This window comes from Temnothorax curvispinosus, unplaced genomic scaffold (assembly GCF_003070985.1).
Source record: "Temnothorax curvispinosus isolate PA1 unplaced genomic scaffold, ASM307098v1 QBEX01014453.1, whole genome shotgun sequence".
Classification (NCBI taxonomy): Eukaryota; Metazoa; Arthropoda; class Insecta; order Hymenoptera; family Formicidae; genus Temnothorax; species Temnothorax curvispinosus.
Window position 1 is genome coordinate 7,250 of NW_020224233.1, and position 72,089 is coordinate 79,338.

The 72,089-nt window shown below is 37.5% G+C and overlaps 3 protein-coding genes across 4 annotated transcripts in view; 1 reads left to right on the forward strand and 2 right to left on the reverse strand.

Moving 5' to 3' along the window:
• The window catches only part of LOC112464686 (paired mesoderm homeobox protein 2-like), a 9,501-nt gene extending 3,225 nt beyond the window's left edge, over positions 1-6,276 (reverse strand). The window contains exons 1-3 of one of the 2 annotated variants that reach the window (XM_025031822.1): positions 5,960-6,276; positions 2,159-2,494; positions 711-886 (exon numbers count right to left, since the gene is read on the reverse strand). In XM_025031822.1, the coding sequence (XP_024887590.1) occupies positions 711-886; positions 2,159-2,288 (306 nt within the window). In that variant the 5' untranslated portion in view covers positions 2,289-2,494; positions 5,960-6,276. Of the gene's footprint in view, positions 1-710; positions 887-2,158; positions 2,495-2,570; positions 2,672-5,959 lie in introns of those variants that run through there. The other variant, XM_025031823.1, reaches the window with a different exon arrangement.
• Positions 6,277-26,191: 19,915 nt separating this feature from the next.
• On the forward strand, positions 26,192-57,224 carry LOC112464682. The gene is made up of 16 exons (XM_025031816.1): positions 26,192-26,347; positions 37,556-37,804; positions 37,966-38,591; positions 39,083-39,843; positions 43,161-43,401; positions 45,559-45,613; positions 46,771-47,061; positions 47,285-47,608; positions 49,501-49,916; positions 50,621-50,833; positions 51,118-51,480; positions 51,618-51,732; positions 51,942-52,345; positions 52,588-52,809; positions 53,376-53,718; positions 54,605-57,224. The coding sequence occupies exons 2-16, from the start codon at positions 37,565-37,567 to the stop codon at positions 54,881-54,883; spliced, it is 4,893 nt and encodes a 1,630-aa protein (XP_024887584.1). The 5' UTR covers positions 26,192-26,347; positions 37,556-37,564; the 3' UTR covers positions 54,884-57,224.
• Positions 57,225-57,428: 204 nt separating this feature from the next.
• On the reverse strand, positions 57,429-58,863 carry LOC112464683 (39S ribosomal protein L30, mitochondrial). The gene is made up of 4 exons (XM_025031817.1): positions 58,776-58,863; positions 58,468-58,608; positions 57,846-57,972; positions 57,429-57,772 (listed from the first exon to the last, which is right to left on the reverse strand). The coding sequence occupies exons 1-4, from the start codon at positions 58,787-58,789 to the stop codon at positions 57,479-57,481; spliced, it is 576 nt and encodes a 191-aa protein (XP_024887585.1). The 5' UTR covers positions 58,790-58,863; the 3' UTR covers positions 57,429-57,478.
• Between the last annotated feature and the right edge of the window lie 13,226 nt (positions 58,864-72,089).

Sequence of the window (72,089 nt, forward strand, 5' to 3'; positions counted from 1 at the left end):
TTCATTGCGAATGATACACTTTACCGATGTATCCCAATTTGATCCTTTATTTCTGTTTATCTAATATTTTCTGGATTTCAATTCAGTTGTATGTTCCTCGAGACAATCAACGTTATGAGCTCTTTTCACACACTTCTATTATATGTTTAGATTCTTAAAGCCAGTAAATAAATGAGACTATGGTACAAACGTGTTTATATAATCTAAATTACCAAGAGAACGTGACAATGCATCAAATATTTGTCGGGTGAAATAAGCATTCGAAATGATTAGGAAATTATTTCTTAATTGCTTCGCACCAATCCACAATTAACGCTTTCGTTATTTATGTCATAAGTAGAAATATAATCTAAAGAGATCTGAGAGATCAGCTCTCAAGCAATACAATTTATGTATTTATTATATAGATAGTATATAGTTCACTGTGCATTATTAGAAATTAGAAATATTAAAGTAAAATGGAACATAAAAAGTCAAACAAACCAGAATTTTTTATTAGATTATAAACATATCTATATGTTAAATAAAATGATAAATATAAAGAAGAAAGGAGTCAATTATTTTCTTACAAATTTCTAGATAGATTTTTGATATACATATACAATATTTCTCAAAAATTTATAAATAAATTTATCAAAAGAAAAACTTTCGTTTATATCTGTCCCGGTTTTTACCATAGTGGAGCATGCAACTACATTACATCATATTACCTGCACTCTGGCCTCCGATAAGGACACCCTAGTCGCCAGTTCCTCGCGGACGAAGGCATCCGGATAGTGCGTTTTCTCGAAGACCCTTTCCAACGCGGCTAACTGTTGCGCCGAGAAGGTCGTCCTGCTTCTCCTGGGTCTTCTGTTCCCAGCAGCAGAAGAAGTCTCGCTGCAATCTATGAAACGTAACACGTGTCAGTGATATCTCACAGTCAATCCGGTCTTCGAAATAACTGGAAATTTCTTTTGTTCATTTATTTTCCTGATAAAGTGGCATATTTTCCTATTAGACATCTTTAAGCATTTGCACTCTCTTTAATATGCTATTGTTATATAATTTCTGCTATTGTATATGCACGTTAAATGGTTGTATAATTTGCTTTCGAGATTTAAAAGTTTCTAGTGTTTTACTATAATTAAATGTGCAATTTCGAAAAGAGCACATCTCGCATTTTTTGGTTTATATAGGTCTTTTCACTAATATTCACTCTAATCATATAACAATACCTTAAAAATATTTTTTCTTTCATATTCTATTATGACTTGACTCTAAAATGCAAATTGCATAGTTATGTACTGGGTACAATAGTTTAAAAATAAATCAGTTTTTTTTTCATTCCTGAAAAATTTTAATTTTCAGAGATGTGCCCTTTTCGAAATGTGCACATTCAATTATATTCGACGGAAAATATCGAAACCTGTTATTTTCGACATAATAGAAATATCGTTCGCGCAGAACGAACGTCAATCTCGATCGCTTACGGTTATACATATACTTTTCGCGCGCGTAAAAACGTTGCTCCGCGAGAAGAATGTGAAATTATTTTTCTCGATGGTCTCTCTATCGCACAGCGAAACGTGGCGGTCTCGAAGATGCCGCTCGCGATACCGGCGGCCTGCATCAAAAAAAAAAAGGAAAAAAGGGGGGAAAAAAGGAACGCGCGCGCGGGTCGTCTAACAGCCGCGGCCATTCTTTGAATGACTCCACTATACTTGGGCATTCATCAAAGCGGCATAATGCGAGCAGCATGACTGGAAACGCGCGATTTCGATGAAATCAAGTGCGTCGTGAACCGCGGATTAAATGCGAAGGGATACGATTAAGTCACTCGCAATAGATGCTGCGTTCTCATGCGCTGGTAACGCATTTTCCATATTCCATAAAATTTCATTGAAATTAATTGTGCGAGTATATAGTATACATACAATTTCATAAAATTATAATTATAGTGAGATTCTAGTTACAAAGTAATTATCGAGTGCTATTTTCGAATAATTAACGATGGAAAATAAGAGAAAGCAATAACTTTCTTATTCGCAAGTTAGTATCAAGAAACTTTCATTAAAAAGTCCTTCGTTATGAGAACGTTTAATTAACAATTTGCTAGATAATTAAACAATGTCCCATTTTATACAATTACAAAATACTATACTTTCGTATTCCTTACCCAAGGAGTGCGTCGGCGTGGACAGCAGGCGCGAGACCGTGAAGTCCTGCGGAGTGTGCGAATTCGCGAGCTGCGACACTATCACGCCGCCGTTGTTCGCGCCTTGCTCCGCGTCCGTCGCGGCTAACATTTTTTTTCTTCACCCCGCGCTCTCTTTTGGCGCTGCACCTTCCCTCTCACGTCGGCATGGCAATCAATACGAATACCATTGCCAAGTTCTCCGCTCTTCTCGCGGGGTCTTCTAATTTTTTAACACATCCTTCACATCCCGCGTATTTATATCACCGGGCGTCGACGCGAGCATCGTCGTCTCAATTTCGCGAGATAGAATCTCACCTGCGAGGTAGAATGACTTGAAATATTGATACATTACAATTATACTCGAATTAACAATATAAAGTTATATTTTTACTATTGTCATTTTGCTATTAGCGCCAACGTGCACCGTGCTATATACACCGCTGCAATGAAACACGATGTAATCCGTCTCGAAACGAAGCTGCGACCAGACTCGCGGTTTAATTTCACGCGACATGATTATTCAGCCGGGATTCTCAAAATATCAGCCAGAAACTGGCTCGGAATTGTAGTGGAAATTCAAAATGCACGAAGATAATCTGGACGAGCCAATTCGCGACGTGATATAAGACGTATAAGACGTGTGTGCGAGATGAATCTGAGATGTGTGCCGTGAAACGCACATTTGTATCGTTCTACTTTGGATGATATTCAAGTGAGATATAGGTTTACAGTGTAAATATTGTGAGAGGCGCGATATCGCATGTCCACGTGCTGGTGTTCCACCACGCGATGTCAAACGAATTTTCAACATATGTATAATAATAAAAGGGTGGACCTTGCGGCATTACATTAAGGGACTTTTTTAAGCCTACATGCGTGTCCGAAAAGACAGTAATTTTCCATATGATGACTCTAATTTCTGTCACTCTCGCTTATTCATTATACATGGCTGTATATTTTTTGTTAAAACAAAAAGAGAAAAAGAAATATAACTGTGGTAATCAATTTCTTATAATCAATTTAATTCTTATAATAAATTTATTTATTAATTTTTCTTGGGTAGAGATGTTTACAATAGTAAGTCTTTCTTCTCAAGTATATTTTTCCATATGTGATAATTATTAGATTAATATTATTAATAGATATATTAATAATAATAATGTAATAATTTATGACAAATTCTCGTAACACACATGATTATTCGATCATATCTATATATTAAAAAAGTCAGTCGTTTTAACGATTTAATAATAATTTCTCCTTCTCTTTTTTCTTCTTTATATTTCTGGCGAACCAATCTGCAGCATTTATGATCATTTTCTATATCTGAGACGTTATATATAAAATGTGACATCGAAATTGTGACAACAATCAGCGTTATAAATTATGGTCGTGTTTTACCGTAATATTTTTTGCGAATTGGCTTGATTGTAGCACGTATTCTCGTCATACGTTTAACGTTAAATCGGGTAATGCTATTTATCTCACGTTGACCCTGAGCGCAATCTTCGTATCGGGAGATTAAAATTTGGAATTGGGCGTCCGCATTTAGCACTAAGTGCGGCTAAATAGAGGTGTGACGTATTAGAATCTAGGTCTATTCGTAATTTGAACGAGGCAGAAAAGAAACAAGATGATAATGGTTTGGTGCAAAGCAATTCCGATCCGCTAAAATCAACTCAATTTCTTGAAACAGTCTTTTTTCAGAACTACATCTACTTTTCTCAGTTGTACGTATTTGCTCTTTAAATTGAAATGGAAAAATATATATGCACACGTTGAACTAGAATTTTGAATCTTTTAACGAAAGATTTCGGATAAAAGATTTTATCAATTTAACGTATGTGATCGATAAAGAATGACGATTATTTATGGCGGTGAGTGTGCGGAACCCGCACGTTTATGCGTAATTTGTCTTGGGAAATGTTAATTAAAGCATTTTCGAGCTCGAGCGTGACGGTGCAATTAGGGCCACGTGCCAGCGGTTGCAAAGTGTTCGTAGACTGTTTGAAACTCGTTCATACTTCAACCGTATATAAATAATTCTCTTAGTATATCTGTCTTGCAAAATTTAACCGAGTATATAGACGTAAACACCGTTGATAAAGTACAATAATTTAATATCGTTCTCACGATGAAATATGTTCTTGGCAGTTTAAGCACCTTCTATAATGTAAAAATATAACAGAAAATGTGTAAGAAACATCGAAAAGTTATGAGTAAACAAACGCAAATATGTTGCAAGAAGAACGGATTTTAATTTAATTATTACTAGAAGTAAAATAATAAAACAAATTAACACTTTTTACAGACTGTTTTCTATAAAAACGATTCGACGAGAAAAGTGATTGACAAAACATGTGCGACAGAAAAGAATGAAACCTCCAGCATCACTGTTAATAAATTATATCTTATATATGCGTACCTATATTTCTTTTTCATTTTGCATTTATTATAAATTGTCGTTTTATTAATTAACTGCGATCGATCGTTCTAAAATTATCGCTATAATCTCAAGAATACGGCAATACGAATTGAATTGTCGTCGTAAATTATTCTTGTCACAGGCGCATGCCTTATTGCACTTACGGCGGTAATTTTATAAAGATATATGTACATGTGTTAATACACATGCGTCGTCCAATTTTCGATTTGTCACGCGCGTCTCATTCAATATTCAAGTAAAATTCATCTGGCTTTCTCGCTGTCGGAAAATATGCTAATTTCGATATTTATGAGCGTAATCAGGCGGTTAAAATCCGCGCACGCGTCCCAATTCAATTACAATTCGTTACGGGCTTCTGGTCGTCGTTAGGTACACATCCGGGGTTCCGAATTTCCTCACCGCCCGAATAATAATTAGAGCGGTGATTTTTCTGGCTAGAGAAGTTCCCGACCGCTCCAATTATTAGAACACAGATCTTTGATATTTATTTAATTTTTTTTCCGAATTGACCATTTTTTTATGATTGCCTCTTTATTTTCTTGCCATTTATATTACTGATCAAATAATTAGATATATTTTGCGTATTGCTGATATACACAAGTATTAATTATAATATACAAATGCACATAAGTAATATTATTATATTTATAAAAAATTATAAACAATGTAAATGCATATAATATATATGTGTACAACTGAATTCTTATCTAGGTAGAAAGAATTGACTTCTGAAAAAAATCTGAAAATTTCGTGACGTATTTGAATTTTATGCTAGGCCAACCAATGACCTAGCTGAGGCAATTCTTATCGAGTGTCGATTAAGCTTATTAACCCTTAAACTACGGTACCCGCCAATTGGCATTTTATCGCGCAACGACGATCACGATTTGACCTCAGCTATCATCACCGATTACGGATATATTGTTCTACATATTTTTTTCTTTCTTTTTCCTAGCTAATTCTTATGTCAGTAAGATTCTGATAAAACTGAGTAAATAAAGTAATAAAAATTGAAAAATCTGAAATAACCATGATTTTTTTTTTACTAACGATGATGTACTTTATTAATGCTTGGGTCTTGATTGCGGTATATTTATGGAAATACGTCGAGAAATTTAAGTTTAACGATTAGAAATTAATCTCGTTCTCACTGCTGCGCAAAATCACGAGATATCCGATTCTCCGGAGTTTTACGATACAGTTGACATTTCACAATTGGCGCTTTCCAATCAACGTAATTTTATACTCTCGCAACTTCTACACCGAGTTTTGATCAAGTTCGTTAGTATCTTATGCCTCCTAACTTCGATCATAAAGTTTCCTGACATATATACCTGATACCCGCCGACTACTACCCCACTTTCCCTCACGCTTTCTCACCAACTTCCGCTGGACCAACTTTTATCTCATAAAGCAAACTTGGCTTGAAAGTTTTCTATTCACTTCCGAACTTAAACGATCGATACACGTCCGTCATAGATCGTAATTTGCGTTAAGCGTGACGTAAACTGCGGAGACCGTAATTTCCACTGTCGCGGAGTTACAGCGGCGTTACAACCTGCCGATCGGGCTCGTCCGATCGCGGGATCGCGCTCGAAAACGAAAGCGTCATTTTGCTCTCGGACAGCGAGATGCCAACTGACTTGGCCGAGTTAAGACGTACTTAAAGGTCCTCATCGGCTCTCCACCTCCGATCTCTCTTTCTTTCTCTCTCACTCTCTCTTCCTCTCTCGTTCTCTCGCGTTCCTCGCGATCCTCTCTCGGCTCGCGCTGTGTCGCTCGTCGCCGACGAGCGGAGGGAAATAGAGCGTTTTAAGAGTAGGTGGAGATTTCCGTCGCAAGCTCCACCTTCATTAGAAGCTCATTGGTTTCTAAATGGCCACCGGCGGCCTCAGAGGCGGAAGGACGTATGTGCACGCTCTTTTATTAAGATGCGCCGCAACGCACGCAGAGCGCGGTGAGGCAATCGACTTATTTTTGTCGGTGTCACTCTAAATGCTATATGTTCTCCGCAGATTTGCGTGGCGATTGGATAGAGTGCAAAAAATCCTTCCATAAGAAAAAAAATTAAAACGTCATACTTGTGTAATATGGCTCTGTCTGTTATACAGCTAAATCTAACATATATACGAATAATAATTAAAATAATAATTATTTATATAAGAATTAATCCTTTTTTTTGTACAGTCTCGATTAAGCTTTCTTAGCTATACCATTTATAACCCTAGAATCCATGATACATTTTTTTGACCTTCTAATCCATGACTGGGGGCAATATCGACCCCACGCTTTATTTGATCGTAAAACCGGTCCTACAGAAATAAAGGGCCTTTAAACCTACATGAATTTCTTCGTTTTTTAATAACGAAGAGAATGGTATACGGTAAATTTAATTTTACTCAAGTTTAGTTAGTGAAAAATCCATTTAAAGACTGAAAAACGCAGAAAATCAGCAAAAACCTCTTTTTTTAAACAAAAATTTGTATCTTTTTTTGTAATCAACCGATTTTAAAATTTCAAACGGGGTTTTAAAGAGGACACATTAGACTATTAGAAAAAAATTGTCATCGCTATGTTCTGTTCAAAAAGTATATTTATTTGGGACTATAAAGATGAAGAAATTCGCAAAGTTGAAATACGGAAAAAGTCGATGAAAAAACCATAAAAAATTGTATTTTAAGTATTATTTCATTTTTATTTGATACAAAATAGTAAAAAATATGAAAAAAATGAAACATTATATCGCCCAGCCATTTTCTGCGAAATGTCAATCTTCTTAGGCAACGGGATTTTTACCGACTAAATTGTGTGATATTTCGTCTTAAATAATATTTATGACTATTTATGCTCAGATTACGTAATAATACATGATATATATTGATTCTAGCGAAAAAATAAAATTAGCTTACCGTGACGAAACTCAAACGGCAAGTCACGACTGGGGTCGATATCGACCCCACGCCCGCTTTACGACTGTGCTACTTCACTGCTAGCGAACAACTAACGCTGCGCCCGACATAACCCTACTTTTAGAAAGTTGAAATGAATTATGGTTCAGGTCCTGAGTCGATAATGTCACTCGCTAGCTCAGGAGCGTAGTTCAAAGTTCGCCTGGGGTCGAAATCGACCCCAGTCATGGATTCTAGGGATAATCTAATATAAGATCAAAAGTCGTCATAGAGCATCTTATAGAAAATCAATTACAGCTCAATGAAAATTTAAAAAAACAAAAATAAAAAAAAAAACAAAAAAATTATTTATCGTATTATGTTCTTGTCAACGTGTTAATAAAATATTAGCGTGTTAGCGGTGATGTATGGGCGCCGGCGTTCTCGTGGTTTCGACTTTCAAGGATATGTTCCAGCAGCAATTTTTATAAACCAGAACACAAGTCTTCTTCATCATCTTCCTCCACTTCGACCTTCTCTTCTCACCGGCGGCTGGTATCCCGTTACACAAGGGTGTCGTGTATCCTTCACAATGTTCGATATACAGGGTCGGGCCATTCAGAATGATCCGGAAAGAATAAACGCTGAGGAAAGGATCTTGTTATCCATTTTTCTTGTTAACTGATATAGCTGCTGTCCCCAACTTAGCGTTTTGATAAAAGAAGTTCCAATTAAATAAATTAATGGTTTTCTATAGCATATAATTTTAATAAGAATATTATTTATCATTACAGAAAGAAATTATTGTCACAATTGCTATTTTTGAAAGATTTTTTATAACAGAGTAGAGAACTAAAGATTTCTAAATATTAAGAATCTCTTTGGTAATTTTTTATTTTTGTTATTTGATTTATGTTATTTTGATTCCCTCGCTGTTTACAATCCTGTCATAACATTTGCAATCGCGTTTTTATATGCTCTTCCAAATAACTGTAATTTATTAAAAATGTTGAGACACTAATGTCAGATTAGAAGGGGGCACATTTAATTCTTTCGAAAATCTTGGTCTTTTTTCCCATAGTAAAATCACATAGAAAAACTCAGTTTTTTATAACTTTGCTTGTTTAGCGGGTCAATAAAGTAATACCTCATAATTCTTTTATAGAAAGTTGGGACTGGAAGGCACACCATTAATATTGAGACCGCGGCGACTTGTATAAATATTAAAGTCGCGAGAAAATGTGTGCCCTTCGGGAAAAAAATATGATCAACTCACCCTTGAATTGTAAACTGAGTAAAGGTTGTTTCTCATCCCTTATAATCCATTGTTAACACCCCAGATATTGTCGGCTCCATCGGCTCTTTCTCTCCCTCTCTCTCTCTCTCTCTAATCTGATTCCTAATACCAGATCAATATCGAATATCAAATAGTGCAAACCCTGAGAAATTTTATTCCCTCTTCCAGATGATTAATATACGACAACTCTGGAACGACTTTTCGTACGAAAGTATAATGCAGCGAGTTAAGGTGAGATTGCGCCAGCGAGAGAAACTTTACGACACAATAAAAACATTTTTAGGATCTTCTAGAATAGTATTTTGAAATCTTTTTCTCCCAGGAGCGAAACACTTTTAAATAGAAAAACAATATTAATGGATAAATAGATATACATGCGTGTGTGTATATATTTTATTGTGTAAACTTTTAATTAATTTATAATATAAATTTAATTAATAGTATTAATCTCAAAACTCTTATATCCTTATTTTTTAGGTAATCGATGGATTTTCGCACATTTATTGCGTTTATCAACTTTAGCGACGCGAGGACCGGAAAAATAAACTCAAAAATCTGACGCTGTTTTCAATTACGTGAGATTGACGCTTGTAAAATTAGAATGCGCAAATGCGATTCCGTCGGCGTAAGCAAATTGCGCAGCAAACTATACTCCATTTTGCCGTTACCGTCGCTCGTGACGTTTCCATCGCGACGTCGGGATGCAGAAGAAATAGGAAGAAGAAAAGAGATGGTAATTTTACGGCGCGAAACGGTTGAAAGTGCGTTAAAAGCCGCACGACTGAGTGCCGACAGCTGACCGCGCTATACGGGACGTCACAAAGTTATGCACTCTTCCTCTCGACATTAATGTACGAAAGAAGAAGAGTGACGAGTTTAGATGCCAAACATTACCGCGTAATGCTATGGAACAGCGCGCTGGAATTATTTAGTATTAATAATTAAATTAAAATCTTTCTTTGAGAAATTTCTACTACATTTCGAGGAAATAACCGAACAACTAGATTTTATATTTCGGATAGATTTAGGGAAGCTTATTTCAACAAAAATTTAACATATAATGTAATATAATTGATGGACTAATTATATAAACTTAATATTAATGTGAGAAAGTATACGATTGGCCATTCAAAAATGACCATCATGCATTCAAGTTCGAATCTTTTGCGTAATTAACAGCGTGTGATTTTAGAGCCGTTCTGTATACTCCGAGAGATAGGAATGATGTTAGTGGCGCGCGAGGATACACATACGCAACAGCTATATCGTCCTGCGATTTTATATGAGGCTTTTACGAGACCAAACGCTTGATGCCTGCCTCAATAAAATCCGCCAGCTACTTTTGGGAACCGCTTAAAGCCTTCATTATTTCGACGATAATAAACCGCGACGTCGTGTGGGTCGATTCTGCGACAATTAATGAACACTTAACGCCATCATCGCTCAGAACAATCGTGTCGTTTGCACTTCCGCGAAATTCGTCGGACTCGTAATTCCGTGGTAAGGTATAGTAGTTTAAGTTCGTCTATTCTTCGCAGGAAATGCAAATAATCTTGTAGGTCGAAACATTTTACATGCAGAATGATTTCCTAGGAGCAGGTGTCGCAATGAATTCGAAGTTTGCTTTCGCAAACAGCAATCGCATAAATTGCTGAAATCTGATGGGGGATTTAAATCTGTAATATCTAATAAAGCTTTTATTGGTTAGAAAACTAAATTAACTAAGTCAAGCCAATTACAATTAATTATTCGTACCTAATCACAGTTGAATCTGTATGAAACTGTCTTTGATTAGGAACATATTTAGGAACGTACTCTTAAAATGAAGTAGAGCATATCAATCATCTGTCGTAACGTTCTTATCGTTTATCTCTACATTATCCCTTGTACTTTTGAACGTTTTGCACGTTTCCTACATGTCTACGTGTTAAAATAATCTTTCTGATCTCTTATCCAGACCACTCAGAGGTATATTCTCTTAGAACGCGGAACGCGTGAAGGAAACGTACATCTTCACGATCGCGGACTAACTGTATCTCGTTTTCGATGAGACCTCCGGGATTTACAGTGCAAAGTCGTCTCTCAAGACTCTTCCCGGCTCTTCGGTGCGGGATCTCCCCGTTTCGGTATTCGGGGGAATCGTCTTGTTTTCTCGAGATGAAAAAAAAAAAGAAGAGATATAAGCCCGCGAGCTCTCGCCGTTCCAGCAACGGCGAGACGGACGCGCGCGTCGCGACGCCGTGACACGTACACGTCGCGCGTCGTCCGCGGAGAATTATTAGGCGGGCCTGGAGCGCGTTTTCTCGCGGGGCCGTGTCGTTCCCGCGCGATGACGTTCGTCGTCGTTGTCGCCGTCCGGCGACTTTTGTTCTCCCGCAGCTCGATCTTCTTGTTACCTTCTTTCTCTCTTTCCCTTTCTGTCACGTTCCTTAGAGAGCTACGCGATCGCCAAGGAACTGCTCGTAATCCCCCTAAAAATCTCAGCGTTCACAGTAGCGCACGCTGAGTCAGGACACACATATGCGAGAATATAAACAGGACATACGGGGATATGCATAAATCTGTCACAACATTCATGAAAAGTAGACGGATTAGGAGGAGAATTGATAGAGAACCAACTCTCTGCAAAGTCGAATTCATCACCTCCGATGAATCGCAATTAAAATTTACTTTAGGAAGGTTTGGCTTAAAATTTAGTTCCTAAGTTTCGTATTAAAACATGCAAAGTTGCCACAATCGATGTCAATGTTGTCTGCGAAAGTATTTTAAATTTCTGTAGAAGTTGACTTCCCCTTTCTTCAAATTCTATATGTAATTTCCCATCTCTTTCATCTCGAGTTATTTTTACTTTTCTATGTAACGACAGAAAAACGGATTAACGATGATGCGTGTCGTCTATCAACCGAAAAAGATCCCGTTCATGTTTTATTTATGTAAACGGGATTGTTCTGCTTTACCGCTCGTTCCTCCCGCAGGATTTAATTTGCAAAGCGTGCCCGGGGCTATTTTTGTTTCTTCAATTACCGCAAGACTTCGAGAGAGTTTCGAATTAAACAAACCAAGACAACAAGTTTCGTGAGAGGACTCGAGGGCTTTGCGGGGCTTGGTGAATGTCCAACGTTCTGTAACGCGAGGAGGGGTCGCGTGAAACCGCATCTGCGGTTTTCTTCACCACCATGACCCAACGATGGGCGAGTAAAGTCGTTTATACATGTGCGAGAGCACGGCGAGGAACGTCGTGGAAACGCCGTTTAGGCTATTTTCCATAACATTTCCATATCCTCCGGATGGCCACTTCGTCGTCGACTTTCGGTCACCACCTTGCGCCGTCCGTCAGTAACGTGTAAAGTCTGTCGCGTTTTATTACGGTATATGAAGCGACTGTTACGAAGCGACTCGATACGCATCGGGTGCATATTGCGTCTTACGCCAAGTTAGCTTACTTATCGTTCTTATTACTTGTCGAGCAGCAAGTAAGTCTAATATCGACGATTTCTGTTCGATCTTTGCACGTACACAAAATAGAAATTATTTAACGAATTTTCAACACAATGGATATTTTAATAAATCTTAATAAATTTCTTGATCAAAAGGTCTGAATGTTTTGTAAATTAATTTTAATGACACGTTCCTTTTGTCGCGATCACGCATGACGGCGATGCTGAGAAACGTTACAAATCGATAGAGGCTCCAGACTGACTTATTGTCGTGAGTCTCTTTTCGAATTTGCCTTTCCTCGCAAGCTCGCGAGGGGAATACCGACGTGCAAATGCACCGTGACGCCTTAAATTTCGGCGAAGAACGATGAATTCACGGCGTGGAAAGCCGAGGTGACCATTGCGCGGCCACCGTGAAGCCATCGCGTTAAGAACGATCAAAAGGACAAGGGGGCCTGAGAGCGTCGACGATGATTTTGGCAGGTCACTAACGGTCGGTTTGTCGTTACAGTTGCAATGGCACTCTCATTGCGAAGAATAGGTGACATAAAAACGTTAATTTATTTTATAATATTTTATTCGCCAAGAATAGTGTTTTAATAATCTTTTTAATGTCTGTAACTTATTTTTATAATGTATGGCTATTAAAAAATTATCAATGGTAGATGTAACTTTGAGTTACTTAAAATATAATAACAACTTCTTAGGGACATGAAAATATCGTTATGATGTGTTAAAAAAATAAAGAGAAAGAAAAAGAAAAAGAAAAAGAAATACAAAAAGAAGTAAAGTCTTTCAATAAATATTATATATCCAACGATAAAAACGCATCTGTATTGTTTATAATTCAGAAACAAGAAAAAAGTTCAGATATTTTTCTCAAACTGTAGATAACAAGAGTTCTTTCTTACTGATACTTGGAAAAATAAAGGATAATTCGGGTCGCTCCAAATCTGACGATGCGATGGAAGGATTCTACAAGGACCATTATATATATATGTACCGGTTCCTAAGCAAACGAGAAATCGATTGCAAATGCGGTCATCCACTACCGTAACGCCATCAAATTAAAGCACCCAGTGTGGATCTATCGCAATCGCAAGTTCTCGTTCAAAGAAATAAAAAAAAATAATACGTGGACAGATCATAAATTAAAAAAAAACCTAGATGGCTGTTTTCGCCTATCACTTTATTCAAGAAAAACTACGCAGTAAAAGTTCAAATTGATCATTGATCTGTGCGTGTATTTAATAAAAATATTATTTTGTTAAGTCTATTAAATTAAAAGTATTGATGTGACAGAAATAATGTATTTTAACAGGTATATTAAGCTATCCAAGCCAAATTATCAGAACACAACAAATTTTATATGAAATTAATTTGCTATTTTTTACTTTAAAGGAAACTTTTTTGCTCCAGCTATTAAAAAGTTACGAAGGGCTGGATAGCTTAAGCTATATTAAAATATATTAAGCTATCCAGTCCTTCGTAACCTTTTAATAGCTGGGGCAAAAAAATTATTTTTAAAGGCAAAAAATAGCAAATAATTAGCAAATTAATTCCATATAAAATTTTTTGTTTTCTAATAATTTGACTCAGATAGCTTAATATACCTTATTTTAACTCAGATTTGATGATGAAAAATTAGCAAGAAATTGAGTTTCTATTCAATATGTAATAAAAAGTTGAGAAATCTTTTTAAAATTAATTTTTTGAGGTGAACAAAAGCGTCCACAAAATCGAGGACAAGGCCAACACAGATAACGTTCCGGTTAGTTTTCCTTGAGAAGAAAAAGCGAGGAAAGCTGAAAAATCTCTCTGACGAAGGGTGAGGAGTAGTGCTCTATCTTTCGGTTCACCCCTCGTTCGGTCAATTAGAAGTGTCATACGTCATTCCCGCCAATTAGTGGTGGAGAAAGCGGTGTCTCGTCCGGAGAGATGCACCGCCGCTTTAAACTTCTTTTTCTCTTTAACATTTCGTTTCTTTTGCATACACGCGAGATGACAGAACGAGAATAATTTTACGCATTATCTTATGCCCTCGTAAAAATCCTGTCGTCGCGTATTTTTTGCTAGCAAAATACCCCTAAAATTTGTGACTATAAGTACCGTTCAAAAATCACAAATATTAAAAATTGATATTATTATAAAAAATCTTGAAAATTGTTAGATAGTAATATAATTGTATTATACACAATTTATATGCTATTGTTTTTTATACGTATATTAATATTAAGTAAAGTATAAGTTTCGGATTTAATGACGAGCGAAAAATATTTATACTTTTAAATATTTACTGATATTATTATCAATGCTAAGATTTTTTACTTTCATGAAAATCTATAAATTTGAGAGATAACAGAAAAGTGTTTTTAACTTAGTATATCGAAGAAAAACCTGAAATAGTTATCATAATAAATGATATTATCTTGATGGCTTATTGCTCTAAAGAAAAAAAGATGATTTATTCATGTCCTCTATCGCGTGATAATTAATAATGCATGCATCGCGATTGATAAGAAATCATCCAGTGTTTTTAAAGCGTCAAATAGATTAGTATCGACAGCAAAGTATTGTACCGAAGCATTGATAATATCGCGAAAGGGGTCGTAGAAAAGTTACAACACGTGGCGCAATTTCGTGGCCGGCGTACATTCGGGTAAGTACACGCGGGGGTACGCGGCACTCCCTTTCGATTTAACAGAGCGTGAACTCCGTTATACCCGCCGTCGGTCGACCCCCCTTGGCCGTAGGGGGCGGCGACGGTGGTCCACACGGTCAGCGGTTAAAAGTAAATTACGCATTCATGGTATTCCGCATGGTGTTGCGCAGGCTACGTAATATATGTCAAGGGTTGTGACCACCTCGGCACAAAGGGAGGGGGCGTGCATACACACGTGCATAATGCGAGCGGCATAAACGTGCAGCGGCACATTCGGCGGCGGACCCCTTCGAATCGCTCGGGGGGAGGAGTGCACTCGCCACGGTAATGTCGAGGAGCTAATTACGGGCCACCTTATCGTCCACGCTTATCCCGCCGACGTCATTTTTAACCGTGCACCAGCGGAATATTAACGGCGCGAGACGACATACGGTATTTGGTATTTTTCGGTGAATGTACGGTAAAAGTGGCGATCACAGTACGCAAAATACAATAATGTACCCAGGAAAATTGACCATTCCCATTAATTTTTTCCATTAATGGGGATCGGGAACCATTTATTTCCTCAATATATTTTAAAATATAGTATTAACATTTAAGTATCCGTTTGTAGAAAATTATATAGGTACTCTTTGAGAAGAAAAAATGTTCAACACTTGTGTGTGTGTGTGTGTGTGTATGTGTGTGTATGTGCGAAAAAACTTATGTTATTTACAGGAATATTTATAAGAAAAAATAACCGTTAAAAATATGTTTAATACAGAAAATTGATATAATATATAATTTCTCTCAATATTCTCCTCAAAAAATTAAATTTTGAATTGGTCAAAAGATTCATAAACGAAATATAACTCGTTGTGCATTGTGTAATAGTATTTCTTGTTCGAAAAAGTTGACAGAATTGTCCCGAAAGCATTTTTATAAAGTGAAACATCAATATAGCTCGAACTGACAAGAACTGACAGTTGCTGGTAGCCTTTTATTAAGTTGTGCCATATGGCTATTCAAAGAAATGTTGCTCGTTCATTGCCCTTAATATATGTCGATCAATCGTCCGCGGCTCACTTTGCGGGGAACTGTGGGATACACCTTGATTCGCGATCGGCGCTCTACAATGGAGCCGCGCGCATTCTCGATCATTCAACGTAACAAATAACTATCCGGTGACTAATGAACTTCTTTTTTGAGCTACTAAAAAATTTCTCGATCCTGCAATATGGATCGACCTTCACATGGGAACCCTTTTCTTGTAACGAGAAAGCCTCGAGTTACACAGCAATATTTTTATCGTATATCAAAATGTATGTTATATTTATGTCATACACTATTTCAACAAAAAGAAAAATATTATTTCTGTATTAAAATGTTTTCAATAATTTTTCTATAAAGATATAGTAGTTCGTGAAAAATATATAGGTACTGTAAATACGCAATAGAAATATGAAATATTGACGAAGGTTTCTTTTTGTTATTTCATTGCAGTTAGTTTTTTGTTACTAATTGATTAACTTTTCTAAATAGTATCAAATATGAAAGAATTAATTTATGTAAAATGAAAAATGCGAATCGATTATAAGAGAAGGCTACTTTTACACAATATAAAAACTTTGATGATCTTTGTAAAAGCGACTACTGGCGCGTTAACTTTTAATGAGGCTGTAACCTCCGAGCGTTCTGCAAGATTACATAGAAACTTGAAGTGCATTCCTTTTTAAAAACAACGCTTTTGTTTCAGCTATCATATATACAGCCGTGTATATACGACTTCTTTCAACTATATCGTTCCAATTACGAGTCCTGTTTCCCCCCAAAGCAGCGGTACCGAGCCCAGATGCTTTCACTTACTCGAGCGAAAGAGGCGCGGAAGGCAAAAGGAAGGGCAGGAAAGAGGAAGGCAGGAAGAAAGGATAAACGGCAGGATTGTGTACGGCGGATTCGCACAGCGGTATAATAATGCGGCCAGGATAATGCGTTACACTGGCGATGAATACTCGCCGATGTATCGTATTATGATACACGATGAATACGGGATGACAATGCGGGACTTGATTCGAGAATGCATGCTCGTTATCGGGCCCAATACGGCGGACCTCCCGTGGCGATACTGGACCGTCCTGATTGGGACCTGCTCCCTTTCACACACTTCCTCCCATCATCCTGTCGTCCTTCCGCCGTTGAGGACCACCCTTAACTGCCGTCGCGAGGGAACGATGAGGGGGCGGTTTTATTTATCAGCGTCTCCTTCAATTTTCTTTCCGAAATGTAAGGAAAGTTCTGTCACTTTAAATAGAATTTTCACATGTGTACCATCATAGATCTTCTTAGGCTGTTTTGCACCCTACTGTTTCTTCTGCGTACTTTGTGTATATTTCCAACTATATTAGAATTTCTTTAGTCCATAATTTCGATACTGTCGGTGTTCAGAAATGTTCGACATTTTAGTTTGAGAGAAGTCGTATTTTGAAATTTCCATATTCAAATTCAAAATTTTTTTAATTTTCTTTATTTGAAGAAATGGACTGTTTTTTGCCATTGTTTGTGGTCAGTATTTTTGGGTATTTTGTTAAGAAGAAATAATATGTAAAAATTTCCAAGTTTCTACATTTGTCAAAGATTAAAGACGACATAGCTCAGGGATTTATGTGTGATGAGCGATGGGGTTTCGTGAAAATATTCGAGCTGCAGTATTCTTTAAAGCGAGATAGTGTCGTGAAAAATAAATCCTTTCTCTGGAGGTGAGAATATCTTCGCATTCCACGTACGATTCTCACGATTTCCCAGATGGCAAACAGCATAAATATCGGGAGCCCAGGAAATAAACGTCACAGAGAATTAAATCTAACTATATAGCGGGATGCGATATAAAGCTGCATAAGACTATAACAGATAAGAGCGAAGCCAAAGTTTCCTCCCGGAATAAAATTCGCGAAACTTGCAAATAATTCGAAACAAAAATAAAATTAAGATAAAAATGATATATCGCTGTAAAGAAAGAACAAAATTGATAAAAAAAGCGATCTGTGAAAATCATTTAATATTATTACTAAAATTATGTAAGAAATTAAACAAGTACGCGACAACAAATATTAAATATCAAATATATAATATAGCTATTTTTTAATAACACTTTACCTAACAAATTGACTATCCTGAGAAACTATCCTCGCACAATTATATTAAGGTCCTTTATTTCTTGATGAATTACATTAATTTTCGTCGAAATAAAATAAGTGAAATTTTACTGACGATAATTTTAACATCTGATAAATATATTCTGTAAGTTCTCGTGAATATTTAAGGATTAAATGGTGAATCCCGGCTGCTTTTATTAATAGCATAATCAAACGCTTTCTCTCTCTCTAGTCGTGCGGTCCCGTCAACTCGCACGCTCCGTCGCTCTCGTCCAACTCGTACTTTATTTTCGTAACGGAAGCTGAATCCTCATACGCGTAGCGTACAACCGTACTCCCATGAGAGGCAGCCCCGCTATCCGTCTCCTTCAATATTCATGCCGCCATGGAAGAGAACCGCGGTACGGAAAAAGGCAGAGAGAGAGAGAGAGATCGCAAAAGCAGATGGAGCAGACGTGCGCAAGATTTAAATGCGCGACAGTATTCTTAATCGTAAAAACAAAATCTTGCCTTGAAAGGGAATCAATGTCACTGTATATATATTTAAAGAAATGTATTTAATAATTATATATATTCAACTTCTTTGGGATAAATATATCTTTTTCATTAACCAAACATTCAGCTAAATGGATTAATAGTATGTGATAAGACTAATATCGATATATTTTTGGCAGAAAATAGATTGAGAGGCCATTATTTATGGTAGCAGTGTAAGTAAATAACTATCTAGATATTATTTTTGAATTAATTTGAAGTAGATTTAAAGTATGTACAGAGTTTGTATTAAGAGATTAACCTTTCTAAGCTTAAAATTTCTAAGAAGTAAAATATTTTTAATTAATTTCAATATAAAGCTTCTTGCCAAGTTATATAATTTTACGATAATATTACGATTATTAATACGTTCTCGCATTAATAAGCCAAGTTATATAATTTTACGATAATAGATTATTAATACGTCAAATTCGCAGGCATTTATTCTACGATTATCACACGAATGGATCTCATTTCTATTCTCCGAGTGGTCAAACTGATTTCTCACACATGCAATGTTTCCATGTTACGCATCCTGTCACTAATGACACTAAAGATTTGCTACCTGCAAGTTTAAGAGAGAGATTTCATTGGTGAGGTTGACAAACGGCAAACACTGATGTTCATTCGTGCCTAGTCACGCGTGGTGTGAAAATATATTTGTACATCAGATGATCGCACCTCTACGAATCGTTTTAGAAAATTAGTCCTTCGAATCGACTTTGGGGAAGGGAGATGACCCCTTTGTGCCCTCGAGCTTGGCCCACGGGGCCCTTCGGACTTCCGAGGAACGTGAAAAGCTCGTACGAAAGGGGTCGATGGTATCTCTAAGGCCAGGACAGTATTTGAAAACAAGCCCCATGCGAATGATGCTCTTTCCTCTTCGGGTTCTTTCTCGCTTTCTTTTTCTCTCTCTCGCGGCAGCGCACAAAACCGTTTCGGGCCCCGTTTAGACGACGGCGGAACCCTTTTCCGAAATTAGGCTTTGCGGACAACGGAGGGACCGTGAAGAGGAGACACATCTTCTCTTCCCTAGTCCCCCACTCGAGTGTCTAGACGACGAAGAATGGAGATGAGAAGCGAGTTTCTCGACGTTGCGAGACGCTGTTGCGACTAATGACCATGTAACATTACATTTGCTGTTGGAAATCTATGAGAGCGTGTAACGAAACGCGGTATTCTTGTAAATTGCGTTATTTATATATATAATATAGATATATAATATCCATATAATCAATAAATAATGTAATATCTATCTTGCGACAATGGTATAGGACTGTTTTAATATCATCATTATGTATTACTATTTCATCATTTTCTACATGTCCTTTTATTAGTTCGAGTCAAGTCGAAGAAGATTATTTGCACAAATCGTGCAAAATTACGAAAAGAATTAAAAATATGCTCCAGCTGTTGTATGGTATAGAATACTTTAACATAATAATAAAATACAACCCCATTAAAAAAGATGACGAAACTCTATCGTCTCGTCGGTCATTATTATTCACCCATTTTATTATGGTTGGAAAGAATATATGCATGATTGATGCACAAATCTCGACGTGCAACAGAACCCGTTGGCGAATAAATCCGTGTTTCTTATTAAGGGATCAATTTGGCTCCGGCAGAGGATTACTGGTGATACTTTTTTCAGGAGGCTCTTAGCCCAAATTAGAGTTCGCAATCACAACCGTCAGATGATCCTTTTACGTCGGCAGCATGTAATGAAAATCTCTTGAGGGGATAAAGAAGAGAGAAAGCTATAATGCTTACAATCATTTCGACGGGTAAAAAGAAGATTACTAGATACGTTGCGAATACATCGTTAATTATGTTAAATATTTTCAAAAAGTAATCCGTTCCGTGCGTCCCTCCATACAAGGTATATGAGCGCACACGTGGTCACGTTAAGCATGATGGAAGCATGATAAGAAAGTTCAGGCACCACTTGTGTCTACCGATCGTAACATCCGTGATTCGCCCTAGGTCTCCCTAATTTGTCGGTTATATTTCATTGCCGTTAAATTAATGAAATTAACGCTAGAGGGAAAGATTTTTTCAAAACACGTGCGAGATTACTCCGAGTAAGTAAATTAATAAATGGGAGGACAGATGTGAGAAATATGATAAGTATATAAATAATTAAATAAGCTTATAATCTATATATATTGTATATGTATATATCTATATGTATTTTCAATCAATTATACATATAAATAAATATGCGACTCCACAATATGGTTTTATTTTCTGGCGGCATCAAACCTTTGATGTAATTTTTATATTAAAATAATTATTTGTATCTAAGCAAATAAATAATAATTAACTTTTTCAGTTCATAATTATTTTTTCTCCATCAGAGAACCATCTAATCTAATTTAATTTGACTCTTAAGTACTAAAAAGACTAAAGAAAAATATTACTTCCCGATTTTTCTAAAGCTTCAATCGTGTAATTACTGTAATTAAAGCCAATATTGAATCTTTATTCGAGTAGACTGCCGTGATCTTTAATTCGCGATTGTCTCAATTCGTTGAATTAAGGCGATATTTCAGACGTTCGTTTTATAGATTGTGGTCGGTCGATATTGTTTGCGGCACCCTTGGTCAATTAATGCGGTTAATACGGTGGCAGCGGGGTATGAATCAGGACCAACACCTGTCAAGGATTTACGGAAACACGCTCTCTCACTCTCTCTGCTGTTATATTATTTCCGAAATCAAAGGAACGGGAGTCGCGTATACGTGCATGAATATGCAATTTCGGTCGACGGGTGGTCGCGTGTACCAGTCACCCTGTGAATTCCAGCCCTCTCTCCCGCTCCTCCCCCACCCCGTATATCCGGTAAAAAAGTTTGCCTATTATAACATTACAATGTAATTTCCGGAATACAGATTATCCTATTGTTAGAGAAAATTGTATTGTATAAACTGTATGTTCATGCTAATATTATAACAACAACTAAATTAAAATAATTTATAAAATTATTAGAATATAGACTATATTATTATTTAACTCAATAAGATTATTAAATCTATGATTGTTACTTTAATATATAATTACGTTTAATATATTGTTTTATGTATGTTTATTGTGCGTATGCATGTTAAATAGTATACTAAATGAACGCCTACTATTTAACAGATTATCATTTATAATATTTGAATCTCTCGTATGCAATGATTAATAGGAACGTCACTATTATACGACGTACGCGACATCAAGAATATCGACATTATTATTACACTAACCACTAAATTACTTGAGGTCTTGTATTCCGAAGCACATCATCTTTCAAATATCTCTTACGTCGTTCATTAAAACAGGGGTTTAGAAACGCGACATATATATGTACCATTGCGACTGTTACTGCTCTTACATCATTTTTTTTACGGACGCCTTTCTCTCGCATTGATGTAAGAGAAGCCCAAGGGAGAAAAATCACACGGTCTCTGCGTTTTAAGAAAAGAAGAAAAAAGAAAGAACGAATTTAACGACATAGAAGTAAAGCGACCATAAACGATTAAGGCCGCAACCGGATGAAGCATCTCGCCCGTTATATATTGGGGTACGAATAAATGCCTATCGTGCCCCATACCGATTATCGATGCCTTGTTGTCAAAGTGACATGTTCATCATCCGCTGCGCAATCTTCTTTACATTTTTCTACTACCTGACGACGTTGTTTCCGCCCATTTTTTATAGAAGCTTTTCTTTGTTAAGATTCTTATCGATGTTAAGCAAATTAATAAATTATTAATAAAAAGTTTTAATTGATAAATAGACATTTTTTTATTCAAATCGTTTGTCAAATTTAAATTTTCTTAAATTAAAATAAGAAATATTTCTATGTAAAAATGTAAAATTAAGAATTAATAAGAGTTCAGCTAAAATATTGAACAAGATGTAAAATATAGACATTAATCTGATCTCTCGTTAATCATATATCTAGGCACGCACATTTTCTCCGCAGCTGTAAGCCTACTCGTGCGCGCTATCGGTTAAATTGATTTTCATACAATTAAAATTTTAAAATCCCGCAGCAAAACACACCGTCACCTGCCGTCGTGGAAGTACTCCATCGCGCACCTGCCTCGATCGCGAAATATTGTTCAGAATTAAGGTGGGTCTTATTTACTCTAAGTGAATCGATGTCAATCGTTCGCGATGGAAACGTATAGGTGCAGCTGCCCTCGCCCTATTGTTACGGACTATGCCGGATGCATTACTTATATACGCGTGATCGCGACATGCGCATTTAATGAATGATAATTCGTGACGGCATGCAGGTATTGCATAAGAAAAGCAGCTTTTATTAGAAATTATTTCTATAAGTATATATATTTAAGTAATATGTATGCATTTTACAAATATTATAACTTTGCTATAGAGAAATTAATCCACGATTCATCATTCAAATAAGAATTTGGAATAATTTGTAATATACATCAATTATATCACATTTTGATGGCGATTTAAATTATCGACAGCATGTTACATTTTGAATGTTACCTGTGATGCGAACGTGAGACATCGAATGAAGGGCGTACTCAAAATCGGTGAACTCAACCCGTCGACAAGGGTAGCGAAGAAGAAGACCAAGAGGAACCCATCGCGCAGATGCCACACAAACACACGCAGGATTCTTTTCTGTTCTTGAAATAATTTTTTTCTCGAATCACTTCCAGTCGCGCGATTTCTGAACAATCGCGCGCGGCTGTAATTTGCGGGCCCGGCAGAAGGAGCGAGAAAAACGGGGGTTCTCCATGTTGAATCTTGCTTTAAAAAAAACTTATTTTCGTGTAAACAAGACCTTTTGTACTGTAAAAAGAATATATGTTATTTTTTGCAAAAAAAAAACGCGGGAAAATGCTTTTTGCCATTAACATTAAACAGGATCGCCGTGATCAATTAATTGATTGTAAAAGAAAGTGACAAAACAAATAAATTTTTTGACACTAGTTCAAGTCTCAAGACTATAAATTATTATATAATTTATTAATTAAATTATTATTATTAAGAATTATTACGCAATTGCTCAATAAAAAAATTTAAAAGTATATTTTATGTTTGCAAAACAGTCAACGATTTTAATAATTTTGTTATCAATTTTATATTACTAATATTAATAATAAAATAAACTGTAATATTGTCAATTTCCTATATAGAGAAGAAGTCATTAAAAGTTGTACGAAAAGATATAATAAAGATATGCGATAAATAGATTACTTTTTCCTTTTAATAAATATAAAATTTGAAATGAAAAATTATTTTAGAGAGATAATTTTTTAATGCATTTTCGGATTTGAAATAGAGGATATTTTCTGCAATTTTGCTACAAATAACTGAGGTACTTGTGTGCTTTTCTAGAAGAAACTTTTAACGTCTCGTTGCGTTTTAGCTTCTGGTCGAAGACGAGCGTAACAGCCGATCGCGTGTTAGATGAACGGGTTCTTTGTGTTCATAAACGTTGATGTGGCAAACCGTTTCTAATTACGCGCCTCAACGACATGCGGGGCCTTGTGGTCGCATCGTAATGCAACAGCGGCCCATTTCTGAATAATAGGACCATATTAGCTACCATGATCCCTCATTGATCTACCGTCTCGATCGGCGTACAGTCGATGTATATACACGATATATGCGTGATGCGTTTATGCCTGTTAAGTCTTCTAAATTCAGCAAGATGTCATCAATAATCGATACATATACAATATTCTGCAATATATATAACATAATATGTAACATAAAATTTAAAGAATAAAATAAAATTGTATTTAATATTAAACATGATCTATCTTTACAGAATTAAAAAAGATTCACATTTAATAATGTTATATATTGATTACTGAAGATAATTATTTTATGTTCATTCTATATAATATGTAAGTGTCGGCTTAGCCCCGGTCTCCCCTATTCTATATACATAATTTGAATTTGTTATACTTGTATAAGTAATCTGTCTTGTATGTCTACAAAAGACTCGCATATTTAATAATTTAAATAATTAAACTAATTTGAGATTAAATAAATATTAGTTTGCAAATTATTTGCAATAAAATTTAATAAAGCAAATATAGGGGCACGTATAAATACGTGTCTACAGGCATCTTAGAATGCAGCTGTCCCGCATGTATCAATTGATCCGATGCGGTTTTCCGACGGTTCCGTGTCATTTTTCACGTCACCGTCGCGAAACTTTTGCGAAGTTTCGAACGTTTCGATGTCGAATCGATCGGCCGGGTCGGCGATAGAATAATATTTGCTCATCCTCCTTGGATAAACAGATCGAGTGTCTGGGGAACGTTCTGACGCAACTTCGATGCACGCAGCTTGCGAGCATACACGAGGTCAAGTCTTGTCAAAATCGATGAAGTTTTTTTTTATATAGATAAGAGAATATCTCGATCACAGCTGCTCAATTGTGGCAGTAAATGACAAAGATAAATATATTTTTGACACTGTGTAGTTTTTAAAATATTGACTTCATGTGAAATAACTTAAAACTACATTCTACTTTTTAATAATTCCAGCCATGAGTTTTAATTCTTTTTCATGAAACAAAACAAATTGGCAGCAAATAACAGACATAAATTTTGTCTGATAGATTAAACGATTCTTTCCTATCATTTTCGATTCGTACATTGCCTTCTGGCGAAATCTCGGACGTGTTGCAGAAAAGGATGGAAAAGGGAAAATGAAAGAATTTGCCGGCATGTTATTGATTCGCGGTTCTGGCATAAAACCACCAACTGTCACATTGATGACTTCAATGGATCGTGATGGATCTTTCAAGAGCCCTGGTCCACAGAATCTAGACCGTCATCGAGAACAGGACGAATCTGTCCGAGTAATTGGACCTTCTGAATGAAAGACGAAGAAAGGAAGCGACGGGTGTCCTTGGCACGTGCCAAGCGCGGGAGTTCACAAAGGACTCCTCCTTGTGTCGCCCCAGGATTCGTCTTAACGTGTGATTTTCGGAGCAACGGCCGTGATATTGGCGGTCATACGACTTTGAGGCTTCCGCTTATTTGTGGTCAACCAAATCAAAACCTTTATCTTTCGGTGCGAAGCCGGTGACTTGCGGTTTTAACGCGACTCTATTCTATTGATACGTAGAAATCGAATTCTGGAGGATATCAATAATATTTATTCTGAAAGATATTTTGTCTGTTCGATAAGGTCGATATAATCTTTAAAAATATTACCGCAATATTAAAAAAAATCAAGTTATCGCAAACGATCGGAAAAAATTTTGAGTTAAAAACTTTATTCAAGATTATTAGTTCAACACTCATCTCGCATTTAAACGCGAGAGGCTGAAAAATTCTAGTATACGATCAGACGATCGAGACACCCACCAACACTTTTGATACCGAAGATCATTGGATCTCCGGCGTTCACTTGGGACGATTGGAGTGGCCGACGTGGTCAAGTCAGGTAAGGAGGGGGAATCGAGCATGAGAAAGACAGAGAGGGACTTCAATTACCAGGAGGAACAGAGACAGCGAGCTGGTCCCTCCTGTTCTGTAGGTTCACCTACGGACCCCTTCTACATAAGGCCCCGACTCTCACCCCACTTCGTCAGTGTAGAGGCGGCCGTTGAAGTGCCACGTTACGGACACCTTAGTGCCTTACGATACCTCGAACGTGATCCGAATAGTGTGGACAATAGAAAATTGTATTATGTGGGACATCGTGCTCTCGAAAAAGTGATTCGTTCTTGGTTGCTGTGTCTGATGTTTAGCTGAACGTCCTGGCGCCAAGGACGCAGTAAGTAGCCTGCTTCGTTCATTCTGTTTTTTTTCTTTCGTCGCGTAGATAGAGCTCGTGGGTGCTGACCGGTTTCGTGAAGCTCGACGTAGAGGTCGAAGTGCGATACTCGAGATTAGTGGGAGAAAGGAATTTATATTCGACGAAAGGCGAAGGGAATATAAATTTGAAAATTTCATGCTTCTTGTCTGGCAAAATATTTTCTGTGCATCATTTGATTCTTCTCATTTAATTAATACTCACTTCAGATTTAAAATTTAGTTGACAATCTAGTTGTTTTATTATATTTTTATTAAGCATTAGTAATATTTGTTATAATATTATTTATAAAGTTGTGTTTCTAAAGTTGTGTGTATATGAATTAAGAAATATCAGATAAATTAAATTTTTAAGAAATAAAATTCTGTTCACAAAGTAATTGTATATTTTTAGTCCAGTCGAGAATTTAATTCCTGATTTAACTACCAACAAAGCCGATATAATTTAATAAATAATTTAATAAATTTTATTTTTAATTGAAAGTTTTTAATCATTTATATTGACAAAAATTTCTATTTTCAATGTTAAACCACATTATAATATGATAAGTGAATAACCAGATAAATTCATTATAGAAAGTTTTGAGTATAATATAAATCAGGTTTAAAATGTATAGTTTTTAAATTTAACTATGTATGACTAATCTTTTTTAAATTTTACAGTTTTAATTCACATTTTTTATATGACACTGTCCAATTAAATTTTAATTTTTATCAGAGAAATAGAAATCTTAAATGAATTAAAAAATGCATTTTTGCAGTTTCACATAGTTTTAATAAAGTCTGTTTTTTAAACATCAAAAAATCGCACTTTGCTTCCACGTTTACGTCAGAAATCTCACGACCCTTCTGTTCGAGGGAGTAAGCGATCGCTTAATTGCTCGACGGTTGAGCCTTGCTCATGTCAGAACTGAAAGTTACCAGTGAAACAATAGCGCCTGCCTGCTTGCACATTGCAGCTATTATGCATGGTTGAGAAGGGTGCGCTCATTTCTTTTTTCTTCTTTTTTTCGCGCACTCCTTCTTTCCTTCGCGAGTCTCTCTCCCTCTTCAGATTATGCCCTCTTTTTATCTGTCATATTAATCCGTCTCGGTGCGCGATTGTCTAGCACTTTCTCAGACGAAGGGATTCCCTCTCATGTAAATCAACCTTCCTTCTCTTTCGGCTTTTCATGGATCGAACATGTGTATCTGTTATCGAGATTCGTCTATTGAGATTTATTTCTTTTTAGAAGCAAACCAAGTATAAGTGATTAATGAATTGGAAGTAATATAGATTTTTCGATACGACAACTATCAATAGGAATTTGTACGACAAGACGTGATTGTGATTTATTCCCTACATATATGTGTATACAATTAATATCTGCCTGTATGGAAAATCGGGCATGCATTCTTATTGAATTCTTTGAGAAAAAAAGAGAGTAAAATTCTATCCCTATTTAATTTATTTGAACAAAGTTTATTACCACATTGATGAGATTACGCAATCTTTAAAAATATTTATTCAAAGAATAATCATGCATAGAAAGCATTTAAATAAATTTATGACCAATTCATGATTTTTACAAAATGTTGTGATGATAAATTAATTAAAAAATAATAATAAAGTAAATAATTAATTAATTCATGTAGATAAATCTTCAAGAAAGATATACATCAAATTATTTAAGTTTATTAAACTATTCAGTTGAAAATATAATGCAGAATTTCCGAGCATATATTCATATCTATATTACTTATATTATAATTTTTCAATATTAATGAAAAAATTAATTTGAGAAATTGAATTGAGTTTCCGAAGTTTCCACACACGCACAAATTACTTTCACTCTCATTCATATCACTCAGTGCAACATTATGCGAAGTTTTGCGGACAGAATAATTTCGTATTATATCCTTACGTATATTATCATATTATAATAAGCCCCCTCAGAGCACTGAGAGGGTTAATATGGAGATCCATCGGACATGAGCTTACGCTCGTTCTTATTCACGGTGCAAAATCGTGGGCACCATGTGAAAAACGTGGCCGGTCTCGCGAGCGAAATCGCGGCGGCGATAGGGAGGGGGGGGGTTCCAGGAGGGGTGAGATCGGGAGTCGTTGAGGAGTGTCCGGAAAGTAAGGAGCGGGCTTCCTCTCGCCGGTCGACCGGTCGAACAAAGGACAAGTGCGTCCTCGAGAGCGATGTTAGAACCTCGTCTAATTGTAAGACAGTCCTTTTTGATCCGAGCGACACGCGGGCCCACGGGATTCAAAGGGAGAAAAGGGCAAGCACGCGTGCGCCTCGCACGTACATCTGCCGGCAAGGTGGGGGAATTTCGCAAGACGACGACGACGACGACGACGACGATGACGACGACGGCGATGGTGAAGAAGGGGCGCGGAAGAAGGAGATGGTAGCGGATGGCTGAAAAGGGGGGGGGCAGTCTCGTGGGTCCTATACAAACTTTCCTACGCCGAAGGTGAGGACCCCGTAGGTCCACCTCGAGGAGCCCCTCTCTCTCTCGGGTTCGGCGTTCCGCCATTTAAATACCCCTCGGACGCCGTTGCCAGGACTCGTTTCGCCGTCATTGTTCCTACCTTATTTTCGAGTCTCGTCCTGAATATCTCTCCGAAGTTCTCTGAAGGATACGGAGTGTGCGTGTATGAGAGACGTCACACACTCGCGAAGAGAGAGAGAGAAAGAGAGAAAGAGAGAGAGAGAGAGAGAGATTCGCGAGTTTCCAGTTTATTCCCGATCGACCTCCGCGCATTTGTTCTCTTTTCGGCCATGGGTCATTCTTCTTGTTTGATGGGTCGGCCAGCCGCCTTCCTCATGCGCACTCTCGCATCGTCGAGTGGATCGTATCTTGAAAATTAAATTCCACTTTGGCTGCTCCCGGCCGTCTAAGCACGGCGTATCCAAGATCGACGTCCATAATGGAATACAGTGAGCAGAATACATAATGGACCATGAATTCAAGTCTGAATAATTCAAGGTATATCAAAATGATTTATAATCTTGAGAGAGAAGATACTACCGCGGGCAAAGTGTGCCTGAATGAAGACTCTGATATAACTAATTTATCATCAGAATATCACTAAATATGTATTTTGATTATCAAGACAGATAAGTCTAAATAAATTTCTATATATTCATGTAAATAAGCGATTACTACTGTTATTTTTACATAGAAAAAAAGAGCAAGCTCAATAATTAAAAGTTTAGAGAAAGATAATTTTCACTTTATGTTGCTCGTTATCTTTCGACTTTTTCTAAGACAAGTTTTGAAGCTGATACGACTAATCAGTTCTGCAATATTTCGAAATCAGACTCGTCGAAGATCGTATAAGATAATCATTTGCTTTAAAGACGCCAAAGAAATTCGACCCTCAAATTACGCATCTTCGCGAATCGGGAAAGCCTGTTAACAGATCATGGGGTTTTACTTCCTCGGGGAACGCGCGTAGATCAGGCTGGGAGATGGTGGGGAGGCGCGCGACATGGGAACACGCGCGATCACCGGTGGGACAGGTGTGCTCCAAATAACGCGCGGGCCCAAGGCCTGTCTCCTCTCTCTCTCCTCTGTCGCACGACATGTTTTCTCTCTAGACGCGCGTTTCCTTCCTTCTCGTTGCCAAACTCCGCTCCCCTAATCTCTCACTGTCGCTGACGGTGCGAGCAGTAGCCTCTAGCGAGTGAATGCGGCTTTGATTGTCGTCGGTTGGGTCCCCAAAAACCACCCTCCCCCTTCACGGGGAGCATTTCGAGAAAATGGCGCTAGCAAAAGGTGCGCCTGGGGTCAATCCAATATAAATCAGAACCGAGTCTTGAGGCTTAGTCGAAGAGAGAGAGAAAGAAAGCGAGAGAAAGAAAGAGAGAAAAAGAGAGAGTACGTGTATGTGAGGAATCAAAGTGGGGGGAGGCCCAGAAGAAAGGGGGCGACGATGAATAGAGTATTTTCGGAACCGCTCGCGACCTATACATCGAGATGCTCGCGTATGTGCACAATCGTCTACGTGTTCGTGATAACGTGAAAGAGAATCAGGTACGAGACTTCCACCTGCCTCCTCCCCGCTTCGCCTAGCGGGGCTCCGAGGATCTTCGCTGGTATAAGAATTTGGTGTTTCTCTCGCGTTCGAAATGCCGCCGGCCGTTATTCTTCTCTTTTATATGTTGAGGATGACGTTGAGTTGCTTCTGGATCTTTTTTGAGGATACAAGACTTAGGGGAATTTGGTTATCAATTTCTCGATTAAGTCTTAAAGATAACTTCTTCTAAAGGCTCAGAAGCCTTTGTGTTAAAATTTCTAGGGTTCAGAAGTGATATCACGTTCTTCACATTTTCATTCTTGATGTTTGAAAGTTGGAGATTGATTCACAAATGGTTATTGTTGGATATCGAAGCAGATGATATGGATAAGAGACATGTATTCATATTCTTTATCGCTAAAGGTGCATCGTATTTATTTTCACTCTCTCCACATGATGTATAATAAACACTTTTACTTATTTTTTTATCAGTTTCGATATTTGATGTTCGAAAATATGTTTCGCAAATAGTCCCTATCAGATACAGATGGCAGCGACTTGGAGGCATCCCACGTTTCACATCACGTTTATATATGTATAGGTATATGAACTAGATAATTTTCTTTGGTTACGTTATATTGGAGAACAATGACAAATGAGCGAATTAAAAATCTAGCACTCCGTTTTATACTTTTTACTTTAAATTATTCCAAGATCTCTTATAGTTCAAAGATAGCTATTATAATGCAAGTGCAATATATTATGCAATTTGCAATATTGTGGTACATTAGTTTGTAAAAAGTATTCATAACGGCGGAAAGATTGTATAAGTTTTATTTCGACGCGATTTAAATACGTAAACGCGATGAGAAAAATCTGTAGCTTTGGAAACACCTTCGAGAAATAACTAAATAAATCGTCAGAAGGGGGAGAGAGGTAATTTGTTTCCGAGGCACCTAGGTACTTCAAATCTCCGTGTGAGCCGACGGAGACACTATTTGTTAAGCGACATTCGGCGGGCGTGTTTGCATATGTAAGATTGCGCGTGATTGTTTGCGCGGTCCTGAAAAGAAATCGGGTAACACACGAGTCTCTCTCAGCTGTCCTCCCCCTTTCCTGTCAGGATGTCCTGAAGAAAGAAAGAAAGAGAGAGAGAGAGAGAGAGAGAGAGAGAGAGAGAGAGAGAGACTGAGACAGAAAAAGGGAGACTTCGGTGTTTCTTTCAGAGTTAACGTCTTCTTAAGACTTCTTAAATTTAATACAATATCTATTTTAATAGAATACCTATTTTGGTAAAAATACTTATTGGAAAAATATCAATATTGTAAGAAAAGTTAAATGTAATAAACAATAAATTTATGTACGGTAATAATTTGTACATATCATAAAAGTATATAAGATATTCTAATATAATTATTCGGAATTATCTCTGTTAAAGCTGCTACTAAAAATTTATTTAATATTAATTTATTTAACATTTCAATCTGCATAAAATGTTAGTAAGCTACATTTATTGAAAATTCGGAGAGAATCAACCAATAAGAAAAAATTCCTTTAAACAGGTTTGTAAAGAGGTTTTCTTTTGTAATTGAAAGCAATTTAAAATAAATTGCAACTAATTTCCACAAAAAAGACAAGTACATAATAAGTATTTAGTTTTCATTTAACTCTACAAAGGATTTTACGTAGATTATTAACGTAATACTTAATTAGAAAGACACTTAAAATTGTGAATTGAGAAAATGTAAAATAATAAAGTTTGAAGAATGAAGTTTTTATTAACAGTATAAGTTATAATTATTGTAATCAATAAAAAATTAATTTAAAAATCTATAGATAAAGTTTGTACGAGTTTTGTAGTACACGCTGTGTAGTATCTAGTACATCAGATAGGCTACGACGCGACCCTAAATAGATAGACTGGGGAACTACGTAAGGCACTTTTCTCGGTGCCGGCCACGCAGTCTTGACGACACGCGCTACTTTTCGAAGTATTTCTTGCTTTCCCCGTGCCGCACCCTAAAACGAGGGGCGCATCAAGACCGTTAATGGCACCATCTTTCTTGTTTCGGGCCCGTGAATAATCCGCATTGTGATGGCGGTTTTCGCGCCACAGCCGCCATTAGTCTCGTGCGGCTCCGACAAGTGATTATTAACGCCACGAAGAAGAAAAGATCGAAAACGTGCCGTTTCTCGTTCCGTCCCCCCACATTTTTTATCTCCGTTCATTTGGCACTGACTATCGCGTACTATGTATCTATCTATCGTCGATTTATGAATCAGAGAGAAAGGAATAAACTAAAAAAAAAATTTTGCAAGAATGCACAAACTAGTATTGAATGAATTGAAATTTTATTTCAAAAACATATGATGTCCGGCTTGCAATTTATGCACATTTCGAACTTGGCAGATGGAGAATTTGCAAATAAATTTTCCCGAAAGGCTCGGGAGGGCCCTCTAGAAAAACACAAGCAAGATCCGACCCTTAATCAATCTCGTTTACTTCTTTGAATCTGCCTACTTCTTTCTTATTAAAAACAGTTTTTATAGTATACATTATGGACGAGGGTCCTTGTCGACCATGCTTGCAAGCATGTCAAGGTTTCAACCGTCGTTCTATTTTATTCATTTTCCGCGGCATACAGGAACAAGGTCGATCCTGCCTTGCGTCTTGCGGGAATAGAAGCGGGGTCGGGACTTACGGGACGGGTATAAGGCCCCGATGTTGTTATTCCGGGCCGCTCGTCGTGGGGACCATTCTTGCATTCGCAACGCGACCTCAAACGACGCGACTTACCTCGTGCGAACACCTTATAGGCCCATAAAAGGGGCGCATATGGGGAATTGAGAAGTCGCGGAACAATTTAGTGTCTTTAGCGCTTTGTACACTTGTCTCTGTTTCTCGACATTGAAATATATGACATATACTTTAATTGACGAAAAAAAAAAACAGAGTTCTCCCTTCAGCGATTTGAGTCAAATTTTGCTGGTGGAATTATACTATAATGTAATGTACTATAATATAATGTTTGAATTACAAGGTGGTTAAAAATTATTTTGCACATTAAAAAGAATTTTTTTTCTATTTGTTAAATAGAATTATATTTATAATGATTATTGATACATACCTATAAAAAATTAATAACTTTTTGAAAACGACTGCAAAAATTTTATTTAAAAAATACCACTTTTCTACTTTTAAAAAATTATATTATATATTCTTGTGTTCTTATCAATATTTCGAGCAAATATGAGTTGAAACATTAAATGTGCGCAACTGCTTTGTTAATATTATTATATCTATTCGCTCAGTTTTTTTAATATTATTTCTTCTTGGAATATTTGAACAACTCAAATCCTTGAAGCCACCCTTTTGCATCTTGTGCACTTGTCTTCTCTCCGCTACCGAAGCGAAAATACAAAAAATATTCACCTTTCATATAGCGGTCGTTTATTCGCGGGGCATATCGAAGATCAGATGAAGCGATAATATTCACAGGTGGACCACATACAGTGGTTCCCCTTTCTATATTTATATCGTATATACAACACACGCAGTGAGCCCTTAAGATTTATTGCGCACTCGTAATTACGACGCCGGACCCCTGGGTTTCCCTTAATAGAGTTCCATGGGTATTCTAATCGAAACTATCGTAGTCACGGCAAGAACTTCAAAGGGAAGGATTTTGTATGCAGGTACCTATGGCGTGTGATCAAATTAGGTAGATCCTTATCTGCTACGACAATTCCTCGGAAATTGGCCTATCGCAAAGATAGAATAATTTATGGATGATTTTAAATACAGTCTTTTGATATAAAAATACGTTTCATATTTTTTCTCAATATTTCTCATTATTTTCTGTTCTAAAATATTACAAGACTGGTGTTTTAGAAAAATATAAATTTACATGGAACGTTTAAAAAGATATATATGTAATAACAGTTTTTTTCTGGGATCAATAATATTTTTATAAGTAATTTCCTAGTTTTTACCGTAGTCATGCGACAAAGCAAGGAAGCCCTTGCGAATAAAAAAATACTTTTATTCGGATCGGTTTACAGTTCGTTTCTAGTCAAGTTCGCAATTCATGATGTTACGTCTCGCGGAGTAAAATAATATGCACATATACGCGTAAAGTCTCCCTTTCAAATGTATGAACAGTAGAACGCTAGGTATACAATTTAGTGTGTATAACTATAATATGTATATCGTATAGTTGCAAACCGGAAACAGACGGAAACAATGTCCTATCGCAGGTGCGGACTGGCTGTCATACCCCGTTTATTTTGAATGACGAACTAGTGTCTAATTATGCAGACAAATGCCTTTCGTCGCTGTTACTTGTAGTCACTCATCCAAAAGGAACAACTCATCGTCGACGAACATTCCGAAGGTTTTAGGTATTCCGCATGTCATTTTGCCTAGCATGACTCGCCACTTACAAGCGTTAGAAGAGACTACGTTGCTTAAAACCTCCGGAAATGCATTAGAAAATGATTTTGCTTCAATAGATCTTTTTAATTATAAGAAGAATTTTTCCTTTTCTCTCTCAAAATTTAAATATTATAAATTTAATAAAACAATTTTTTATGCAATGGCAGGGTGTGGTCCAGGTTTAGTTCTGTGTTGAATTAAAAAATATACTTTTAATAATTAAATGTTATTTTTGGAAAAGAAATACGATAAAATGTGTATTTAAATTTAAAAAATATATATTTGATGGTTAAATGATATTTTTTTCAGGAAAATATATACGATGAAATGTGTACTCGATATTTGTATTCGACTTTATATACCGTTCCAGTGAATAATAAAAATAAATGCACGTAAAATTTATAAAATAAATGTAACGAATTCAGTTAAATATCAAATTTTTAAGCCAAAACGGAGATTTCCGTATATTCGCCTTCTGTACGAAAGATTTTTCTGTACACCCTAATGGCACGTGCGCTTCGCGAGGATTCTTTCGAAGAAATACGTTGAGGAAATCCTCCTCATAGATGTCAGATAACCATCATCTTCGCCACGTATCGACATCGGGGTTCCACCTAGCGCTGGATCGAGCGATACCAGATGGGACCCACACTGCGCGTTTCACCACCATATGGGCAGGTGCCGAGACCGTTTTTACGTGCGCGTAGGCCGGTAGTAATGGTAGTGGTACTCTGTCGCGACAGACAGATATTCGTATACATATGTAGATACACGAGAAGTGCGAGCACGCATACGTGAGCGCACGCGAAAAAGTGCAGGACAGGAGAGTATACGCGCGCGCGCGCGCAGCATGGCAACAGCCTGTATGCAAATGAATGCATTTTTATACCTAGCTAGTACAATGCGCCGCACCCCCCCTCGGTGAACCGTTAAAAGTGAAAACCTGCTGCTGCTGCTACTGCTAGTGCTGCTGCCACCGCTTTTGCACACGCTGTCCCGGACGCGATTTTAAACGCGCGACTTTTCAGGAAGTTTCCTTCAGGGTCAAGATCAAGATGTATATGCATGTGAATTCAAATGTACATACATCCAAATCGCGCTTTCTCTCAACCTTAAACGGAGACTGCTTAAATCTTTTAAAATGAAAGGCAGAGTAACAGTTACGTAACTGAAAATATCCATGCATGTATAAATCTAATACAGATTTAAAAGAATAATTTATGAGTGCGCGAATTACAAAAGATAAGACTATAGATTTATTTTAATTAATTAATGTTTTTAATCTTATTAATATTACTTTTTAATATTGAAAGCCGACATTTGATACTTCGAACTCACTTTAATACACTTAATTTAATAATATTTATTGCAAACTAGTAAAAGATCTATATGTATTGTATATTATAAAAATGATAAAAAAATTGTAACGTTTCTGGATACCCTGTACACATATTAAGTCGAACAAAAGAAATTGATAAGTATATATTCAAATTAAACAGAAATTAAACTCTAGTTATTTATTTTTATCTGCAAATCTATAACGAAGCTTCTTTTTGTAGTCCAGTCTTAATATTTCTTCAAGAGCCAAAAAGAAAATGAATGTCAATGTTCACGATAGTGTTGGCTATTTCCAATCTCGAATTACCAAGTTAGGCGAAAATCATGCTCAAAAGAAGGACCTCGATTCAACCTGGCGACCGTGGTGAACCTGCATTCATGCGAGCTAATCGAATCAGCAATTTCGCGAGTCAGCGGCTGCATGTGCAGCGACAACAGCCACAAGAGCCGAAACGAAACAATAATTCAGCCTGTACGCTCGACCACGTCCTTTTTTTTTCCCTCACTCGTCGTGTTCCGCGCTCGATTCTTCTCGCCTACGAAATTACGCTCCGCGCGCGGGGAGCGAAAGAGAGAACGGGCGCATCGGCACTCGGTTTTAGGGGCCGTTTAAGGGATCGTTAAGCACGGTGCCTAGGCAAGTGCTAACTCGTGAAACCGTCTCTCAGGTGTACGGCGGCTTTCACCTGTTTCGCTATTTCCCGTATGTCGCGACAGGTGTACGTCACTATCTCCCTTTCTTCCTCTCGATTTCGTCGCGAGGTTTCCTGTCGCGTTTTGTGTATATCGTGTCGTGTACACGTTTCTCCCTACGTAATTAGGCGATCACCTCGCTTTCGGCCGGAAGGCGGTCCTGGCGAGATGTCGACCTTATCGAGACTTAGCGAAAGCCAACGACTTTCCCATTCATGTGTACTCCCGTTACGTTTTACGTACGCCGTATACGCGTGCGTCGTGGATTAATGACAGCCCGGTCCGGCCCTCGCACTTCCTTTGCACGAAGGAAATAGTTAGATTGGACGTGAAGAACTCTCTAATGAAATGTTATTACCGGGGAACACGCGGGGGGAAAGTGATGTGTTGAGGTGAAAATAATCGCTTCGTGGTTTTGCGGTTTCCGGAACACTTGACATACATTAGAATTAAAAGGACGATAATTCACACATAAAAAGAATGGCCTAGAAAATTAATTATGCACAACGTTGAAAACGCTTTCTGTTTTAATAAGAAATTCAATGAATTTGTTTAAAATATAAGTCGCGCAATTTTACGAGACATAATTAATTGTTATGTCGATTTTGAAGTTCCTTGAGAAACTCTCACCTATTAACAACCTTTCCAATTATTTTTAAAAATCATTATCATTCTCTCTTCTCATTTAGCATCTAGAGATGCTGAAGTGGACAGTTTCGAGATCGTTGTCGACAACCAGTTCGACACCCCACGGTCCACCTACCTTGAACAAACCTCCCCGCCGGCCTTTCCGAGACTTGTCCAACACGCCACCAACTTCTGCTAGCTGCCGAACCAGGCAGGTATCTACTCAGAATGTGTCGAACACATCTAGAACAACGCCGGCTCGGAGGAGAAGATGCAGGAGTAGCGGAACTGACTTGAGGACATATTTTCAGGTAACAGTAAGTTCCTTCCTTTTCTCTTATAATAATACGATATAATAAATTGAAGAAATGTGATAGTACAATGTTAAAGGCTATATAAAAGACCTAAATTTCTGATTCTGCTTTGATTAATGTAGCGTTCTTTGATTAATGTTCCTCAATGCGTTTCGCAGGCGACGAAGCCGAATTTGAGGTCGACTAAACGTCAGTCCGTGTCACAGGAAGCAGAGAATTCACCGGTGTCTGAGAGCTTCTATCAAAGTACGCCGAGAGTAGACACCGATATCGGACCGCTCACGTATTATCCACCAGGTAGCAAGTGCTCAACGGCCTTGACCCTACCGACGGATCCCGCGCTCTTCATGAACAATTGCGCCAAGAACTTTCAGAGCGACAACGAGCTGCCGCAGAATGTTGTCAACGAGGCGCGAGCGAATCTGCAGTCGCATGTCTCCGACTTCTTCCACCAGATCTCGATGGCGACCAGCCCCGAAGACGTGATGGAGGCAGGTTCGATGCCCCTGGGTATCCCGAAAACCAAAGTTTATTCTCAGAACGTCGAACAGAAGACACGGTCGGTGAGAACGCCGTATTTACCAAAGTTGGCGAAAATCACGAAAATTCATTCGCGATGCCGGACACCGTATCACACTAAGCTCGCTCAAGCAATAAGTCCCTTCAAGCCGAAGGCAGCTCAAGGACAGACGCCGCTCGTCGGAAAATTGTCGAGCCTCACCATAGATCAGGACTTACCGAAGTACGAGAATATGGACAACACAGTCACGGAAGTGCTTCACAGGTAAGATGTTAATAATTACAGAGATAATTGAATTGATAATGACGATATAATAAGCAGAAATGTGATTTGTTGATTTTTGACCGCTATTTTTTGTTAGTTTTAACTGGAGCGAATTTATCTTGTATGAAAGGTGATCGCGATGTTGAAAATTTAAGAAATTACACTGTTAAATTCGTAGTGTATCCAATTATATTCAATTTAAATCATTTCAACCATTTAACCATATTATCATTGCTCCTCAATATGTCATTAATTTAATTAAATCAATATTAATTTAATTAAACCAATGGAGTTAAAATAATAAATTTCGACACACATGATAGCTAAAAATAATAAAATGTTATTTAACTCAAGGTATTGCTTTAAATTTTATACTTTAATAAATTAACAGTGTATACATATACATATATATATTATATAATGTATAAAGTAACGAGAGAATAAATTCACTATGACACAAATCCTCCAAATTAAAAATCTACGATGTGCAGAGAGCAAGAGGTCAATTTCGGAAGCAAGACTGTAGCGGAAATTCTCATGGTTGATGCCGAGGAAAGAAACAAGGTTCTAGAAGCGTCGTGCGAAAAACGACCGGATTCGACGACAACGGATCATACGTACGAGACTATCGCGGAGATAGTAGAGGAAGAATCGCCGGCGCGCAACGATAGTTCCATATCGTCGGTCAGTCAACTCCTGGAGGACCCTTCACCGGTATCTTGGGCTTTCACATCGCCTCTGAACGACCTCGATGGTGAGTTTACGCTGAAGAGGCAACGTGGCATTCGCCGGAAACGTCCGCGAAAGGACGGCGACAAAGCGGTGGACGGCAAACGGGCCAAGAGGACGTGCAGTCCCTCGATAAAGGAGGATCAGATCACGTTAATCGAAGCCATCAATCCAAATGTGAAGAAGCTCGTATTAGAGACCGATCTCGACTCGACCTTGGACGAGAAGCACGTGCCGGCTACGAAGATGTCGTTCTACGATGTTGATGATCGTAAGGAGGACGATATTAGCAGGAAGACTAGTTCCTGGGACCTCGACAGCCTCAAGTCGTCCATGATGGATGATCTACATAGCTCGAAATCATTCGTTACTTCTATGTCGACAACTCCGGAGGTCCCCTTAGTCGCGACTGTCAGAAGATGTTTGAAATTCAGTCCCGAGGGCGAGCTGCCGACGAGATCCAATTGTCGTGGATCGATCGAAATCGAGTGCTCCCTCGTGGCGGAGCATATACACGTTCGAGGTAAGTTTACATTTGTTTTATATATGTATATTAATGGAGACACAGAGAGGAAAATGCGAGTATATCCAAATAAGATTTAAAAGTCACTAAAGTTTAAATAAAATATTGTGAATTTATCTGTTAATATTAAATAATTGGGCGTAATTAATATTAAAAAATAAAATTGATGTTAAAGTATTTTTGCCAGACACGCACAGTAAAAAAACGAAGCTAATATTGTACAATGTTTAAAAATAATTGTTAAAATATTATTGCTGCAATGCATTTTTTGCCGCAACTATTAAACATTATTTCGTGTATCTTCCTATTAAAAATAAAATAATATACGTTAGTCTTCAATTATGTCTAGTTACGGGGTAGCTTGCTACCCTCGCACACCCCTGAAATTTCGCTGCCACGAGACATGCGCCAGTTGCGTGTCGCGAGAGGAGGTGCTTCGAGGGCGCTCGGCACCCCGTACTCGGCATAATACTGTGCCAGTAACCCACAGACTCTCCCCGGCGACTCAATTCCGGTTAGTAAGCCCGTCGACATTGATCAACGTTACGTTGTCTTTGTCGCGTAAACAGTCGCGATCTTTTCTCGTTTTCAACGACGAGACCCGTTCCGGCGATTAGCTCTGCCAGTCGTTCTTTCCGCGTTTAGAGTGAAACGCGTCGCATTTGGTCGATGCGCCGTTTGCTGACGCATCTCTTACGTTCGTCTCGTAGAATTGGTTAAACGCCTTCGATTGGTCCCGCGAGACTCGTTCCCGTGACACCGTGACGACCTCCCTTATCGTCCTTCGTCACCCCCAGAAACCCTCGTTTAGTTTTTGTGTACGACGGTGAGTCGACGAGCGGGGCTAATCAGTGTACAACGTCGACACGATTTATCCCCGAAAACCTCGCTTATAATTATGCTGCGCTACTTATTGGTGCATGTAAACATTTCTTCTGTGGATATATATATTTCAGCAAAGAAGACACATCTATTTAAAAAAAAAAAGAATTATTTATAATAATGAATAGTGATGAATAGTGTGCGTATGTGCGTGTCTTTCTCTTGCCTAATTAATCTTACTCGTCGACTTATTATCGAGACGTTTGAAATTATTCGAGGCACAATACCATGATGCGTGGTAATCGCCGAAAAGTAGATCGCGCGATGCGTATCCTCGGCACGGATGGAGCTAGTGGCGAATGCCGCATCGGTCAGACGTCCTCGGGTGCAAGTAGTGAGTGCCGCGGTACAGTCGGCCGTAAGAGCGAGCCCGGAGCGTCGATTCTCCGGGATCCCGCCTGTCCGCAGTGCCGTCGCATAATACAAAATTTGCCACAATATGCAAATGAACAAATATATTCTATTCGATTATACGAATATTTTGTTTTATTTCAAAACAGTTTGGTTCAAGTAGATTAAAGTCTGACGTTAAAGAGATTTAGCGCAATCAAGTGTATTTACATAGGAAATTTACCATAAATTAAATCTAATCTGATTAAAATAGTAAAAGGCAGTTTTAACATTCTAAGAAAATGAAATAATGACGGAATTTAGTTGTCTCTAATTATTATTTATATACATCAAAATAAAAACCGCAGAATTACTATAAATAATAAAATAAATGTTAAAGATAGACTTGTTTGTGTTTTTACCGAAAATAAAATATAGGATATACATATATATATGCGCATATGTTATTAAAAATTTTTATTCTTCTAAAGATTTTTCAAAATAAAATAAATATGAAATAATTATATGATTATTAAATTAATGTGCAAAGCTAGATGCAATATCTATATTTATAATTGAACAAAATATGTTTAAATCGAGCAAATCATGCATCGTGAGACTATATTTCATTATCGGCTTTTAAGATACTCTTGTATTACTGCGTAAATTCACGAAGACAATAAGAGCTATAACTGTAAAATAATTGCGAAGCAGTGTAATTGCGGCAAATTAAAATGAGTACGTTACAAGATTAAATGTAGTGGAACTCGTGATGGCAAGCAAAGGAAATTGGCTAAATACGCTCTACGTAGCGGAGTTTATTGCTGCACGTGTTCAAGTGCTACATAGAAAAAAAGAATAGGTATTTTTTATTTAAAATCTTCAGTTTCAACGTAAAAAATCTTGAAATAAGATTATATTGCGTTAAACGAAGAAAACTTGGTTGAATAAAGTCATTATATAGTTCAATCAAGAAAAAAATGTTGAAATAAAAAGCTGAAATTCTTATAAGAAGATTATAGTGATCTTGCTTATATACGAAACAATCTATATCTTCTTATAAAAATTTCAACTTTTTATTTCAACATTTTTTTCTTGGTTGAACTATATATAATGACTTCATTCAAGCAAGTTTTCTTTGTTCAACGAAATATAATCTCATTTCAAGATTTTCACGTTGAAACTAGATATATTTTCAAATCAAGAATATTCTTTTTTTCTGTGTGTATATATATATATTACGAACATCTTCTTAATCTTTTCGAAAGTTCTTATTTATAAGAAAAATAACTGTTATATGGCTGTTTTTTTATGTGCAACCATAAATAAAACTAGACGCTGTTACATTATAATGAATAACTGGTCTTGATTACTGACAACGAAAGTGTTAGCTGGAATTAAAAAGAAGTTTGATTCTCGATATCCTTATTCACTTTCTTATTCGTTGCTTTCGCCTTCACAATTTCTTTCTATCGCCGATAAAATCTTGCCGGATAGAAGGAATGTGAAGGTGAAGTGAAAATGAAGTAGGGCAAAGGTCGTAACAGCGTGCTGATCCTTTTCATCACATTATCGAGCAGTTCCTCCTTTCCTACCATGCGAACATAAATCAGGGGAACCTCTAATAGCTACCACGGTGGTTACAACTATAAAATCTCCAATTTCAGGCGTTCAACAACCTTCGGCTTTAATAATTAAAGAAGGAGTCTTCTATTACGTTCACTAAAATATTCTATTACGTTCAGAATTTATTTGGTAACTTTTACTTTTTATTAGTATTTATAATTACTCACTAATTATTTTTTACTACGTTTATTACATTTCGGGATTAATTGATTTAAAGAGAGAGAGAGAATATTATTTCAAGATCCTTATTTTTTTTTAAAGATAGATAAATATAGGCTTATTACTTTTCGTAATTATCATCGTTCTATTTTCATATACTAACTGTAGTGAAATTTTTTGAAACAAAAATTTATATAAGTTTGCATGCAGTTATTTATATATTTTTAAATAAAATAAAATTTCTGAAACGAATAATATAATACAATGAAGCATATATCTATATATATATATTTCATTCTTTTATATTTTTATTCTCGCAGTAATAAGGTGTAAGGATCTGAGGCGGGCGTACGAAGGACCGGTGCACGCGTACGTCAAAGCGAGTCTAAAGAACATCAGCGGCGAGGGAGTCGTCAAGAGGACCGCAGTTCACCGCGCTACGCCGAATCCGGTGTTTCGCGAGACCCTTATACTCCCCTGTCCGGCATACAATAGTCACTGTACCGGTCACAGGCCCACGTCCCTGGACATCGCCGTCTGGCACCGGGATCGCCGTGCGAGGTGAGCATGCTCCGCGGAAACGAGAGAGAAAGAGAAAGAGGACTGGAGGAGAAGGTTTTCGATACTAACAATAAGATGCAAGAAGATACTGACATGAAATTAAGTCCGTAAATCTTGAGAGGCTGTGCTAAAGTTTCATACGAATCTGACGTCTCGTTCTCTGGAAATTTATTTATTAACACAAGAGTGCCTCTGCTTTGTGAAGATTAATTATGATTTTCTCAGGAAATCCGTACGTGAGAGACAGCCCGTGGCATGTTTAACGCATGATTAATTAAAAAGCTATCAAAAGGGAGATTGAAGAAATTAGATATGAAAGTAATCTAATCCACTTTTTGTAATTCGAGAAAAATAGATTTTGAAAAATAATTCGAGAAAATAGATTTTGACTTAAAGAAAATTAAATTAAAATAAATTTTCTCGTGAGCTCTTTTAAAGAAATGGATTAGATCCACTTCCGTAGATCAATCTTAAATTATTTACTTTTAAGTAAATTGTTAATTGTTAATTTTAAAATTTTACATTGCTAATTTTTAATTAATTGTGTAGAGACAAATATATTTATACGTAATATTTTTATACAATATAATTTCTTTGAAGAGGATAAAAAGCCAGGAATAATAGAGCAAACTCAGCACGAATTTTGAAACGTGTTTGCGGCTGCAAAACAGATTGCCGCGATAAGGCTTGAGCTATTTCACTTGTTTCGTAACAGTCAGAGCAGGGGAGAAATTAACCTCGGTCGGCGAGTCAGCCGCGATTTAATTCGTTCTGATAAAGCCTCGTAAACGATACGTCGTTAACTTAGGAGGCTCAACAAGCACGTGATATCTCGTACCGTGTACGAGATAGCGATCTCTCGAGGTACACCGGGGCAGTATGGCGTGGGAAAATCCCGTGAAATTCGTAAAGCAGGCACGAATTGCACTGCACGAGAGCCACAAGTAGTCCATCGAATTTATGTTAGTGGAGCAACAAATTTATCTGCCTTGTAGACTTATATCTTTTCTGTATTACTCGTGCATCTCTGTATAAATTCGCTTATTTTCTTATACGTATTGGCTGATCGTTCATCTATTACTGCGTTTATTTTTACGCGTGCACGTCGATATATCTTTGTCGTTCGTTAGATGTAAAACAAGGATAGAATGACGCTATAATAGTGCGCTCCGCGAACGCGCACCCATAGTATACTTCGCAAGAAAAGTTTCTTTATTTCGTTCGATGTTCAATCGACGATCGATCCCTTTTCTTTCGCCGTCTCGGCCTTGATTTGTTTATTCTTCGGATTGCTCAATCGAAGCAATTAACTTAATTTTAAATTGTTCTGAGAATTTCTCATATTGGAAAAATACCGTTCAAAAGAAGTTTCGTTTTCGCGAAAACAATACACTCTCCAAACCCTCCAGAATATGCCATTTGAATCATTTTAGCTTGAATTAATCACAATTGCAAAAATATTTATTTTAATAATTGTTTTACAGGCAAGTTTTTTCGTGCAATTTTGCATTGCAATGCATTTTGCAATTCAAATATTTTTATATATTGAGATTTTTCAGAAAAACGCTTACGTTATATAAATACCGAAATTGAAACTTTTTATCTCGACAGTTTTGCATTTTATTAAGTTGCTTTAGGTACAAAATGTCTTATTTAGCATTTTTGATATAAGCAAAATCTTGTTTAGGAAACTTCTTGAGTTTTTATAAGACGCGTTTCTGTATTCCGTGTTTCGATATACTTTTTAATAGATTAAGAATTGGAAGATTTTCAGCAATGCAGAAAATTACGCAATTCCGAACCGCGTGTCTTCTCGGTCGATGGTCCGTCCGAATATCTAAACTATTGTAATTTCTGGGGGTGTCCGAGGATTTCCTCTTTTGCGGTAGGAGGGGAATCGATTTCCCCGGATCATGCGCACCACGTTCACCACGTGCATTTCTCACCCCCTTTCTCACCCTCCTTCCTTCTCTATTCACATACAGTGCGCGAGACATTACGGTCACGCTGTATATACACCATGCTCCTCGCGGATAGACTATACACTTATATACAGCATACGCGTGTGTATGTGTCTACACGAGTTTGGCTACGTATTTTGCGGCTTTAAGCCGGACGACGGAAATTTATGCGTGTTTCCCTTTCCGCCTGTTTCAGACGTAGCGAGTTGCTGGGCTGCATGACTCTTCCTCTGCCTCTGTCCCAGGATAAGGTAAATATCACGGAACTTCGAGTATATATTCGAGATGTTCGATCGAGAGACACATCCGCTCTCGATTCGCTTTTCGAGCGTACATCGTACATCGTGAAGTACATCTACTAAAGTTTCTTGCTATATTAATTCTGGAGGTGTCTCCGAAAAGTTTCTCGCTATAAATTATTAAAAAGCTCACGTTCCCCTAGAGGAGGAGGGTAAGTATATCGAAACATTAAGTATTCACTCGAAAGACCCTTGATTCAGACGTCTGCTGCCGATTTATTTCAAGTATATTGCACCACCGAATGCGTCTAGACGTCTACTATAAAGTTTGCTGCTATATTAAGCTTTGAATATTGTAGTGTAAGTCTAGAAAGTTTTTTCCTATAAATCATTGAAGTATTACAAAGAAAAAGTAAATGAAGAAACTTTGAGTAGTTATATTTAAGATACTCCATTTAAATATTTCCTATCGTTGGCTATTATATTAATTCTTGAAAATATAGTATAAATATATTATGCAATAATAGGCTAATAAAAAATGTGTAGATAGTTAAACAGATTTTGAAAAATTAGTGTTTTTCTCGCTCCATAAAAAATTCGTAATCTAATCTTTCTAGTTCGGACATTACAGTACAATGGTTGTGGCACGTACCTATCAATGATTCAAAATGTTCTTTCATGTTAAACAAATTATTCGCTCTGAACACTATAGCATTATCTGATACTGGATCATTGAAATGATATTCTACATACATTCGCTTTAGAACAAACATTCAGTTACTTGTAATATTGCTTTTCATATTTTGACATAGCGATAAGAATCATTGCTAAATTATTATTACGAAATTTCTATCACAATTGTATTTATTAAAAAAAAAAGAGACCGTCTCAATAATTAACTTAAATTTTTCGCTGAGCCTTGAATTGTCTTAATCTGTCGATCTATCGATTTTCTCTTCCTTGAGTAATCTAAAATCCATTTTTTAAACAAAACTTTAACAGAGCACAATTTCCAATTTCCAATTATTACGCGATTTAAAAAATTTTTAATATTCCTTTACTTGAATCTCTAACTAAATTAAATTCAGAGATAGAATAGAAAGTACATTTTACATGCGCCGCGTTTTTTGATCGGGAGAATTAAAAGCAAAAAAAAAAACATTTTTCAGGAAGCGACATGGCATCCTCTGGAAGCCGGATCCGTCCGAAATACGAGCACCCCTTTCGCGGGTGTACCTCAAGACTGCGTCGTGTCGCCGCCATTATCCAAGGATGGCGAGTCAGATAATAACAACTCAGGGACGGGCGATTTGATGTACTTGAGGCATCTGGAGCTAGAGCCAGTCGATCCGTTGACAGGCCTGCCTCTGCACCCGGGTTTTACCGCGAAAGGCGGCAGAACGCCCTGTACTATCACGAGAAGGCTGATAAGGCAAACCTCGGTCAATCAGGCCAATCAGGTGTGTTTTACAGCAGTTTTAAATTAAAACACGAGTAGACACGAGATAGAAATTGCTAAATTATACACTTTTCCTTTCTACACGGACGAGATTATAGCACATCCACATATAATGTGTAATGAAAAGAAACGTGATTAAAGCCAATTTAATATTTACTCTACTGACATGTCTATCAATGCTTAATTAACTTTGCTGACCAAATATTTTATCGTTCATTTGTCAGATCCCATGGGGATTTTCGTTGTCGTGGGGCAGGCCACCGCGAGTAGAACGCGTGGACTCGGGAAGTCCGGCGGATCGTTCCGGCTTACGGCCGGGTGATCACGTAGTCTTCGTGGAGACGACGAACGTCGTGACGAGACCACGAGATGAAATTCTGGGCCTTATCCAGGCCGCCACGAATCAGCTGGTGCTGGAGGTGCATCGTAAAGGAGGTGCCCAATCGTCCAGTACCCACAGGCCTAGCTCAGTGAACGCCACTCTTCAGCCCACCACCGTCGCCGGTCCCAACGTACCGGTCCAGCATACGGTCACGTTCAGCGCCGAGGTCGGTACGGGCGTCCTCGTGTGAACGTTACCCGTGTAGCGGTATTGATAGTTACATATTCATCGGTATCTTGATTACGAAGAAATATCGCGTGAAATAACGATAATTACATGAAAATTGATGTGTGATGACGCTGTCAGTTATTCGGGATACAAAACTCTCCATTCTCCTGTAGGATTTAAATGTATCTCGGATTCTTTCCGACAAAGTATTTGCATCTTTAAAGTTTGATTCTTGAGAAGATTGCTAATTTTGTAATTATACTCATAATTTAAACATGTTCCATGAAAGATATTTTAAAATCAGTTAAAATATACCTATAAGTAAAAAGTAAACCACTCGATCCGAAACAATCATATAAAATCACTATGATCAATTGTTAGTAGTTATCACAAGCGATACTATCTGATGATTTAAGATACCGACGAATAATATACTACAGAATAGAGAATACCGCTACTAGAGTGTCACTAAAATTTATGTTCGCCATTGAAGCATAATTACGTGGATCGTAAACTAATTGAAGATTGAAAGTGTGTTAAAGAAGCTCCCATTCTAATAAAATAATCGATCGGGCACAGAAAATGCGTCGAATATTTAATTGCAACATGAAAAGACAATCTCCATAGGCGGGATATGTTGTTCAATTATTCTCAACATCGTAGAAAAAAAAATATATATTTTTTAATTGCTATCGATATGCTGAATTGCGTCGTCTCTAAGTGTTAAATGCTACTTTACAAAACATATAAACTTGCAAACGTGTCTGATAATACACTTTTTTAGCATGAGTATCGTTGCAGTAAATCTTATTTCAAACAATCAGATAGATGTGTGAGAAATTAACACAGCTCGAGTGATACGATGCACTGCAAGATCTAATTCTGCAAACTCGCTTTTATGATTGCTATTGATACTCTGGAGATCGCGGTATCTGGCAAATGTATAGTCAACCGCTTTGTAAAATTTTGACTCGTTTACTATTACTTTTCGAAGACACTTGTAAATCAAAAACGCGCCAAAATCTAATGCTAAATTATATATATTTAGGTCGAGAAATTTTATATTTTTATGAGGATCATTATAGCGGGAATATGCGAATTTGTTAGACGCGTCATCAGCGTGCGTTAAGAGCTTATTTTTTTTTTCGTTTTCGTCACAAGAAGAGTGCGAAGAGCGTCACACACCTCTGTGTACATTGTTTTTTTTCTTCTCTTTACTTTCTTTGTACTTTACTTGTAGCGGAACGTATAGTGTATAGCGCGCGCATCTTTCACGTGAGAGATGCCGTTTAAGTTATGATGCGGTTATGTTTTGTACCTTGATCAGGTTGCTCTTTTTTGTTGCCAACAAGTTTTGTTTCCAACCATGTGTTCTGTTTATTTATTACATCCCTGCCACCCTCATCCTGCGATTTTAAGTCATCACATATTCTAATAAGTTTGATCACCAAATCATTTTAACTTACTTATCATTGTAAAAATTAATTTCTTATTCATTGCACAGCAAAGTATTTCTTGTCTCATTATCGACACAAAAATTCTTAAAGTCTGTTTACATTATTTCATGTCAAATTATAGGGCAAAATTAAAAATAAGATATTCTTTGACATTATTTCAAGTACTCTTCAATATTATTATCAAAAATTATTCTTATCTTTATGTTTAATTATTTTGTCCGTTCTATAATATACACTATTGATCAAAGAATCTCACTTCTTATGTTATGCAATCATTAATAAGTGTCACAGTCTTCTACCTCTACATAAATATAAATTACGAGCTTTGTCTCAAAATGACGAAACGCGAAAATTTCCAAAATATCAAAATATGCGTCTATTTTGATTCCCTGTGAAAAATGGTCAAAAATCTTTTCGCGACTCGTTCAAACAGGTCTTTCCGAACCTGGCGCCTGACGCGTCACCCGAGGAGGAGTTAACTGTACGTGAGACCAGGTACTGGGGCGTCCTGAAGAGCGGCCACACACGCTTTATGATCCCGCTGCTCGAGCGACGAGATGTCCTGTCGGCGGCGGACTATCTAATCCTTTTCCAAAACTTGGACGAACTGCTCAAATTGTCCGAAGAAATCAGGGACGAAGGCGGCGGTGTCGACAGCTATCTCTGTAGAGTTCCTAAAATCACAGCTGCCTACCGAAGATACCTCAGTGGCCTACAACGTGCCTGCTGCCTGCTGGTCGCTCTCAGACGGAACGCGGCCTTCGCCAAGCTGGTCTGCGAGCCCGCTGTGCCGCATAAACGGCGCCCCGATCTCACCGGGGTGTTGCTTCTACCCTTAGAACACTACAGGTTGACCCTTCATAAAGAGTTCTAATTTGCTTGTCAATCATTTTTATTTGGTAATAATCATATCTTGGTACGAGACAAAGCTCGGCTAAATTAAAACGCAGTAATTAAACAGTGATACACATGTATTTCTGACGAAGTCAGTATTGTCAATACAAAAAAGTTAAAAAATCAAGAAAATAATTTATTCAATCGCAACGAGCTACTTTTATTTTATTTAAAACTTCTTTGTTTCTTAGTACTGTTACAATTGTAGTTATGTTTCAACTGAAAGATAAACGATTAATAAAATTTATAATTGGTGGTATTTGTAATCTTGTTATCATGGTAAAAACTTTCGTATTTTTAATCATTCTCGATTTTCAAGCATACCCTTGCAATGCAATAAAGATCTATGTATCTCTATACTTAATGTACTTAATGATAAATATTACTGAAGGATTATTGATTTAAGGTTTAAGTAACATTTTAATATACTGTAACTTGTAGTTTTTTTTTTTTTTTTTTTTTTTTAATTTTGTGACACTGTGTCTTATTTAAAACCTCATATTCTCTCTTTCAAGTTGAAAAACTTGAATAATTTGTATTAAAATTAAGAAAACTACAAAGAATAATCCTTAATGTAAATATAAAGTAATTTCTCACGACGTTTGTAGCACCGAAAAAGAGAAAACCGTACCGTTTTTGTAGAAAATTCATGCTTGCAGAGAGATGACGAAATTGTTGGGCCAGGCGTCACCGCGAAATTGCCAACAAGCAAGGGACTTGGCCCAGGGTTATAGAGAAGCTACAGCTAACGCGGGTGTCATGGAACCACCGCGAGACACCGGAAGGCCCCTATTAAGTTTACAGGAAGTAGAATCTCGATTGGTATTCGCGAGATGCAAGCCGTTTACCTTAGCGATGCCGGGAAGACGATGGTAAGTTTTACAATGGTTTTTTTAACTTCTTGAGAATTTCGTGAACAATGTTATATATATGCAACTTCATTTAAAACAAAATTTCAGTAAATTAAATTTTCAATGACTCATATTTTGTTTGTATTTTCGTAAAAAATAAAAATTTATGATAAATATCGATTTGTCAATTATTATTTATTTATTTCGCTTTTGAGATTCTGTAAAATTAAATCGGAAAATATGTAATAACTTGCGCGATCACCAGCCATTTTAAAATTAGCCATATTCGAATCTATCGTTTTTAGGCTTTTCGGCGGAGCTCTCGCTAAGGTCGAAGGTCGAGCGCGTCTGCAACCGTCCTGGGCGCTGCTGTTGACTGATCTTCTAGTGTTCGCGCGGGTATCGCGAGACCGCGTGCTCTTCGTCACCGAAGAACCTTTGCGATTATCCAGCATCGCCGAGGCATGCTTCACCGTGCGAAAGAGACCGACGGAGTTTCGACTGCAGGTCGCCATACACCCGAACGGCAGCGTGGACAACGGTCACGCCGAGACGATAAACAGCGGCGGTTGCAGCCCGCATAGTCGACCCCGAAGACGCGTTCTCATTCTTCGAGCGCCCACCCCGGAGCTCAAGGCCGTTTGGCACAATCTTCTTCAACGGCAAATGTGAGTGGCGGGCTCGTCGGCGCGAAAGTACGCATGTGCGCCTGGCGGAATATTTTGTCGGGAATCGAGGTGTAAGCGAAGAACCGCGCGGATGGACCGAGTAGTATTCATGAGCATCCATTTTCATTGCGTTTTAGCATCTATGTGAATACAGGCTGTGGCTTGGGCTCGTCGGATCAGGACAGCCCCGAAGAGAGTCCAGTTGCCGGCAACAATTTCGCCGCGAGTAGAGAATGCTTGGAAAGTTCGCAGGTCAGTGAAAAACATGACGACAGTTGTGATATCATTCAAAACTAGCCTGATATACCGTATATATTTTTGGAAAAAAATTATTATCCACGTAATATCACCAAAAAAAAACACAAGATGAAGAAACGAGATTAAATTAGAAACTAAAATCATCTTGGATTCAAGCGTCAATTTTTTTCCAAAATTCCAAAATTGACGTCTATATATAACAGATCACGAGAGAACCTCGGCAACCTAACGAGGAGGAGAAGGAGTCTCACTCCGGCGAGATCCTAGAGACGATCTTGAAGAACTCTCGGGAGAACAATCACCTAGCTCAATGGGTGCGCAATTCGCACCAGATCCCTCCTCCGGATCACGAGGGTTCGTTCGAGGAATGGACGGCCGAGGAATTGGCGGCCAGAACCCCCCGAGAGAGCAATAGCCGGTCGACCAGCCAGGACACCGCGACGGAGGAGGTCACCACGGCGAATTCCGACGTGGAGCAACAGAGCACCGCGTCGAGCGCAAGTTTAAGTACCGTGAAATCGAACAGTATGACGCGGAAAAACGGCAGTCACGTGCCCACGAAGGAGAACTCCACGGGCTCCATCAGCATTTGCCGGAGATGTCATAGGTGCTAATTTTGACGCGCAATCAAATTCGAATGTTTATTAAATACTCAAATAGTTTATATCTTTTTAAAATCTTTTTGATATTCCAAAAAGTTCTTCATTTTTAATCCATTCTATGACTATATCTGTATCTGTTGTAAATGCAAGCTAGGCCGAAAATGTTTTTTGATAAAATACAGGATCTAAAAATTGCTGTTAATTTTGTTAAGCGATTATAACAGCCGGCTGTAATCGCGCATTACAGATCGGGTTGTCCTACGCCGCCGTTGCAAAGGGACCCGTTTTCCCCGTTGCCACCAAAGATCTCGGTTCTTCCACCGACTCCCGATTTCTGCACGAGGCACAGACTGCGAAATGGACTGCACGATAGCCCAGGACGTAACAGTCCTAGTTACACGCCTGCGGATGGTAACACCGAGGACGGCAGCGAGGACGACCTCGATTGTGACGGAGAACCCCCTTACAGGTACGATAAATTATAATTAATTATCAGAATAATTATTTTCCAAATTAATTTATAATTGTCAGAAACATCGATATCAAGATTTGCCTCTTCAGCTATTGAAGGCAAGAGAAACAGAATAAAAAACAAACTTGTTTAATCCCATATATTCAACTCGACATTCAACCAACGTTTAAATTCGATGAAACCATTATGATTACTAATAAAGAACTTATTCACGCTCGATCAAAGCATAAGGTAATATTTTTCGAGCAATAAAAAATGTTAGCTTGTCAATTTCGGTCGATTAATAAACACGAGTTTATTATAAATAAATATTTTCTAACATCCTTTATAACAATAAACACTAGTTTTTTATAAATAAATATTTTCCAATATCATTCATTGCTCGAAAAATTGGTCGTTTTCTATATTATTACATTATGATTACTCATCATTTATTGATTATTTAAATCGATAGCCTTGAAATTGTAAGATGCCACATTTTCACTCACTTGGCTCTTCAACAAGATTTAATTGAAAGCGACTATTCGATATTTTTCACGTTTATAACGACTGTTCTCGCGCAGAGCTTTGAGACGTTTTGGTACGATGAGTAGCCTGGATCAAGACGACGAGTTGGATGAGCAAGGGGACGACGACAACCGGGACTCGGAATCGCCGCCATCCGGCTTGAGAGCGTGGACTGCCCGAGCGAGCAGCTACGTCGTCAGCAAGATGGTTTTGCTGGAACAGCTCAGCGAAGGTGTCGGCGGTTATCTTCTTCAACCGCCGGTACCCCCGGAGCGAACCGAGTTCTCGCTGGACCCAAACGACGAGGAAGGTACCACGTCCGGGGCGACTTCCGGCGACGATATATGGGGCACGCCAACCTCCGGCGGACCGGACGACGAAAGTTTCACCGCTAATTCGGTAATAATGTTTGTAACTACAATACACGATATCCAAAAGCGATAGCTTAGAAGCACAGTAAACCAAGTCCTAATATTATGAAGGATTTTATCGCGTATCAAGTGATTAAGATTGACAAATCTATTTCCAAATCTCAACACATATTTTATGAAATGGAGATTTCGTATTAAAAGACTATCATGAGCCATCATATGCTCCATATTTTTTAAATATAAATCTAAAGCTTAGAAATAAATTCTTCAGTTTACAAAGAAAAGAAATCAGTTTAAGTTTTTAAAATAATTCAGTGCAATATTAATTTATAAATATTTCTAAGCTAAATAATACGTAAGTTTTCGATAAAAATTGTTTGTTACAATATGCATTATAAATTATCGTAATGATCACTTGATACGTATCAATACTTTCATATAAGCTTGCTTGAAAATAACATCTAGCTCTGAAGCATTAACTCATTTGAATTGCACTCTACATTAAAAATTGCAATCGCATTTATTTTGAAAATGGTTTGTAATGGAGTTTAATGGACAAAACGTAATGTACACGATAATTCGACGAAATCTTTGCGACATTTTATTGTTCCGGGGACCGCAGGTCATATTTATTGCCCAGATTTTTCGCTAAATGCGACTGCCTTGTTTGAAGTAGATAAAACCACAGAATCAGATAACCGCACCTAGCACTGAACATGGAATACGAATCACGGACATCTGTACCTAAATCAGGGGATTTCTTCATCCTCGATATAGGCGTGTGTGTGACGCGGGAATGCAGCGATAAAAACAGGATAGAATAAGCTTCGCACGCTTGCCTGCATGACGACGCTTGCCTTCTGTTTTTCTTTTTGCAAAGAATCACTAGCCCGAGCTGTGCCTGACTTCCCTAGCCGCCGCCGAACGGCTGCAGCAGCAGCGGTGGCGCGGTGGGTGCCATCGGTGCCATCGGTGAGGACAATTACGGCCTAAATCTGTCGGTGGACGACGATGTCGATCCGGAATCGGAGAATGAAGATTGCTCGTTGCCGGAGCTGAGTATGGACCAGTTGTTGAGCGGCAGCGGTAGTCTGGGTTCGCTGCGCTGCTTCCTGGGTAGGAGGCGGCTGGAGCCGCTGCCGGAGGAGGAGGATTCGCCTGGCAGCGGCAAGCACCAGGTCGGATGGTGGTGACAGCGGTTTCAGACGGCGTCCAAGTCGAGCGTCGGTGCGAACGCGGAGGCTCGTGACCGCGTATTCGCCAAGCTGAGTCAGGAGGACGAGGAGTTTCGCCGGAAAATCGTCGATTTGCATCGCAAGCTGTCGGACGTGGACGCGGATGTGCCACCGGAAACGGCCGGTTCGCCCAATTCCCGGAGTTCCGAACGTCTGAGGGAGTTGGAAGCCGTCGCGAGAAGAGCGGAGGAGACCAATTCCCGCAACGCCGAGGAGAGACGGGAAGCGATGCGGAGGGAAGACTCTATCGAAAGTGACAGGAGAAGACCTAGAGGCCGAAGAGCCGATCAGCTGAGGAGATCGAGGAGGTTCGAGGAGGAGTTCGACGATCAGAATGGGAGGGCGAGTCCGTCCAGCGCCGGTGAAACAAATTTTCTGAATAGACTAAGGCTAAAGAGACGGAGCATGAAGCTACTGAGCTTTCTGAGCGGGAAAGCAGCGGACAGATCGCAGGAGGAGAGAGCAGCGCGACTACTGAGGCTGTACATGCCGGATAGGGGCGGCGCCAGGACGACGCAGAACACAATCTCGATTCATCACACGTCGAGAGACAGGCGCTTCTGGAAACTGCGTAATCGGAGACGAACCAGTTCCGCGTAAACTCATCGGAGTCGCCGTTGGGCGATGCTTTACTCGTGGGTCACACTTGTTGCCGTCGAGTGTATGAGCGATCGTGTCGCTCCGCACGAAAAAACATGGCTATCGGGGTATCACATTTTGCAACGAGATCGTTACGCAATAATTATATTATTCGTCGTCGAAATTTCAATTATGAATTAGAACGTAACACATTAACGGTTTATCTAGATAGCATTAAATTCCTGTAAAATCGTGTTAGTTTGAAAAAACATTATTAATATATAAAAATGTATCAGTAATATTAATACTGGGGAAGCTACGTAATAATATGATTCCTGTGTGATAGCATAGAGGAGGATTAGAATTGCTTACAAATTACATTTTAAAATGACACTGTAAGAGATTGATAAGATTTGACACACGAGTAAACCGTCGCTCAGAAAACTGTACATTAAAAAGAAAAAGAGATCGCGAGGATGGGGAATCGAAAGAGAAACGGCAATCACTGTCTCTCTGTTACTAGGACTTCCAAAAACATTCGCGTTTACCGAGACTTTTTGAATTCCGCTCGTGCATGTACGAGAGGCCGAAGTTGTTTTCATAGAGTGGTAGTAGTGAATACGAATAGCTGAGACATTAGTTTAACTGCAGTTCCAATCTAGTTCACTTCTTAGTATCGCAAAGGAGTAAAAGTCGCAGTTGGTCCTTAACGCGGTGGCAATGGAAACACAATTCCAGAATTAGTCGGTCGAGTACAGTTTCAGAACTGCGCTATTAGTACGCTTGCTAAACCTCGCAGGGACAGAGAATGTTCTCTGGGCACGGCCTAGCGAATCGTTTCCGGATCGTTCGAGCTGATCGGCGGCATGATGGGCAGTTGGAATCGGCGAGTTTTGCTCGCGAAGTGTAGATCTTCTTCTGAATTTCGACTCTTTTTTTGGAACACTGTATCTAAGTAGGTCCGCACGACTGACCCAAAGCGGCATTTATCTTCCACTTATACTGGGTGTCCCGCAACAAGCTATCTTTACGCGAGGTTGAGACCATTTTATGTCAAGGAGATAAATATATCTGAGGGAGGGCGGCTGTGATATAATAATAATAATATTAAAATAATTTAATTTAAAAAATCAAAGTAATATTAAATTTAATTTAAGTTTATATTATTATTACACTACAGCCGTTATTATTGTGCAATAACGATCTAATGACGAGTCCTGAATTTAATCCTAATTGAATTCAATGTAAGATTATACATACATATATTGCAAATCGGAATCTAACATTTATATTTGAACTTTTTGACTAGAAGTCAGGAAATCCATGATTGAGATAATGAAATCTTATTGCAGGGCATCTTTTAGATTTTGCTCCCGCCTGCTAAAGGTCCCAAATCCACTGGGTATGCAGATTTTAAAATTGGAGTCTACTCTCATCGATCACATTTACTTTAACGAGTATGTGTCGCAAAGAGTCATCATCCGCTACTTCATTTGTCATTAATTTTCAGCATTATATATATTTCATGAATTAAATTTTGGAATAAAGTTAAGAATAAAATCTCAATTAAAAAGTGTTATGCAACCTGGGGATGTGGGACGCTTTAAACAGACTAAGAATTAAATAAAACACTAAAATTTTAACATTATTGTTAGTAGGTTGTAAACTGGTCGATTGACCGCATATGCAAAATATAAATAAAACTATATTATTTGTTCAACCGTTTTCTCCGTGTCTCTTGAAGCGCAAAATTACTATCTTTCACACGAATATTATTTTTCATACACTGACCGTGAATTTTTAACTAACCGTGAATTTCTTCCTTACGATACTATACAGGGTATTTCGAAAGTTTTTTCTCAGGAAAGGAATTCCCACCGGGGATTGCCAAAGGATTATTTCAAGATGTTCCTTCATTGACAGATTAATCGCTTATTAATAAGTATTTATTTTTATTATTGAATTCAATATCTATTACATAGGACGTCCTTGTAACCACTTAAACCTCAGTTTGTCTTGTATAAGATCGCGATTCAGTTTCTTTGGATCGTTCACAAACTTTTCCACGGCTTCCTCGCGAGCAGAATCTACTTTCGGTATAACATAAAACGTGCCATTCTCGTGTAAATATGTGCCATTTAGATCGTCCATGGTTGGCAATTTGTCGGGTAACTTTATGGGAACGATCTTTATCAGATGCTTCACCTTCCAGAGCATGGCACATATCTCTGGCGTGTTTTTTACGATCACCGGAGCATTTGCGTGTTTCTGTAAGACGATTAAGCGAATAAAGAATTTGTCAAACACCACCCTATGCCTTTACGCCTACAACTTTGACTACCTTATTTATGAAACCTAATTGCTCGAGCATCTCTTTCTCCCACCAAGGATTACCCGCAAAAGGCTTTACCCGCGTTACTAATAACACCTTGCTCGGCTTGATCGGTGGATCAACGTAATCTGGATGTCTACAAATATGTCGTTGAGTATCCAAACCAGGAGTAACAATTGTGAGTTCACTAATCACGAGTTGCCTTAATCCTTTCGAAATTCAAAATACAATTTTATCCAGTATTGAACAATTTGTCAGAATTTAAAAATCCAAGAGTCTTCCCTGTTTATTTTTAGACTGCGGTCCACTTGACGCTACAAATGCTTTGGAGTGTCCTTCTTCTCCTTCTTTCTTCATTGAAAGAAAAGAGAAGAGGAATGCCTCGAAGCATTTGTAGCATCAAGTGAACCGCAGCCTTAGTTACATAAATATGTCAGGAATCGTTTCAAACTTAAAATAAAATTTTATTTTTAATTTTGAGCTTGACATGTAAAGAATGAATTATGATTCAACGTTGGAACATTTATAATGTGCTTCGCGATAAATATATTGTTTCTTTCGTAACTTATAAACAGCGGAACTGCTTCGAAAGGATTAAAACACAAAAATGCTATATAATATAACCTCATACCTTGGAAAATACTTAATGGCTCCAAATTTCATTCCCTCGAGATTACCCTGCGCATCTTTCCATTTAACTCTCCGTTTCGTATAATGACGTACAAAATTCAAAAAAATGGGTGCGCGAGTCAACTTAGTTGTCATGTTGCAACTAAAAGTTAAAACAATCTTGAGATAAAAATCTGTGTACGTAACACGTATAGGTTAGAGTTGGGTTAGAGCCAAATTGTCTTTAGACTACGTAAATGTCAATAACGTTGTATCGTCGTGTCGTAGCTTAAATAATTGCATTAATCTCAAATTTATCCGATTACTTACGTGTACATTGCCATTTTTGCGCGCGCGTTTATTTATTAGAAGTAATATCAGGCAACTTGTATAATAAGCGGACTGCTTTTTGGTAATTCACGCATATGACTGCTGTGTGGCGCCAGCTGGTGCGTATCAAAGGGAAGCCAGTGCAGAAATTTTGTGAACGAGCAACATCTATAGTTGAAAGAAGAACCTAACGAATTCAACTTTACCAACCAGAGAATTACAGAGAAGAGAGAACCCATCAGAGACAATTGTTGATGATGTTAAAGTGAACAATACGAGGGCTGGATTCGGGGAGCGCGCTATTAGCGCTATTTGCTTATTCTATCCTTGTTTTACATCTGATGAGCAATAAAGACAGAATGATGCAATAGCGCTAATAGCGCGCTTCTCGAATGCAGCCGAGATGTGCATTCGATCATGAATCTCGAAATCGAAATCTTATTTGCCCCGTTTGTTTTAACCATTTTTTATTTTAACGTAAATATTTAATTCAGGGTTTCTTATTGTTAGTAATTTATCTGAACATTTAAATGAGAAAATTATACATATGTTAGAAATTGTTAAGTAGAAAAATAACTGAATATGAGATAGAAAGCGTCTTGTTTATAGCGATAATCAATGAATGCAGATAGACTTCAAAAGAAAGAACCGTGACCTGAAATCTAATTTGACTCGCATTTTATCGAGGACGAACGCTATCGGATATATGATGTAAAAGATCACGACCTAATAGATTTTTCGCCGCTGGTTTTCTTTCGCACTATTGTACGTGTGTTAGATTTAGATTCTCATTCATTCGAAGATTATGAAAGAAAGGCCGAAATGAGTTTATTATATCTTATTTTAAGATTTTGTAGAAAACAAAATATTTACCAAATTTAATTAATAAAATAAGTATAAAACAAAATATCTAACTGTGTATAATTAGCCACAAAAATCTAATATAATAAAAGAACAATTTTTTTATACGTTATATGTTATGTATATTAATATAAAAATTGTTATATAGAGATATTTCAACATACATCGCATAAAATATATTTGATGTACTAATATTAATGATTCCACGTAATAATTCGAAAAAATAATAAAAAACAAGTTGGAATATAGAGAAATGGTTTCTACTCTTCCCTTTCCTATGTATACATATTTAACTTCCTTGTAAAAATTTACAATCGCTTAAAATTATGGTAAAATTCTGCAATCACTGTAAACTTCTCTCTTTCTTTTTCTCTTTCTGCTATATTTTCTTGTATTTATTTAATCTTTCTTTTAATTTGTAAAAAAATATAATATTCTCTCATTTTAAATCTTTAGTTTTCTCGATTATCAGGGTAAAATTTAGCCTTGTGAAATGATGAATGTAGCAAATTAGTAAACACAGTTAATCTAATATATAAGCAGAGTTAAATCATATTCTCGCTCGATTAAGCCATTTTCCAAATTTTACCTCATTTTCATCCCGTTCCGCTTCATTGTGCAATATAATAATATGCACTCTATTAATAAATCGTCGGTCATGCATGTGATAACGACAAATAATGGAAACGGCCGCGATTTTATTCCAAACTAAATTTACCAAACGGCACACGAAGAGAAACGATTTGTCGGCTTATAAATTTATTAAAAATGCCCATAAAAATTCGACATGGCAGAAAAAAATCAATATCGACGCCGAATCCACATGAATTTAGCATTTATATTCCCTAATAGATTTCTCGTCGAACGAGCATCCATTGCCGCCAATTATATCATCGCTGAACCGATGCTCAGAGCCGCGCATTGTCGATGGGCAATTTATACGCTTGAGAAAAAACTATTGCCGGAAAAAGACCGTGACGTTTTTTACGGCCGTTTAAATCGTCGCGAGGGACGACGAACGAGCAACAGTTGCAAAAATTTAACGGCGGAATGTACTCACCAATTGCGATGTAGCTGCTCTGCTGTCCCTGCAACCCGATCCTCCCGCATTCCGATCCTGGTCCTCCCCGTCCCGCCTCTCCCTCTGTCACGTCGATTGCAAATTGCGGAAAAACAGCAGCTATATTACATTCGCGAGCGCGTTCGACGATCGCCCGTCACTTTGCACGGCACTCTCGACGACATCCCGAACATTTGAAACGCTCGAGTCGCGAGAAATTCGAATTGCACTTCGCGGCAACTTCGCGCCGATGCGATGCGCGAGTCGCAGGTCGTAGAGCATTCTTCCGTGGAAGGACGCATCTGAGGATCGACGGTAGCGGTTATTCTTAACCTTAACAATTTCGCGAATGCTCGATAATCGGCACGCGCCGCGCGATTCGCACGAGACGAATGATATAACCCGGCGTCTTGACGAAGGCGAAGACGCCTCGTTGGACCGACACATCGCGACGTATATCACAATAAAAGATTCACAGAGTTCACAGGTATCGCTATCGATCGCGATCATTCCGCGGCGATTAACACCTCGCGGCAACGCCTGGTCGCTCGTCGTGGTCGTACTCTCGATGCTCGATCGTAATGAGAAAAACGGCACCCGTTCGCGATGGGAAAAACACGGTGCGAAACGCGGAGCGGCCCAGCCGCGGCGTTTGGCTCCGAGCCGTCTCGCGACAATGCGAAGTTAGCCGACTACGTGAGCCAAGAGAGATAGACGGGCGCACGACTTGGATCAAAATTCAAGTTAAAGATTTCTATAATTGCGAAGGGCTCGCGTAATAATGCATAAAATACCGATGTTATTTTGATGTTTAAATTGTAATAATTTATATCTTATTTGATTGCTTACAACTTACACTTTAACTACACTGGCGATCACGTAACAATATCGATCGCTGGATTAATAGGTATTAGAATGAATCAGAGGGTATTATATTACATTTCACGATTTTTGATACAATTTTACCGCGTCGCGCTCCGACTCGCCGCCAACGTTGATTCCTGCTTTGACTCCGGTAGTGTCACCTGACGTTAGCCGCGCGACGCACGACGCACCGGCCCGGCCGTCGCGCCGCGTCTCCTGCGTATTTTTTCGAGCGAATTCCGTGCGCGGGCGAGAACTGAGAACTCGGAGTCGGATGTGCCTCGAAAACCGAGACGAGTGAGATTGGTGTGAGTCACGGAAGGTGGATATACACCTCGATTGAACCGTGATTCGTTGTCGTTGACAGTATCTCGGTATCGGCGACTTCGGCGAGTGGGCGAGTCGCGTAGCCGCGAGCCGACACGAAGTTGCCCACTGGCCGTTTCTGATTCCTCGTCGATCGGGAGCACCGTGCGAAACGATTGCCGTTGCTTCTCGCCGTTACGTCTTTTGCTCGTATTGACGACGCGCGTGCTTGTGTCTCGGAAGTGTCGTCGATCGACGCGAGATCAATTGTCGATCGGAAATGGAGCAGTCGACGAGGAGCAGCATATCGCCCGGTGAGTTAATCTATTTATTATTCGTGCGCGTTCGTCTAGGTTGTTTGCGACGATCCTTAACATTACATTTACTTAAATCATTGATGGAAAGTTTCAATTATTTTTGCGTCGCCTGTTGCGTTCCGTTATTATTATTGCTGCACTCTGCTTTTGTGTGAAAGCTGGGTATAATTTTTAGGTTATAATTGTTACGCATTACGCCGCGTTTGCAGGTAGAAATATGTCGATCATTTCAATCGTCACGACGCGTCGTAATCTCATTCGGGCATAAAAATTATTTGATCGTCACTTGCGACGAAATTGTGAACTACCTTCTTTGTTATTATTATATCGTTAGCGTAAAAATTACGATTACATGGTTTAAATTATTATTACGCCACGTAAAAATGCAACAATTATTTTTGCAATTTTATTCGCTCGCGTAAAAGTACTTGAGGTTCTTATCGTTTTTATCATACGTGTGCGTATTTTCAGGAGGGCCTCGTGCAATTCCAATCAGATGAAAACTCGCGGAGCAACGACGGCCGTCAGCCCATCCCGTTATTCGCGAAGGGGGAAAAAACAACTTCGGTCGTTGGGAAACGGAGATGCGAAATATCCCGCGGCGGTAAGTCCGACTTGAGTTCGAAAGTTTCTCGTGAAAACTCATTTCCGCTGGGGCGATGGGACGCCTAAGGGGTTCGCGCGGTCCTCACGAAAAATATAGGAGCAAAGAAGAAAGGAGGAAAGCGAGGGAACTTTGTGCGCGCGTGAGAAACGGGCGCATCTGCATTTCGCAACATCTTTTAACGAACTGTGCACCATACGCGAAAGAGCCGCAAATGCGAATTTCTTTTTTCGCAATTGTAATGCTCTTTGCGATGTCTGAAACATTTTTATCTATATAGAGCAATTTAGTCTCGTCTTATTACACGAGTAAGTTTTTAGAAGAGACAATACTCCTTATCTTTTATTTAAAATTGGGATAAAAAATTTTAAGGATGATATAAGAAATATTCTGAAGTAAATCAGACGAGATATATGATAATTCAAAATGATATTATAAATATCAGAAAATTTATATACGTATACATTAATACTACTTTTCTTCTTTATACAAGCATTGTAGCAAATGTATCGACGTGTATAAATTTGTGATGCTCATCTTGGAACTATTACACGTCTTGTTTTATTTGCTTTAAAATGTTTCTATATGCTATTTTTAAAATTCTTTATTTTTCTACATACAAAAAAAAGTATTGCCATTTAAAAAAAAACCTTATCTATATATCTTCTCTCTCTCTGTCACAATATTCCAATTCTCTGCACTGCTACACAAATAAAAGATAACCTCGATGTCATACGACTACAATAATATTGCTTTAAAAATTTTCAGTTCTATTCTGAAGCTCTTTAGTTCATGCACAGGGAGTATAAAGAATTTCTCATCACATATATATATCTTTCTTCCTTTTCTGAAAAAGTAATTTTTAATTTATATTTCTCCTTTATTTTACGGTCTTTTACATACATAAGGTAAGTGAAAAGATCGCTTTGCCATCACGAATTATGAATATTGCTGTAAAAATTCCTTATTTGATTGCTAAACTACTTTAACTCAAGTACGAGAATGTAAAATATTTCTCCGTCCCGGAACAAAGCGTAACTTATTTTTATTTATCTTTCCTATATTGGAGATGCGATATTACGGTCTCTTATACGACTCCTCGGAGGGTCGAACTCTCCCATTTTTTTGTCTATCTTTTTTCCTCTCAATGGGGAGTCTCAACATTATAAGCGTATGACACTGTCGCTCGTTATCGCCGTTTGTTACAAGAATCGTGGTTGGCGACCAACACGTTGTTATATCGACGATGTATCGTTCGATAATAATTTGATGTTTTATTTTTACTTTAACAATTCGAGTGATAAATGCTTCGAAAAACTAATTTTTGTTTGTTATTCAGAGAAAAATTAATTTAACATCTGTATGTTGACAGGCAAAACAGCATTTTGTTTTTATTAAAAATTTGTCGGTCGATTTCTGGCTGGACGTGTATTAAATATTACATTAAATAAATTGTACGAGCTGAAGTGATTTTAAGAATAAATTGAAATAATGTATATTCTCTTTGTTAAATGTCAATATGCTATTAATTAAAAATTATGTTTATTCGAAAAATATCGCAGATCGGAATACAAAAAATTGTATTTCGATGTTTTCAAAGTTTAGAAATAATTTAATAGCGTAAATGTTATAAAAACGTCAATTTCATATATAGAAAACTTAAAAAGTCTTGCAATGAAATATATTCAGATTTTCTAATTCTTCTTTTTTCATTATTTATATATTTATGTATTAGCAGAAACCACAGTAGTTTGATATATTCCAATTAAATTCGTCTATAAAAAAAGTTTCTCGGAACGTGGGTATCTGCATTTATTTTTATTAAATATTGAAAGTCGTGGAAGGTTTGACGCATTCATGTATAGCACCAAAATACCGGCTTTACGAACTATAGACGGATTAAAAATATTTCACCGACAACGCTTCTTTTTCGCGCGCGAGAGCGAGGGATGCGTCGCTTTGGGTTTTAACGGGGATATTTAGCCGGTGCATCGATTTTTGCCGTCGGTCTAACGATGTGGTCGACAACATCGAGCATTTTAAAGCGCCCATAAATCTCCGGCGGTGGTCGGCAGAAGCCTGCAATCCATTTCGTGCCGTTTGCGACGGTATACAATGTAATACATCGCGTATTCATGGCGGTTTACAGTTTCCGTCTTGGTGTAATTAAAAATATTTTAATGAGAGATATTCTAATGAGAGATATTCTAATATTCAGAGTATTATATATACTAATACGTACGTGAGAAGTGAAATTAGAAATATTTAAATATAGAATTTTATATTAAATTATTTATCAAGCAAAATATCGAAATCTTGAGTATTTGACAGTGGAGTTTTTCAATCGATATGCGGATTTTTTTAACGATTCTTATATGAAAGAGTGGTTTTGCTGAAGTATCTAAAAATTTAGCTAGATACAAATCTGAAGATAATTTTGTTGTACTATCAAAATAATTATGTAGAACACTTAAATTGATTATTGCTAAAATGTCGAAATTTTTTACAGCGTTATCGCCATACTTCAGCGACCTATTATTTTGATGGAGCAACAAAATTATTTTCAGATTCGTATCTAGCAAAATTTTTAGATACTTCAGCAAAACCGTTCCATGCTAAGAATCATACAAAAAATGGTAAACGCATTACCTACACATCGTACATAACAAGTACTTAGGCTTTTGAATAAAAATAATGACTTTTATATATGTGACATTTTAGACATTTAAATTGTTAAAGTATAATTATTTAATTGAATTATTTATATTCCGTGGAAGTTTATACTTCCTGGAGATATTTATTCGCAATTTGCTGGTAAATTCAAATGTCAAAACGCGATATCCGAATATTCGAATACATTCGAGATTCGCTTCAGTAATCCCACTTTGGTAACAACGACGAAATTATTCACCGAAACGCCGCGCGCCGCGCGTTATACATGGCTGCCGTATTCGTGGTTAAAACGTCGATCAGATCGTGATTTATGGAAACATGTTCCCGCAATCTCATGGACACAGCAGGTTTTAATCGATGGATCAAGTGGATCAAAGCTCGACATAACATTGATATTTTAAAATTATTGTTGACATAAATTATTTTTAAATTAACTTCCGAGCTTTGCTCCGATTCTAAATGCTAATATTATTTTAAATTATATATAATTGCTTGTGGACATATGTATACACACACAAATAATACACATTATAGAAATTTTCACGCGTTCATTCGCGATGAATTTGAAACCTTTAGATTGCACACTTACGAATAGGTATTATATAGATGAAAACGGAGAGAAGAAACCTTGTTAATAGAATTTCATTAAAGTCCCACTTTCATCGAAATTCCGTAAAGCCGGGGAAATATCGGCGAGAGAATAAATACGGAACAAACCGTCGGTCGTAAAGATCGAGCCCTGAATGGTTCCCTCGATTACCATGAAGAACCCGAACTCGTTGAAACGGCAAAGAGCAACGACTTTTCTCCCCTTGGTGGGAAATTACAGCGAGTGGCAAGCGCAAAATGCTCGGTCGACCTTCGGCCATCTTTCATCTCCGATTACACCCTCCCCCGCGCTGCCCCGCGCATTTCTCGCTTCTCTTCCGGTCCATTCCGGAAAGTAATCCTGCCTAAAGATTTATCGTCGCGTTTCTTTCGGCATAATTTCGCGGCGCGCGTTTCTTATTCGCGATAGCGACCGGAGCCTGCAACTGCTTCCCAAGCGTAATTCAATCGCGGCTGTAATACGGCTCTCGCGTGGCACAATATATATACAATAATCTCATCTCGGTGTCTATTGTGGACAATATCACATAATATATAGAGCGTCCCCAAGTGGCGCGATATTCGCATTCCTCCCGTTAATTAATTCTGTAATATTATTATTGAAATTGCATCAGCATTACCGCTGTAATATTAAATCAATTTCATATATGAATATATATCATTAGTTATCTAAATCTATTACAATCGGCAAATCATTAAGCATTTGTAATCTTTTACATTTAACAAGCGGATTTTGATATGTGATTACAATTAAATTGCACAGTTATGTACACGCACATAATCTATATAAAATTGATTTAGGAATTATATAATCACGTGCAATCTATGTTCGTATATTTATATACGCTTTATGCATTTGAGCGTTTAAATCGCGTATTATGGCAATTGCTCGTGCAAATTTTAAATTTTTGGCATTGTTATTGCGTGGGGGAAAAAAAGGGAATTACGGTATATATCTCTTTGCGCCATTGTGCGCCCGAAATACTGTTATTCGGCCATCGTCCGCGACGCGAATGCGCATTACGTTTTTACAGCGCGTCGGGAATACGAGCGAGAGTTATTTACGATATTGCGCCGCCGGCTGGAAAAGGACACCTTGATTAAACAGCCTGATTAAATACGCTCATTACATCCACCTCCATTACATGCCATGTACGCGTGCGCGTGAGGACAATTTAATTAACGTCACGCGAAAACATGGTGTCGGGTTTTGTTGTTTCTATCCGTTCGTTCGCTAAATTCAGGTTTCGTAGATTTACTTCGCGCGAGAAAGCGCTATTTGAGGCAGAAACACGCTATATTATCACTTTACATTTTTTTAAATGTTATATTACATTAATGAACGAAGCGTAGGTATATTATGGATTTTTTTATTGGTATATAAAAGTGAAGAAAATTAAGCATAATGTTGTATTTATATTAATCAATATAAACTGTAGCTATAATTTTTCGAGACTCATGAAACTGATGAAATCGTACAAACATTATTATTAATTCCTATTGAAACTTCGTGAATAATAAGATATCCATAGATCATAGATATTTGTTTATATATGTTATGTTCATATTGCAAGGCCATTTTCGTCGATTATTTTCTTCGAATCAATTAGATAATTGTGTAGGTTTAATTAGTTTCTCGTAAGTCATTACATATGTAATGTGCATATATAGATATATGTACGTATCAGAGTTAAAAGCTTAAAAATACAAATATAATATTTCATAGTGTATGTGATATTGCAAAGTGAAGAATATGAAACGTTATTTTGAGTATCTTATCTAATATGCTTTCTGATGCAAAATTCATATGACAACTGTAAATACGAGTAGTAATTTACTCGCCGAAGGAAAGATCGTTGTGAACAAGGGCGAAAGTCGAGTTTTATCGATTGCGTCATTCTACTGGGACACGTAACGTGTAATTTCGCATGCGTGTGTCCCTCGTATCAAGGAATCGATCGAGCGTGTACCTATCAATTAGTTTAACTGCACTTTGTGATCTCCATTCTGATGCTGTCAGCGCACCATAAAAGCACCTTTTTTTGTCATGAATGGAAAGAATCGCGCGCTTGTCGCCTGTCTGTAGAAAACAAATCGTCGACAATAGGCTTGATAATACGTTTTATCGGATATCGAATACGCTCTCGATCGTCGTCGTGTTATAAGATAAAATGCGAATTGTGCTTGGACATGGAATTATATAATATTTAAAAAAAATTGAATGGCGTGCAATTCAAATTTTGAAGATAATTGCACAACAAAGCTTTCCAGCTTCAATCGTCATCAGGCGATAAAAATTTTAACAATTTTTAATTTATAAAATATTTGTTATACTTTTGTAAATATTAGAGAAATTAACGGCAGTTGCAAATTTCTCCATACGCAATTCTCTTTAAAGTAATATTTTTTAAAAGAATCATGAACACCTGCGTTCATAGATACTGACTAATCGACAGCCAAATTCTTACGGCATAATTTCGTTCAAGAACAAAAAAGAGATTCTTGCGGAGACGTGGTGAACGTTGGATAAAGTTGGCGATGGGGAATAACTTCCGAACTGGAAAGTTTACGCGAACGGTAGACTGTCGCGGACGCTTTCAAGTGTACCCTGTGGCTTCCGATCAACGACAGGAAATATTAGTATCGCAAGTTCGTATCGAATTTTCGCACGATAACTCCTCGTATTCGGATATTAAAGTTGGCGTTGCCGCGCGAACCGAGGTAAGTTTTCGCTATTGAATATACCACGGGAATAAGATGACGAAGGGGACTTTGACGTCTATACTAAATTGCAAAGATTTCGTAATGTTATTTGACGTATATTTTATGATATTTATGTAAGGGTAAAGAGAAATTAGTATTTACATTAGGAATACTAGTATATCTCTACAGATCTCATATAAATTAAACTTGATAATTTTAAGAAAAAAAATGATGAAAATATCAGGTCACAAAACAGAAAAGATTGTATAAATTATGTTAGACATTTAGAAATTTGGAGCAGAGAGGATTTAGAAATGCTGAATACGGAAATACAAGCCGTAAACATTGTATTATAAAAACCGTTTTCTTTTTATGGAAAAAATATTAAAGGACAAAAAACAACACAATTATAATAACTTATAATACACTTGTAATACTCAACTTACAATACACTTAGAAATTTGGAAAAGATATATTAGGAAGCGCAGCAAGAATAAAAATTTTATCACAAGCAATTAACTAATTGATACATATGTATATTAAAATAATTTTATTTTTTTACTCTGAAAACAAGTAAATGGCGTGTGGTAAATGTTCTGATAAACGAATAAATTTTAAGACAGTTTGCTTGAACGACTGAATTAAGGAAATGGACGATGGTGGTCGTAAGAACATCGGAAATCCATGTTCTCTCGGTTAATAGTTAATTGCAATTCCTGCTTGGCTCATGTAGAAGTAGAAATTAATGCGAAAGCAGTGGCGTTACGAGCAAGTCGATGAAGCTGAACGCGTGCGAGTTAAAGCACTCCCGGATTCATAAAAGTCCGACCTGTATATTTTTTTTGCCTCTTTTCTCTCGTCGTTGAGAACGTGCTGGGCGTTTCGAGACAAGGCTTTTTTGCGAAAGCTCGTTTTACCTCGTAGTTTGAACTTTCCTCGTGTTGAAATTACGATAGACGACTTTTGACCGTGTTCTCACTTCGTATATTGGCATGTACGACATTTCGGAATATATGAATACCAGGTGTATATACTTTTGCAAAACAGACATGTATTTTTAACGAAAATTACTGGTACTAAACGTGACCTAACATGAAGATATTTTTATGAAAATATTTTTTAATTATATTTAATTCTTTATTATTGAATATTTTTTTATTTACATCATTTTGTTATTTTAATCGTAAAACTGTAAATCGAAGAAAGAAAAAGCAAAGTGCTTTATTTAAAGTGTGTTATTATTAAGTTTTATAATTATTAAAGTAATGCCTTTATTTCTTGAAAATACAGTAAGTGTGTGTTCAATACTAGAACATAAATTGCTCTCAGCAAAATAATGCCAACAGAGTTTTCTATCTAACAATAAGTTATAAAGTATTTTCCACGGAGCTTGCAAATATATTAGAACTATAAAAAATAATATTCTTTTTCTAAATCGATGGGGAATCATTACACTGAAAGTTGAACAACAAGATGTTTCGATATAACGATCACTTTAATTAATTAAGTACCAATTTTGAAGTCGATTGTTTCGGATGTAATGATCACCTTAATTAATTTTACGTTTTATTAATTTTAGAATCGAATACTCTTCCACACAACTCTGAAATATAGTATTATTTTGTCTATCCGCGTTCGTTATCGGTAATTTTAATTCCAGGTGATTTTGCGAAAATCCGATTGCTAAATTAAATCGCGGCAATTAGCTAATTGCGTAGAGCGTCGTCGAGTCACCGAGGGTACCGAGTACGCTTCGCGAATATCGAAAAATATCGTTCCCGCAGAAACTTGTTATTAGCTTTATAAGTGAATCTCTCTTGTAATACATTCATTTTGTATAAAAGGATGATTATGTAGTTTGAAATTAATAATATATTTTTTCACAAATTCACAGTCAAATTTCTCTTATAAAAAATTCGTGTGCAATATGGAAAACCGAGTTTCGTGATATAATATGTGTACTTTGATAGATACTAATTATAAAAAATTTTTCGTGGACTAGCAAACTTTCAAGTAAAAAATAATTTAAATAATAAATTTGATTAATTATTTAATTCTATTTTAATCTATTAAATCTATTTAAAAATAGAAGAATTTTTTTAGAACTGTCTTATATTATAAATAGCAGAGTTAATAAATTATTTACTAAAAATAAATTAAAATAATTTTGAAGACTAAGTTTTTTAAAAATTGCAAGTAATTAAGATTCATTAATGATCTAATTTTTTAATTGACACATAAAAAATGTTTTACAATTTTTTTTTTTATTAATGAGAGGTAATGAATATCACGCGCATGAAAAGCAAGATATAAATGACATGACGAGACTTGATCGTGTTATATCATTCCGACTTGCTAAACGAATGAGTGCGACGCGAGACCCACGTTTCAGCCGTGCAATATTCAAATTTCCCTTGACGAGGGTTTTAATGAAATCCACTAGAACCCGTGCACATGATCCTTCCCCTCGGCTCGGTGGAATAATCGTCGGCTTAACGCGCGCTCACTGCCGACTTTGCCTCCGGGCCTGGATGTTAGTTCTTCTCCATGCTGTCGCTCGCGAATTTTAATCGAGAATCGTAGCAGCTCGAACGCGTACCAGAAGTTACGAATAGAAGGGAACGGGAAGAAGAGGGCTTTAACTTTGCTCCGAAACTGGATTTCCTCGAGAAACTCGGACTCATTTTCTACAAGCTATTCGTCGAAAAGTCGCTGCGGGAGTTGCTTATTTTAAAAGCGTCGACAGAACGAGACGTTTCAACGATTATGAGAGGAGAAATCTTGTTCTTATTACAGACATTTTATGAAAGCGCGCTTCGCCGTTCAGTATTATATAATATCGTGTTTCGAAAGTAAAGATGGTGTAAAAATACATTTAAATGCATGAAGGGTAACAGATTTTAAATTTATCTCATGTAAATTTGTCTTTTTTGTAATCGCTAATTATCATAGCGTAATATAAACATTTCACGCAGAGAACTGATATTGACTTATTAAGTAAATTCATATTGTAATTATGTATATGTATAGTTATGATTATCATAAACCAAGTATCATATTATTTTGTCGTTATATTATTTAGTATTTTCTAATTTATATACAAATATATGTTAATATTTTGTGTTTTTATCAGCAAAAAAAGTTCGAGTTAAGGTAGAATATAAATAAAATAGATATTTTTCTCCATTGAGCAATGCAAAATTGCCTTAACGTTATTCAATATTAATCTAGAGCGACGTAAAACTTTGATGAAAAGCGCATTACGCAGAAAGCCCCGCGTGGTAAGCCAGGCAAGCTCAAACTCGAGCGCCTGTTTC

What these genes read in the sequence shown, in the direction of transcription:
- LOC112464683 (XM_025031817.1), bottom strand. An exon ending in GCCATTAAGTATTTTCCAAG is followed by an intron (nt 57,973 to 58,467) that starts GTATGAGGTTAT and finishes ACATATTTGTAG; the next exon opens with ACATCCAGATTACGTTGATC. An exon ending in AATTAGGTTTCATAAATAAG is followed by an intron (nt 57,773 to 57,845) that starts GTAGTCAAAGTT and finishes ATCGTCTTACAG; the next exon opens with AAACACGCAAATGCTCCGGT.
- LOC112464682 (XM_025031816.1), top strand. Translation starts at nt 37,565, where the DNA reads ATGCTGAAGTGGACAGTTTCGAGATCGTTGTCGACAACCAGTTCGACA. An exon ending in GTCACGGAAGTGCTTCACAG is followed by an intron (nt 38,592 to 39,082) that starts GTAAGATGTTAA and finishes TACGATGTGCAG; the next exon opens with AGAGCAAGAGGTCAATTTCG. An exon ending in GACGGAGAACCCCCTTACAG is followed by an intron (nt 52,810 to 53,375) that starts GTACGATAAATT and finishes GTTCTCGCGCAG; the next exon opens with AGCTTTGAGACGTTTTGGTA.